The sequence below is a fragment of the Panthera uncia genome, chromosome B1, assembly GCF_023721935.1.
Source record: "Panthera uncia isolate 11264 chromosome B1, Puncia_PCG_1.0, whole genome shotgun sequence".
Taxonomy (NCBI): domain Eukaryota; kingdom Metazoa; phylum Chordata; class Mammalia; order Carnivora; family Felidae; genus Panthera; species Panthera uncia.
In genome coordinates this window covers 182567309-182639397 of record NC_064811.1, presented here as the reverse complement: position 1 = coordinate 182639397, position 72089 = coordinate 182567309, and the positions used below count along the sequence as shown (strand labels likewise).

General features: G+C 36.4%; 2 pseudogenes; one reads left to right on the top strand and one right to left on the bottom strand.

Moving 5' to 3' along the window:
- Positions 1-49175: 49175 nt before the first annotated feature.
- On the bottom strand, positions 49176-50395 carry LOC125922510 (olfactory receptor 4F15-like; annotated as a pseudogene).
- A 9505-nt stretch (positions 50396-59900) lies between these two features.
- Positions 59901-59992, top strand: LOC125924202 (uncharacterized; annotated as a pseudogene).
- The last annotated feature ends 12097 nt before the right edge of the window (positions 59993-72089 follow it).

Genomic DNA, 72089 nt, shown 5'->3' with positions numbered 1-72089 from the left:
GGTATTTGGATTCATGGCTCATATCCTTTGTGTGTGTGTGTGTGTGTGTGTGTGTGTGCACGCACATGTGTATGTGGCCAAACATTAATAGTCAGAAGGTAACACCAGAGAAATGGCTTTCCACAAAAAATCAAAATCCTAAGGCACTTTTCTTGGTATCTCTAACACATAGGTCATAGTTGGCACTTAATAAATTATGGAATGAGTAAATGTGTAAAAATACAGCTTGATATGCTTTTTTAAAAAGTTATTATACAGTTCTCAAAATCATACATAATTCAAAAACAGGTAATCACTTGTCTTTACATAAAAACTCCTGGTTACTATGAAATAAAGGTGAACAACTTCACTAGATTAGTATTTCTCATTGAAAGAAACATAGTATTTATTAGCCATGCATATATCAACTCTTACTCCCAAAAGGTAATCACCACTGTTAAAAAAGAGTTTTAAAAATGGCTATATTTTATCATTTTTAGTAATAGTGGTAATTATCTTAAATCTCATCTTATTTTCCTGTCTTTGTCTAAAAGACAGGAGACTGAGGGTCTGTTCATCTCCTAACATCTTAGATAATGAAGCACTAACCTACATTGAGAATTCTATCTACCAATACTATGATTAATTAAAAATGTGTTAAGACACTTACATTCCTATTTTAAATTAGTTTCTTTTATTCCTGGTAGGTACACAGATCTCTCAAACAGTCATATTTGATTTATTTCATCATGGCTACAGCATATATTGGACACAGAATTTCTATTCTATCTAAAAAAGAATTTTATACAAAAGCAGATTTGTCAGATTCCTTTCTGTGGAATATGCATGTGCAGAAATCCACGTGTGCTTATGTTTTAATTACCTAATGCACTAGCTATGAATAAATTGCATGATTACATCCTACACTGGACACAGAACAGTGCAAGATATATTAAAAAGCCATTATATTTGCAACTCTGAGCAAGAGACTATAATTAAAAGGCAATTGGATGAAATTAGCTTAGAGAGTACAAGAGTTTAAGTAGGATTTGGTAAATGAACATTAATGGTTAACATGTGGTTTTTATTGTCTTTCGCTTCTTCTCTCTGTGACCCCAGGGTTGAATTTCTTAGATGTCAGTGGACCAAACATCTGAAAACACCTGTACAAAGCTATGCTTTACCATGTGGCTAAAGTTATATCCATAAAAGAAGCCAACATAACTTTTGTGACTTTAGTAAATCAAAGGTATTAGGTAAGCTAGAATGATACCCTGGGTATTAATAAACTATTTTTAATGCTCCTAAGATCTCGGGTATGTGTCATAAAAGCATAGTTCACACTTCCTGCAACTCAAAATGTGGTCATAAAATACACATGTACAAATCAAAGAAGGAATAAAACTTTAAAGAATTTTGATTATCGCGACATTAAATATAAAAAAGTTGTTAAAAGTTATACACAGTATGTGTAATGCCACTTCACCTTTATCTGAGACAACCAATACATCTGCAAACTACGGAAGACTCAGAATGGCACTGATATTTTCATGAGTGGGAGAAGAGGTGGAAATCTTTGTGTTTACTTTTCTCTTCCTCCCATGGAAAGTTGGGGAGTCTATTTCCCTTCCCTTTGTGTTTCTGCTGGTCAGTGAATGCACAGTAAGGTGTAAATGATGCCGTAACAGCTATGCCAGTTCCAGGCCTAGCTTTTAAAAGGCCTGGTAGCTATGGCCCTGCTCTCTTATAAACTAACAGCCATTTAAGAGGTATAGCTACCCTAAGACCACCATCCTGGGCAAAATCCAAGCCACATGCACAGGCCTATAGGATAAAAAATGGAGAAAAAAAGGCCAAGGAGGAGTGAGATGCCAGACATAGGGAAGAAGCCATCTTGCAGGGTCAGCCAGCCTGTCCCCCCAAATGATGCCAAATGAACTGCAGGCACACTGTGTGGGTGGTCCCTTCCCAACTTCCTGACCTACAAAATGATGAACTAAATAAGATGGTTACTTACATGGTGACTATAGCTGATGACACTACTATATAATTGAAATTTGCTAAGAGAGTAGAACTTAAGAGTTATCACTATATATATATATATATATATATATATGATAAGAACATTATATGTGAAGTGATGGCTATATTAACTAATGATGGCAGGATTCCTTTAACAACCTATATGTATATAAAATCACAATATACACTTTATCTTAAGTTTTATTTGTCAATTATATGTCAATTAAGCTGGAAAAATGATTGTTTTAAGCCACTTGAATTTTGTTTTTGTTCATTATGGTGCAACATATCTAAACACCTCTGATTTGTTATTTGAATTTTATAGCCTCCACTTTCCATCTGTGCAGGAGTGTTGTGTGTGTACATGTGTTTATATATACATACACACATATATACATGGATTTTACCATATAATTAGTTTATGCCTAAGTTCAAAAGGAATTATTTAATATACTTTCAAATTTATATACTAGATCTATTTTATATACTAGATCTATTTTATATACTATTTTATATACTAGATCAAATTTTATACTAGATTTATATACTAGAAAAAAGTCATAACAGGGAGGTAGGTAGTGAGTTCCTTGCTCCTATTTGGTAGGAGATCTAAGGAAACCAAAGCTGCCTTTATTAAAACTAAAACTCAGTTTCTCTAAGGGTTGATGGAGGTAGAGTCTCCCCGTGAGAGAACGTTTCTCTTGACCAATGGTTTGTGTCTTTCTGGGCCGGTCACCTCTCTCAGAGGAACCCCATTAATTACTGCAACTACCACCACTGTCCTTAAAGGGCCATGGTCTGCTTTAACAGTGACCCAAGCATGAACACATAGCTCTTTCTTTTATTACTTAGTGGTGAAAATGAAATGAGGCTGGACATTTAAAAATTTCATTAGAGAAAAGAATAGAGGGGCGCCTGGGTGGCTCAGTCGGTTAAGCGTCCGACTTCGGCTCAGGTCATGATCTCGTGGTCCGTGAGTTCGAGCCCTGCGTTGGGCTGTGTGCTGACAGCTCAGAGCCTGGAGCCTGTTTCGGATTCTGTGTCTCCCTCTCTCTCTGACCCTCCCCCATTCATGCTCTGTCTCTCTGTCTCAAAAATAAATAAAACGTTAAAAAAAAAAAAAAAAGAATAGAACACAATACAGCTTGCTTTAACTTTCTCAGGTCACAGGCTTAAGAGAAATCCACCTGTTTGGTTGGGATCCAGACTTAAGAGAAAAGCTCCAGTGATTCTGTTTCTCCTGAAACCTGGTTTCGATTTCTGACTGAGGACCCACTTACTCTCCTTGCTTACTAAACTCAGTGTGTCTAGATGGAGTATTTAAATAGGAGACCCTTAAAGTTATCCTATTTGGGGGTATAGGATGCACACAAGAAAGATAATCTTGTAGAAACTGGTGAAGAACAAATTTTGAATCCTTTATAAAACCATCCTTAAAAGTTAGAATTTTGTCTTATGGTCAATAAAGAAAGCATTGAAGGAAATGAGCAAGTAAGTGACATGATCAAATTTACTTTTTAGAAAAACCATTTGGGATGCAGGGTAAAAGACTGATTGGGGAGTAGGAAAACAGGCAGCTGTTGCAATAATCCATAGGAGATATGACATGTCTTATTGGACTTTATATTTCCAATACAGGCATAGGACACAATAAATGATTAATAGATGTTTGAATAAATGCTTGACTTGACATAACCAAAAGGATTTCCAAGCAGTAGTAAAAATGGAAAAGTGAAAGACGCACTAAGCTTAACATCACTGACACACAACAATCAAGACAAATAATCTAATTAAAAAATGAGCATAGGGCTTGAATAGACATTTCTTCAAAGAAGTTGTATAAATGGCCAATAAGCACACATAAAGATACTTAACCTCAGTCGCTAGGAAAATGCAAATCAAAACCACCATCATACCACTTCACACTCACTAGAATGGCTATAAAGAACAAACAAGTATTGTTTGCGGAGAAATCTAAATCTTCATTCACTGTTGGGTGGAAATGTAAAATGGTGCAGACTCTTTGGAAAACACCTTAGCAATTCCTCAAAATGTCAAGCATGGGGGCATCTGGGTGGTTCTGCGGGTTGAGCATCCCACTGGCTCAGTTCATGATCTCATGGTTCATGAGGCCGAGCCCCATTGTTGGGCTTTCTGCTGACAGCTCAGAGCCTGGAGCCTGCTTCGGATTCTATGTATGTCTCCCTCTCTCTCTGCCCCTCCCTCGCTCACATTCTCTCTCTCTCTCTCTCTCTCTCTCAAAAAATAAGTAAACTTTAAGAAAACAAAAGTCAAGCATGATTATTATATGACCCAACAATTTCACTCCTAGAGAGGTGTAAAAATCTGTTCACACAAAAATTTGTATACCAATGCTCATAACAGCATGATTCACAATAGCCAAAAAAAAAAAAAAAAAAAAAAAAAAAAAAAAAAAATGGAAAAAGCCAAATGCCCTCCAACTGATAAATGGATAAACAAAATTTGGTGTATGTCATCCACAAAAAGGAACAAAGTACTAATATATGTTACAACATGGATGAGCCTTGAAGACATGGTAAGTTAAAGACGCCAGACACAGAAATCCCTATGTTATATGATTCCATTTACTTGAAATGCACAGAACAGACAAACCCATAGAAACTGAAAGTACATTAGCAGTCGCTAGGGGCTAGGACATGGAGAGAACAGGCGATGACTACTAATGGATCCTTTTGGAGGGTGATAAAAAGGTTTTAAAATTGGTACTGATGTTTGCAGAACTCTGTGAATGTACTAAAAAACACTTGACTATATACTTTGAAAGGATGAATTTTATGGCATATGAATTATATCTCAATAAAACTTAGTTTAGTAATCACTTATGCAAACTCATGTTGTCTTATTAGCTATTTTACAGTCATGTGCATTGCAAGTAATAACTAAGCACACCGAACACTCAGGTAGTTAGATAGCCAGGGTTAAGAACACAGACACCAAAAGCAGACAAAGTGAGTGGAAACTCAGTTTCATCACATAGAAACTGTGTGACTTTGGGCAAATCACATAACTTCTCTGAACTTTTAGTCATCTGTAAAATAGGAATACAACCTATCAGAGATATTGTGAAAGTTAAATGAGACAACAGACAAAAATGCCCAGAGCTAAAGTGCCTAAGAAATGAATGCTAGATATTATTCTGTGTATTATTAATATGACCTCTAGTGGGTGTACTGTGCCAAGACCATGGTCCTGCCCCTTAAGGTTCTTAAAATCTTATAGCACATTGTAGGTGGTTGATGTAAATTATCACTTTTATGTTTCCTTAATGAACATTATACATTTTTTTGAAAAGTGTGTTAAAGGTGAAAATATTTATGGTCAGCATCTTGCAGTTTCATTTGTCTACTAAAACTAAACCCCTTGTGACTTATGCATTTGAAGGTTTTCCAAGGGCAGCTTTAAAGTGGGTAGGTCTGGGGATGCCTGGATGACTCAGTTGGTTAAGCAACAGACTCCTGATCTCACCTCAGGTCATGATTTCACAGGTCACGAGCCCCATGGCAGGCACTGTTAGTGTGGAGCCTGCTTGGGATTCTCTCTCCCTCTCTCTGTCCCTCCCCTGCTCACGTGTGTACTCTCTCAAAATAAATAAACTTAAAATAAATAAATAAATAAATAAAGTGGGTAGGTCTGATATTTGCAAAGCCCAGTTCGCCTTCTCTCCCTTATGCCAGCCAGCCTCCACAGACATTTTTCTGTTATTAAATGAACAAGGCAATTCAGAGACCATTGTCCCAGTAACACAGCTTCCCAGTGGCTCCCCAGGCAGAGCCACAAGAGCCTTCTAGAATTTCGTCAGCGAGAAGAATTGATGGCATCCTGCTCGGTCTGGGTTTTCCCAGAAAAAGTTTTCCTTCCAAGTGTTAGCGCTCCTTTGTTGCCAGATATTTCTGGGTAAAGTGAAAATAACATAAAAAGAATATTCATAATTTTATGAATTCTTACCAAGTTCTTAATTTTTAGTTTCTGAGATAACAGGTGTGGGTGGGGCTCAGTGAATGTTCCCCTGTCCTAATCTGCATTAGTGGAGACCTTCAAGATGACCCTTCGGAATTACAGATGTAATTCAGGTCCATCGGTAGGTGCTTTGTGGTGTTAGGAGGACCCCTAGACCAGATATAATACTTGAGGCCACTGGGAGTATCTCTTACAAGCAGGGTCTGAGACCCATGAAATATATACTGAGTACCACAACTAGTGACATGTGAATGACAAGATAGCAAGATGCAAATTCAAAAAGTTCTAAAATATAATTCTAAGACCCTTTTTAGTTCTGAAAGACTGTTCTAATTTAATAATGTTGACATAAATGACTCATTTCAAGATAATATAGTAAAAGGTAAGAAAGATAAATTACTGTTTAATTACTATTATTGCTATTATTACTATCGCTAATGACTTAGGAACACTATTACTAAAGCCATGTGTTGGCTTTTGAGGAAATTTTAGGTGTCTGGTTTAATAAAAAAGATACATTCACATTTGCAAAGTGCTTTGAAAATGAAAAGCGCAGTGTGGGCATAAAATGGCATGTTGTGGGGCGCCTGGGTGGCGCAGTCGGTTAAGCGTCCGACTTCAGCCAGGTCACGATCTCGCGGTCCGTGAGTTCGAGCCCCGCGTCGGGCTCCGGGCTGATGGCTCCGAGCCTGGAGCCTGTTTCCGATTCTGTGTCTCCCTCTCTCTCTGCCCCTCCCCCGTTCATGCTCTGTCTCTCTCTGTCCCAAAAATCAATAAAAAACGTTGAAAAAAAAAATAAAAAAATAAAATGGCATGTTGTATGAGCGTTAAATGGCATGTAAAATGGACCTGAACGTGTCTGCCAAAATCCATAGGTTGAAGCCTGAACCTCTAGCACCTCAGAATAGGAGATAAAGCGTGTACAATATGGTTAAGTTAAAATGAGGTGGTTAGGATGGGCTCTAATTCAATCCGACTAGTGTCTTTATAAGAAGAAATTTGGACACACAAAAGAGACACCAGGGATGTGTTGCCCACCAAGGAGATACAGCAAGAAGACAGCGACCTGCAAGCCAAGAGAGACCTCAGAAAAACACAAACCTGCTGACACCTTGATCTTGCAGGCCTCCAAAAGTGGGAGAAAATAAATGCCTATTGTTTAAGGTACCTAGTCTGTGGCATTTTATTATAGCAGCTCAAAGAGATTACAAAGGGCACTTTGTGGATTTGCAGTCAGAGGAAAGAGTGGGAGGCATGAAGCAGCATGACATAGGCAGAGAATAAACTCTGGGAGCGAACTGCAGAACAGACTGGAGGAGTGCACAGCACCCTTATGCTAGAAGGATCTTTGTGTTTTGCTTGATGATCTCACAGGTCATGAGTTCGAGTTCCACATCAGGTGAGCACAAGCCCTGCTTTGGGTAAGCTCAAGCCCTACTTCAAGGTGAACACGAGCCCTGCTTCTTTCTCTCTCTCTCTCTGCCCCTTGTGATTCTCTCTCTCTCTCTCTCTCTCTCTCTCTCTCTCTTCCCCTCACTTGCCCTCTCTTTGTCTCTCTCAAAAAACAAAAAAAAATTATAAAAAAAAATGGAGTTTACTCAGAACAATACATTCAGATCAGCTGATATCTAACACTGTCGTGTCACCTGTGGATGTGAACATATGTGAAGCAGGGGAGAAGAAAAGACTGGATAAGGCAGGTCTGTTTGGAGGAGATATTGAAAGTCTGGTAAAAGGGAGCTACTTTAGGGATAAAAAGGATGAGTAAGGTAATACATAGGTGAAATTACTAGGCCAAGGTAATGCATGGGAGGAGGAAGAAACTAGAATGGTCTTGAGGTTTCCAGCTTAGAAGAGTGGGTAGGTTGTGATTCCAAGAAGGGAAATAGAAGCTAGAAATGCAGCAGGAGGAGAAAGGACAGAATATGTGATATATGTTCAGTGGAAGATGAGACTCATTGTGTGTGATGGGACAAAAACAAAAATCACTGTGAAAAGTGAACCTGATCAAATTTGACTAGGGAAACTTAATTAAGAGTTTTACGGAGTTTGCATTCTACATATTTATTGATTTCTTAAGATAGTTTAACCCTTTATTGCAAAAGAAGTAAATAAATCAGGGAGGATAAATAGTATTTTAACAGGTTAAATGTCAGATAGTTTCATTACATTCTCAACCCTCCAGATTGACTCATAAGTGTATGACAAAATCAAAATATATAAAATCAAATTCAAAACAGATAAAAGCCATTTTCTAACAGTCAAGTATTTATTTGCACAGAGGATAGATATATATGATCAAGAATGTCCAGCCAAATCTTTAAAATAATCAAGAATTCAAAGACCTGCTATCTAGAAATTTCTCTAGTCAAAGAAATAACCGTAGTTGTAAAATAGCTGACAAGCCATTTATTAAAACAGCAGGCAACTAATGCTTCTCCTTGTTTCAAGGTTACATTATAAATCAACTTAGAGGGGCAAAAACCTTGTAGGAGACCTGTAGGAGGATGAGCAGAACAATTTAAACTATAAAAAAAAAGTCCGAAAGTGCATATCTTACTTACAGAAAGAATGAGGTTTAAAAGGATGATAATTAACAGAAATTGACACAGCTGGCATCCAGCAAGTTTCAATTGCAAAGATCATATAAATTGATTTATAATGTTCCCATGTGACTAATGAAAGTAGATTGGTGACCATATTGTTCTAAATGATTGCATTAGAGAACATTATTGCTTTAGAGAAGCCCACATTAATAATAAAATCATTATCACCAAGGAATAAATAAAATCATACTTTTCAAAATCAACGTGTTAGATTTTAACACTCATATTATATTATTATTAATCGTCTTTCAAAATGATTAAAAAGAAAACTTTTAAAGAAGCATCAGTTCTGCTCATTTTATTTTTCCCATGGAAGAAAGGGGGATTCAAAACCTTCCTGATGTCAGCACTTAGAAAGGTTAATTATTCATACAGAACAATGAGGAGGAAGCACTAGATTTAATTGGACACATGCTTCTCACATTTAAAGAGAGGGGAGTAGATAATGATGTCCCTTTTGTGTCCTTCCAAAGAAATATGGGGAATTGATAATGTCTCACGTAAGTCTTAAAGGAAGAAAAAGCATGCATTTTCATAAATCACTCACTCATTAAGAAAGCTCAGAAAAAATGTATTCTCAATAAAAATGTACACCTTACACAGATCTTACTTAGATAGGGTCAAATTTTATTATCTTACTTTGGAAATAAGTAAATTTGACATCACTAACCTCTAGAGACTAGTAGGCAATTCTTACATGTAAAGTTTTATCTAAATACAGGAACTTCCTGATCAAGGAAACAATAAAAAAGAATGAACGAACAAACAAAAAATTGGACCACAGAGCATTCCACCAATGAATTCTGGTCCAAGTTTATATGGAAATGGTGACAATAATATTCTCTTGCGCAAAGCAAATAAACTACACCGTGAAGTGCATGAAGAGACAGAAACTAAATCTTTTATCTCTGTATTCCCTGTGCCTAGTGTAGTATCTAGCATGTAGGCAGGGACTAACTATATGTTGAAAAAATGAACTTTGGAAAGGTCAGTTCTAGGACATGTACCGACAAGAAGTACCACGTATTCTTAGAGCAAAAACCTTTCATTCATCAAATTATTTTCTTTAATGCAAATCCCTATTTGACGTACTAGATGTAGAAAAATGTATAGATCATGAAGTCACCTGCATTCCACTTACCCCCTCCCAGTATTATCCATCCTCACCCAAAAGGTCACTCTACTGACCTCCAACACCACTGTTACTGGTGACGGCATCTGGTAAGTTTCTGGCTTAAGGCTGTTATAAATAATACTGCTATGAATATTCTTATGTCTTTTGGAAAAATGTTCTCATTTCTTCTGAATATAATTAGAAGTGGAAGTGTTCATTCTGTGGATATATGATGAACTTTAAAAGATATTTGCAGTTCTCAAAACAAGAGAGAAAATTCCTCTAAAGAGTTTTCTTAAGTGATGGGTAGGAGTCCTTTATCAGATGTGTCATGACACACAAGTTACTCCTTCTCAGTCTCCTTTGCTCAGTCCCTTACCCCAGGACCCAGGCCTTCCCATTCTCTTCTTGATCTACTCTCTTTAGGTGATCTCATCTTATCTTAGGCCTTTAAATATCTTCTATAGGTAGTATAAGCCCTCAAATTTATACTGCCTATTCATCACCTCCACTTAAATGTCTTCTGTGAATCTCAAACTCAACATGTCCTTATCTTTCCACCTCAAATTCCCCTCCTTCCACTATCTTCTTATCTTGTGTTTCTCTAGCATGATCAGACTCCTCTTTGTCTGCACCGACCTCCTTATTCCACAATGAATGCATAAGTATGTTTCCACTTCAGGGCCTTTGTACCTGCTGTTGCCTATTCTGCTTGGACGACTCTTTCAGATATCCACCCAACTGGCTACCTCACCCCATTACCTGCGGCAAGTCTTTTCTCCAGTGGAAACTTCTCAGCAAGGTCGTATCTGATTACTTTGTTTTCTGCCATATTTTTAAATCTCCTATTCTTCCTTATTTTTCTCCAAAGCACTCATCACTCATTTTACTTTTTTATCTGTTTATTGTCTATCTCTCTCCTCTGAAATGTAAACTCTATAAGGGCAGGAATGTTTCTTCATTTTTGTATACTCCATGAATTCAGTAACTTTGTTTTGTTTTTGCTGTATTCCAAACACCAATAAGAGACTCTGGTGCACAGCAGGCATACAATAATTATATGCCAAATAAAGAAATGAACTTACTGAAATTGTATTTGGCAATCTGTTAGTTAATTAATGGCCTGAAATTAGATAGAATATTACAAATAAAGTCTTACAAGCAGTTCCTAAAAAGAAACTATAATCTTCTATATTATGTATTATCTTGTACATGTGATACCTTCTCATAGATAACACAGAATAGCTTAGAACAATTGTTTCATTTATACACTTTCATTATCTTTGGGTTTTTATGTGCTACAACCTTTCTCCGTATCTTGCTTGTGCCAAAATAGGCAGTGAAGAACTTTACCTACTATAAAAAGATCAACCTGTAATTCATTCTATATTTTACTCTCCCTCCATATATTAGTCAACTCTAGTACGAGATGTACAATGCATTTTCTATGTCCTAAGAATGTTAAAATTTTAAGGAGAAGAATAAAGGAATATTTCATTCAGTACAAAACAAAACAAAGGTACCAATAAGAGTGGCATATACAGGAGTAAAGGGTTATGTGCATAAGCTTCACTTTAAGTTCTAATTCTTCCATCTTCTAATATTGAATAAAGAAAAACAGCTATCAGTCACAGTACCTCATTCTTAAAATTCTTTCCAGTAAACTTTATATCAATTCATAGGTTATATAAAAGTCCGTAAACAGTTACCTTCTATTTATTACAATTTTTAATATTGGAAGTAATATATGATTATCACACATTGGAAAAAAGGACAGAGAGAAGAGTTAGCCTCAGTACTACCACCCTACTTCTTTCTTCATGTGTCACCACTGATAAGTACGTAGTATGTTCCCTCTCCTTCTATGCGTTTGCATTTGTGTGTATGTGTGTATACCTAAGTTTGTAATCCATATTTACAGCGTGCATGTTATGACCTTATTTTCCTTAAGAAAATCTTGCTATCATGTATCTAGGTATATTTGCATTTAAAAAAATGGGGTGATATACATACTGTATGACCATGTTTTACTAGTAGTGCTATATTCTAGAGAGTTTCTCTGTACATAAACATCTACCCATTATTTTTAATGGCTGCATGGTATTCCTTAATATGAATGCATTGTGTTTTATTTAACCATTTGCTAATGAAGAATATTTAAACTGTTTACAACATCTTGTTATCAGAAATAGTACAGTGAACCCTGGCATATGACTAGTGCATAAGTTGGCACATTTCTCTAGGTCAGTGGTTCTCTCACTGTGGTCTGGAGTCCCCTAATGTGTTATTTGCCTTTGTCCTCATGTCAATATTTACACTTTTGAGGTAAAAGCAATAATGAATAAACCAGTTTGCACTTTAGAACAAGTCTAGGCACTGGCACCAAACTGTACTAGAGTCATTATATTCTTCTCTATCAGGCATCAAAAACACTGGCACTTTTATAATGAAAAAATAATTTATAATAGACCATCTCTTATCCATAATTATACTCAATAGTTCTGAATTCATATACAAATTCTGTTAACTTTCATGCAAATTAAAATTATCTTGACATGTATCTCCTTCACTAATATTCCTAAATTATACTCACAGATAAGTACATTCCAAGTCATCTAAGTGAGTTGATTTGGGCTCTGTGGTAGGCAGCCTCCAATGTGGCTGCCAAAAATTCTTCCCAACCCTTTAAGCACAGGCCACTTTTCAGATCTACAGATTTTATTTCCCTCCATTTGTTTTTGTTTGTTGAGAGACAGAGCGCAAGCAGGGAAGGAGCACAGAGACAGAAAATCCAAAACAGGCTCCAGGCTCTGAACTGTCAGCACAGCCCAACATGGGGCTCAAACTCATGGACCATGAGATCATACCTGAGCCAAAGTCAGACACTTAACCGACTGAGCCACACAGGCACCCCTATTTCCCTACATTTGAATGTGGGCTATATTGCCATTTGTTCTAACAACAGAATACCATGGAAGAGATAGATATTCTAGGACTTGTGAGCCTAGGCTTTGAGAGAACTGGCAGCTTCTGTTGTCCCTTCTTGGAATCAGCTTCTAATTACAAAGCAGCTCACGCTAAACTACTGAATGAAGAGAAGCCCTGAGAAGTTGAGCATCCATCATGAATGTTCCAGTCACAGTTGAGCTTCCTGTTGAAGGCAACAGAATGAATACCTTCAGACTATGCACTGTGGAGCAGAAAAAATGCCCAGCTGAACTCAGTTCACACTAAAGATTATTTTAAAAATCATAAATTGTTGTTTTAGGTCACTGAGTCCATGCTTTTTAATTACTCAGAAACTGAAAACTAACTTTTTCAAAGTGATCAATGAATAATTGACCACTCAACCACTATATTTGGATATCTAACACTAAACCGCATAAAGTTTATTTCAACGTTTGTTTATTTATTTATTTTATTTTTTAAGAGAGAGAGAGAGAGAGATGGAGCACGAGCTGGGAAGAGGCAGAGAGAGAGGGAGACACAGAATTTGAAGCAGGCTCCAGGCTCTGAGCTGTCAGCACACAGCCCCACATGGGGCTCAAACCCATGAACCATGAGATCATGACCTGAGCCGAAGTCAGATGCTTAACCAACTGAGCCACCCAGGTGTCCCTAAAGTTTATTTGAGAAGAAGGCATGTTTTGGTTAATATTTTATTTTGATATAATTATAATCTCAAAGAAAACTTGTAAGAACAGGACAAGGGACTCCCACACACCCTTTACATTTTATCATCTTTGCCTTATCATTCTCTGTCTCTCTTCATCTTTGTGTCTCCTTCTGTCATTCTTCCTTATGTTTAAAAGTAAGTTAGAAATATCATATCCCTTTACCCTTGAATATATCAGTGAGTATTTCTAAGAGCAAGGATATTTATATACAATAAACAGCACAATTACCAAATTTAACCTTATTAAACTATTACCTGATAGGTAATCTCTATTTCAAATTCTGTCAATTTTCCCAGTAATGTCCTTTATGAATACTACCTCCTCTCTCCCCTGGGTTGAAGAGCCAATCCAAGGTCATGTATTTATTACATGACAATTGTCATAACCTTTTCGTTTCCTTTAATATAGAAGAGTTTCTTAGCTTTCTTTGTGTTTCTTGACTTTGACATTTTTGAAGAGTACAAGCCAGTTATTTTGTAGAATGACTCCCAAATTGGTTTTGTCTGTTGTTTCCTTATGATTAGACTCAGGTTATACATTTTAGGCAGAAATATAACCATAGTGATTTGGGGGCCTTCACTGTGCATTATATCAAAAGGCACATGATGTTGGTTTGTTCTAAGGCCAGGTTCACTTTGAACAAAATGAACCAGGTTCACTTTGTCAAGGTGGTGTCTGCTATGTTTCTCTACTATGAAGTTACTGTCTTTCCTTTGTCTTTCATAGGTAATTTGTAGGGAAATACTTGGAGACTCTGCCTATATCCTGTTCTTATCAGTTTTCTGTAAAATGTTTACTTAAAATTCAGTGGAAATGTACTTCACAAAATGAGTTTTAAGGTTCTATTGAATGAAATGTATTTTTAAAAAACATACTGATATATTCAAAAATTAAAAGATCAAAGTTCCTAACCCTACTAAAAAGGGCATTTTATAGCATATTTTCCAATCCAGTTAACAAAAAACAAAAAAGCAAAAGAAATGTTAGTATATATAATACATATAGTTTAATCTGAATCTACAATGAAATTTAAAAGCTGTTATATTGTGATTAAAAGAAAATGCAGATTTTGTATTTAATTAACATTTATTGAAAGTCTATTACCTGCTAAGCATTGTGATGCAAACTCCCATTCACACTTAGCATCTTATTTTATTTTTTTACTTTTTATTTTTTATTTTTTTTAGCATCTTATTTTATTATCACAATTCTATAGGTTAGTTGCATTATGCCTTTTTTTTTTTCACATACGAGAACCTTTAAGAGGTTTTATTTGCTTAGCAAATAATTACTACCCTCTGCCAGGTTCTATATTAAGCACTGAGAATACAATATGGAACAAGGTAGAAACGGCTGTCTTACAATCTAGGCAAAACAGACGAGTAAACAGCCAATTATAACAAGCTGTGCCCAATGTTTAATAAACAGTATGACTGAGGTCTGAGTGGTGTTCTATGAGAGGCACATAAAGCAGACTCAGGTGTTACAATAGCCGGTGGACGGAATTTATGATTAGGCTGAGAAATGAGAGATGAGTGGGAGCTAGGTATGGAGGTGCAGACTGGTAGTGGTGGAGGGATGGCCCAAACATTCCCTAGAATATTTTCAAAGGTCCTGTGGCTAGACAGACATTTTCATTACACCTGGAACTTCGAGAGCCAGGGCAGATGGCAAGCAAAGCTGCTGGCGGAGGTAAACAGTCTAAGTGAAGTAAGGTGCCTTGAAGGCTTCACTCTCTACCCGCCACTTGATTAACATTGCTCAAAGATTGCTCCTACCACTTCGAGAAGGTTTTGACATAGTTTACATTGATTTTAGTTTGTTCATTTCAGGATCAAAGGATGGCAAAGTTTCTGCTGCATCCAGGATGGTATGAATCATTAAAACACTGAAACAAACCACTCATATCAGAACATTCTGGTCCTGGCCAGAAGTCACTAACCTAGCTGAAACATCAAATACCATGGTAATGTGGCTGTTAATACAGGCAGGGATTAGATAATAAGAAAAACTTCTTAGTTCTGCAGCATATTGAACAGTTTATTTGTAAATCAAATGAAGCAAATAAACTGCTTTAAAAGAAGAACTGATCCTGAAATCACTCTTACAGATGTTCATAATACTCCATAAATTATAAATTAAGAGAAACAAGGGCTCTATATTACAAAGTTAAACTATTTTCTAATTTATGACAGAGAACTGAATACTTTACCTTTTTACTTAGAAAAGCCTGGTAATTGTTCTCACATTCTACCATAGGACACACATCATATTGGTCACATTGGTTGAGCACTTACTATGTGTAGTCAATGAATTCTAAATTTAAAAATTTTTCTTAACGTTTATTTATTATTGAAAGACAGAGAGAGACAGAGCATGAGCATGGGAGGGGCAGAGAAAGGGGGGAAGACACAGAATCCAAAGCAGGCTCCAGGCTCTGAGCTGTCAGCACAGAGCCCGATGCGGGGGTCGAACTCACAAACCAGGAGATCACGACCTGACCTGAAGTCAGATGCTTAACCAAATGAGCCACCCAGGCGCCCCATGAATTCTAAATTTTTTTACATCTTTACATATACTAAATCAAATATCAAAATTGCCCCAAATCTCTCTTACAGAATTGGTATATGGTATTTGTGTTGTCTTACATTCTTAAAAACCATTATGTATACTGAACAACAACTAGCCTCAAGGGTTCTGGAAGAGGGATTTTGGACCTATATCATTAATATGCCAATTAATAATTAATTAGTATATTAATAATTGATTTTGTGTATCCATTAAAATATCTGAATATTCCAAACATCAGTATAAAGAAATTGTAGAATATCAAGTAAGATTCAATTATCACATGTTTTAGAAAGAATCATGTTGGGGGCTGCTGGGTGGTTCAGTCAGTTAAGCATTTGATTTTTGATTTTGTCTCAGGTCATGATCTCATGGTTAGTTGGTTCGTGGCATTGAGCCCCACCTCGGGTTCTTTGCTGACAGTGTAAACCTGCCTGGGGTTGTCTGTCTCCCTCTCTCTCTGTCCCTCTGCTGTTTGTGCTCTCTCTCTCTCTCTCTCTCTCTCTCTCTCTCAAAAATAAATGAACTTTAAAAAAATCTTTTTAAAAAAGGTGTGAGTACTATTTTTAAAAAAATAAGAAAGAATTACGCTGTTCCTATCCAACTCTGCCTAATATCCAGGTGGCTGCCCTCTGATGCCAGCAGTATCTATGGATTATGGTTTAGAATTTAGTATACCTAGAATGTCAAACACTGAACAGAACCTGTCACTGTCAAGGACATGACTGGGGATCCAGTTTGTATCTTCTGTCGTCAGTCTAATAAGTTATGTAACAGTGAGCAAATTACCAAGCATCCCAAACCTTAATTTTATATTCTGTAATACTGTGACAATAATTTATGACTAGGGTTATTTTGAGAATTGAATAATTAGATAATGTGCATCTTTACACCTCACCTCTTATTAAGCATGTAGTAGATGGTAGCTATTATTAAGCCAAATAATTATACAGAGGGATAATTATTTTTCTATCAAAGCAGACAATATGGACTAGATAAATGTCTCCATAAAGGCTAAATATGCTGAAATATATAAGACACATACCTAACATTAAAAACTTCTCTTAGTGGGGCACCTGGGAGGCTCAGTCGGTTCAGCACCTGACCCTTGGTTTCGGCTCAGGTCCTGATCTCACAGGTTGTGGCATCAAGCCCTGCGACCAGCACTGTGTTACAGCTTCCCTTCCCCCACTCATGCTTTCTCTCTTTCTCAAAGATAAACATTTTTTTAAGTTTATTTACTTATTTTGAGAGAGACAAAGACAGCATGAGTGGGGAGGGGCAGAGAGCCCCAAGAATTGAGTTTCTTTTTTTTTCTTTCTTTTCTTCTTTTTTTCTAATTGCTCAGTATTATTTGCTGAAAAGATTAGCTTTTCCCTTTACCTTGACACTTCTATCAAAAATCAAGTGAATGTGTGTCTATTTCTGAAGTCTATCCTATTCCATTCATTTCTGTATTATTCTTACACAAGCACACCACTATCTTGATTACTCTAGCTTTATAGTAAAATCTTGACTTCAGGTAATCTAAGACTTAACTTTGTTTTTATTCAAAATTATTTTTGTTATTCTATGTCCTTTGCACTTGCATGAATATTTTAGGACCAGCTTTTCAACTTCTAAAAAAGAACCTATTGGTGTACTGATCCAGATTTCAATGAACCCCATAGATCATTTTGGGGAATATTTACCTCTTAGCAAAGATGTCTTCGATAAGATGCCAAAGTACATTTAAAAAATTGAAAACTGCACTTCACCAAAATTCAAAAGGCATTAAATCTAAAAGAAGCCATAGACTAAGAAAGAATATATGCAAAATATATCTGATAAAGAACTTGTATCCAAAATACATAAAGAAATCTTACAACTCAATAATAAAATAATCGACCTAATTAAAAACTGGCCAAAAGATCTGGATAGAAAATTCATCACAAATATATATGAATGGCAAAAAAATGCATAAAAATATACACAACATTTTTAGTTATTGGGAAAATGTAAAGTAAAATCAGAATGAGATACCGACACAAATCCACTACAAGACAATTTAAAAAGACTCACAGTGGGGCACCTGGGGGGCTCAGTCAGTTAAGTGCCCGACTTGGGCTCAGGTCATGACCTCACGGTTTGTGGGTTCAAGCCCCGCGTCGGGCTCTGTGTGGTCAGCTCAGAGTCTGGATCCTACTTCTGATTCTGTGTCTCCCTCTCTCTCTACCTCTCCCCCACTTACGCTGTCTCTCTGTCTCTCAAAAATAAACATTAAAAAAATAATAATAAAATAATAAAAAGACTGATAGTATCAAGCATTATAAAGAGTGTGAAGCAACTGGAACTCTCAAAAATTGTTAATGGGAATGCAAAATGATGCAACCACTGTGGAAACTAGGCAGTTTCTTTAAAAGTTTACCACCTACTCCGGGCACCTGGGTGGCTCAGTCGGTTAAGCACCTGACTTCAGCTCAGGTCATGATCTCACAGTTCATGGGTTTGAGCCCCAAGTCAGGCTCTGTGCTGACATCCCAGGGCCTGGAACTTGCTTCAGATTCTGTGTCTCCCTCTCTCTCTGCCCCTTCCCTGCTCACACTCTGTCTCTCAACAATAAATAAATGTTAAAAAAATTAAAAAATTAAAAAAGTTTACCACCTATTCATATAAGACTCACTCCTAGGTACTTAACCAAATGAAATGAAAAATATGTCCACCTAAAGACTTGCACTGGAATCTTCACAGGAGCTTTATTCAAAATCAACACAAACTGGAAACAACCCAAATGTCCATCAACTGGTGAATGGATAAACAAAGCGTGGTATCTTTATACAATGAAATATTTCTGTGGAATCAAAAGAAATGAGTGACTTATGTACTTAACAACATAAACAAAACTCAAAAGCATTTGCTAAGTGAAAGAAGCCATATGCAAAAGGGCACATACTATATATAATTTTATATTCCATAAAAATAAAACAGATTGCAGAAAAGGCAAATCTATAGTGAAAAAAATCAGATCAGCAGTTGCCAGACAACTGCCAGCAGACAGTGGGGATTGTGATAGGAGGACTAACTGAAAGGGATATGAGGAAGGTTTGGGGGTTGATGGAACTATTCTCTTTTGTGATTCTTATTATTCCATGACCGTTTGCATTTGTCAAAACTCACCAAATCACAATAATCAAGCAAACTTTGATGGAAGCTGGACCAATCTGGTAACAGAGGAAGTTGGTAGTCAGAAGTGGTCAGATTATTTACTTTGGAAGTAGAGTCACAGGATTTCCTAACAGCTTGGATATGAAATACGAGAAAAAGAAAGAATGGGAGAAGTGAACTTCCAGTAACAGAAGATATTCTTTCTCAAGTCTTACACTACACTCACCCTGAGAAAACCCAGTTGGCAGCGGTACAATGAAGAAGTAAAGAGGCTAGACTTGGAGTCAGATATCGCTCTGGCCTGTAGGGGGCCCTATAAATTACTTAACCTTTCTCAGCTTCTTTTTCTCATTTGTAAAATGGGGTTAATTCAATGTGGGACACCTGGGTGTCTCGGTTGGTTAAGCATCTGACTCTTGATCTCAGATCAGGTCTTGATCTCATGAGTTTAATCATCATGTTGGACTCCACACTGGGCATGAAGCCTACTTTAAAGAAAAAGCAATAATAAAATAAATTATGAAATGAGTTAACACATATGACATGTTTAGAAAAGGGCTGATACACAATAAGCCCTCAATCAGCATCTACTCATCCTTCTCAAAATCAGATTCAAGAAACACTGACTTAAAGGAGCGCCCAATTTTTTTGCCCCTAAAAGGGATATTTAGTCAGTTTAAAACTCTGTCTTGGGGAAACAGCTCTCTATGCTTGAGCAGCTACTGTATCATCTCACCTTGAACATTAGTCTGCAAGCTCCTGATCCAGATCTAGCCTACCTTCAACAGCCATGGCACAGACTGGCGCCAGGTAAATACTGTCTTTCTCTCTCATTGTTATAACAGTCTCCAATTACCATAAGCAAGCCAGAGGACTTTTTTTTACAACAGTTTTAGATTTAGAGAAAAGTGGAGAAATAGTAGAAATACCCATATACTCTAGATGGTTACCCTTATTAATTTTTTAAAGTTTATTTATTTGGGGGGGGGGGTGGAAAGGGGGAGGGACGGGGGGAGGGGGAGACAGAAAATCCAAAGCAGCCCTGCATTGACAGCAGAAAGCCCAATGCAGGGCTCGAACTCCTGAACCCTGAGATCATGACTTGAGTTAAAGTCAGATGCCCAACCGAGTCACCCAGGTTCCCCCAGTTACCCCTTATTATTAACATCTTACATCAGTAGGGTATATTTATAACAATTTTTGAACTAACATTGATACATAATTTACTCAGATTTTCTTAATTTTTACTAATATCCTTTCTCTATTCTAGGAACACACCCAACAAACCACATTACATTTAGTCCTTAGTTCCCCTTTGGTGTCTCCCTAGGCTTCCTTAACTGTGACAAATTTCTCACAGTTCCCTTGCTTTTGAGGACTTTTGACTACGATAATTCTTAAGGATCCTGATTTTGTATTCTGTAGGATACTCCTCTGTTGGAATTCTTCTGTTTTTCATGGTTAGGTTGGGGAAATATGTTTTGGAAAGGAAGACCACAGAAGTAAAGTACTGTTGTCATTACTTCATTATGTACTATTACAGTTGAGGTTGGCCTTCATTGCTTAGCTGAGGTGGTGTTTTCAGGTTTCTTCACTGTAAAGTTACCTTTTTCCATGTTGCAATTTTTGGAGGGAAGCCAGCATATGTGGCCCATATTTAAGAAATGGAGAGTTGTGCTCCCTCTCCATCCACAGCATTTTTAAAACTGAAAATTTTAGGCATTTGAAAACAACTAACCATTCTGCTGTTTTACCTACTTTCATTTCATTGGTTCCTCCTGAAGTTAGATGAGGTTATAAATTCACGGCCCCAGCCCAGAAATTCAGATTCAATACACTGAGGGTGGAGCCCAGGATCTAACAAATGCCCCGAGGTGATTCACATGCATATACTCCAGCCATCCACTTTGAAAAGCTCTACTCTAATCACCTGCTAATCATAATTATTCTGAACTAAAGACCTCTTTACCTACTTGAGAGCTATTTTTCCCTTGGTTAAAGGTTTTTGTCATTAGTTTCCTGTCAGAGTTGGAAGAGAATCTCTCTGCCCTTGTCTGCCTGCTTAACATTCAAACTAGTTGAACTAATTTGGCAACCACATAATTATTATTCATTGCCCATGAGGAAGTTCAAATGCAGCATTCAGCTCTGTGTCTCTTATTCCTCCCTACCTATCATACAAATCAGCGTGTAAACTATTAAGAAAGCACTTCAAATAAGTCCTACAACTCCTCTAAAAATAGCGAGGTGAAGGCTATTGTCAAAAATTCTTCTAGGGGTGCCTGGGTGGCTCAGTGGGTTAAGTGTCCGACTTCAGCTCAGGTCATAATCTCACGGTTCCTGAGTTCGACCCCGACATTGGGCTGTGTGCTGAACTCTTGCTCAGAGCCTGGAGGCTGCTTCAGATTCTGTGTCCCCTCTCTCTGCTCCTCCCCCACTTTGTGCTCTGTCTCACTCTGTCTCTCAAAAGTAAATAAATGTAAAAAAAATTTTTTTAATAAAAAAAAGAATTATTCTAAAGATGTGAAAGAAGAGAGAGAGAGAAAGGAAGAAAAAGGAAGGAAGAAAATAATGAAAGATATATTCAATGAGGACAGTAGTTTCTTCAGAGAAGAATATTGTAGAATCTGATATTGAGAATTCAAAGAACTTACTTCCTGACTGGCCTTTCTCTCTAACTAGCTGTGTGACCTTGGGTAATACAGTTAGTTTTTTTACTTCTATTTCTCATCTGTAAAGTATAAACAGTAATACCTGTCTTACTGTATTGAGTCTGAGTTTAAGATAAAATGGAATAGTGTATGAGGACCTGAGAATTAAAGATCTTGCTACAAAGTTATGAAGTTTCTTTGTAAAACAGAATTTATTTACAAACATACTTATGGGATCAAAGAATTCAACTTTTAATGTTTACTATCATAATTATTGCATGCCCACATCTAGATTAAGGAAACAAGGTTCAAGAAATAAGTGCCTCTGATCTCCCAGTACATAAAGGAACAGGTCAAGATATACAATACACAAAACTATACACACTTAAAACCTAAAATAATTTCCACAGACTCTGGAATGTGCACATTAAATTATACTTTAGTTGCTTAAAATAATTATTTTTGCATTTAAAAAAATCTATAAATATGGCATTTCTGAAAATTTAACTTTGGCCTTTTTGAAATGGAGGCCCAACAGCCATTTCATTAGAGAAGCTGTAAAATTATAAAGGCTTTAGTCTCTGAAAATGGTTGTAGATCCTCGCTCTGCCACTTACTGGCTGGGTTATCTTGGGCAAGTTTCTCAACTCTTCAGTTTTCTTATCAGTAAAATAAGGATAATAACAGTACCTACATGGCAGGTTATTTGTAAGTGATCAGAGTCAACATGTGTAAAATTCTTTAAAATATTGGTACATGTGATATTATTATTTATTACCATCAGTTTTAGAGGATTAAGATTTATGGAAACCAATGATATTAATTTTAAATTAAAAATAAAAGGAGGGGCACCTAGGTGGCTCAGTCTGTTAAGCATCTGACTTCAGCTCAGGTCATGATCTCATGGCTTGTGAGTTCAAGCCCCATGTCAGGCTCTGTGCTGACAGCTGAGAGCCTGGAGCCTGCTTCAGATTCTGGGTCTCCCTCTCTCTCTGCCCCTCCCAGCTCACACTCTGTCTCTGTCCCTCTCTCTCTATCTCTCTCTCTCTCAAAAATAAATAAACATTAAAAAAATACTTTAAAAACACCAGAAATATTGGCCAATAGTTTGCTTCTACTTTATGTAACAACTAAAAATTATTTGGATTTAATCAAAATGGTAAATTTAAAGCAAAACACCAATATCTACTTCCTCAAGCCTCGCACCAGACAGAAAATGGATAGAAAGAGAATTGACTGGATTACCAAAGGATAGTAGCTGGCCCCAATTACTTGTTTATTAATTAATAAAAATTTGAACAATGAAATTTAAGATGTTCCTATCATTAAAAAATTTAGTTAGAATCTAGCTATACAATTCTACATTTTCGTTTTTTATTTTATTTCAATCTAAGTTAATATATGGCATAATAATGATTTAAAGAATAGAATTTACTGATTCATCGCTTACATATAACACCCAGTACTCATCCCAACAAGTGTCCTCCTTAATGCCCATCACCCATTTAGCCCATCCCCCCACCCAACACCCTGACAGCAATCTCTGTATATAAGAGTCTCTTATGGTTTGTTTCCCTCTCTGTTTTTATCTTATTTTTGCTTCCCTTCCCCTATATTCATCTTTTGTGTTTCTTAAATTCTACATACGAATTAAATCATATGACATTTGTCTTTCGCTGACTTATTTCGCTTAGCATAATACACTCTAGTTCCATCCACATTGTTGCAAATGGCAAGATTTCATTCTTTTTGATCGCCGAGGAATATTCCATCGTATGTATATACCACATCTTCTTTATCCATTCACAAGTCAATGGACATTCAGGCTCTTTCCATACTTTGGCTACTGTTGATAGTGCTGCTATAAACACTGGGGTGCACGTGTCCCTTCAAATCAGCATTTTTGCATTCTTTGGATAAATACCTAGTGGTGCAATTGCTGGTTCGTAGAGCACTTCTATTTTTTAATTTTCTGAGGAACCTACATACTGTTTTCCAGAGTGGCCACACCAGTTTGCACTCCTACCAACAGTGCAAAAGGGTTCCTCTTTCTCAGCATCCTCTCCAATATCTGTTGTTTCCTGAGTTGTTAATTTTAGCCATTCTGACAGGTGTGAGGTGATATCTCATTGTGGTTGTGATTTGTATCTCCCTAATGATAGTGATGTTGAACATCTTTTCATGTTGAACATCTTTTAGCCATCTGGATGTCTTCTTTGGAAAAGTGTTCATGTCTTTGCCCATTTCTTCACTGGATTATGTGTTTTCTGGGTGTTGAGTTTGGTAAATTCTTTACAGATTTTGGATACTAACCCTTTATCTGATACATCATTTGCAAATATATTGTCTCATTCCATCAGTTACCTTTAAGTTTTGTTGATTATTTCCTTCGCTGTGCAGACGCTTTTTATCTTGATGAGGTCCCAATATTCATTTCTGCTTTTGTTTCCCTTGCTTCAGGAGTCATATCTAGTAAGAAGTTGCTGTGGCTGAGGTCAAAGAGGCTGCTGCCTGTTTCCTCCTCTAGGATTTTGATGGTTTCCTGTCTCACATTTAGGTCTTTCATCCATGTTGAGTTTATTTTTGTGTATCAGGAAAGCAAGTGGTCTGGGTTCATTTTACTGCATGTTGCCGTCCAGTTTTCTCAGCACCATTTGCTGAAGAGACTGCCTTTTTTCCATTGGATATTCTTTCCTTCTTTGTCAAAGATTAGTTGGCCATATATTTGGGGGTCCATTTCTGGGTTGTCTATTCTGTTCCATTGATCCATGTGTCTGTTTTTGTGCCAGTACCATACTGTCTTGAGGATTACAGCTTTGTAATATACCTTTAAGTACAGAATTGTGATACCTCCAGCTTTTGTTTTCTTCTTCAAGATTGCTTTGGCTATTTGGGGTCTTTTCTGGTTCCATACAAATTTTGGGATTGTTTGTTCTAGCTCTGTGAAAAAAGCTGGTGGTTCTTGACAGGGATTGCACTGAATATGTAGACTGCTTTGGGTAATATCAACATTCTAACAATATTTGTTCTTCCAATCCATGAGCATGGGATGTTTTCCCATTTCTTTGTGTCTTCTTCAATTTTTTTCATAATGTTTCTATAGTTTTCAGCGTATAGATCTTTTACCTCTTTGGTTAAGTCTATTCCTAAGTATTTTATGGTTTTCAGTGCAGTCTACATTTTCATTTCAACTGACACAGGAGGCCTTCTTCTCAATCATGATATATTATCTTATTGACTAGTATTTAAAATTGTAAATCAGTTATCAAAATCCATATTTTGAAGATTAATTTCAGCTTCAGACCCCTTCACAATGATTTCTGGAATATCCTGTGGAGAAATGAGTTCTTCCTTTCTATCTTCCGATGTATATGGGGTATCTGTAATTTCAGTGATAGTGAGCTTTATTAACATCATTAGCATAGTTTTATATGGCACCTACAACAAATATTATTATGTCACCTATAACAAATATATATGTCACAACTGTTCTGAAATTCCAAGTTTTGAAAATCCAACAAGAAACAAATTAGTTGAATAATAAGGAAAAAAAGACACTTTTTCATTTGATCAGATTTTTTTATACATGACTACACAGTCATAATACAAATGAGATAATCATACCCTCCATTTTCAAAAATGAAATGTTACATTTCACAATATAAGTAAGTCCTAACCTAGGATTCATTAACAATGGAAGTATTTGGTTCTTCTATGGGTAATATATCACCTTTTTATGTGTATACAGTTTTGCTATTAAATATATGTAGGCAAATATACAATTATGGCAAGGTTACAGGATACATGGTTAATATTCTTTCCTCTATAGCAGCAATGAACACGTGGTATATGAAATTAAAAACACAATATCATTTGTACCAGCACCTAAAAGAATGAAATACTTAGGTATAAATCTATATACCTAATCTATATATAATCTATATTGTATACAATATAATCTATATTGTATTATACATTTATATTGTATACAATATAATCTATAAACACATATACAAAATATGTATAAGATCTATATGAGGAAAAATATAAAATTGTGATGAATAAAAACAGAAAAGAACTAAATAAATGGAGAGATATACCATGTGCATGAATAGGAAGATTCATCACCAAGATATCAGTTCTTCCCCATTTGATCTACAGATTCAGTGCAATCCCGATCAAAATCCCAGCAAGCTATTTCATAGGTATTGACAAACCAATTCTAAAGATTATATGGAAAGGCAAAAGACCCAAATAGCCAACACGATACTGAATGAGAACAAAGTTGGAAGACTGATACTACCCAACTATAATACTTATTATAAAGCTAGAATAATCCAGACAGAATGGTATTTGTGAAAGAATAGACAAATAAGTCAATGGAATAGAATAAAGAGCCCAGAAATACAGTCTCATAAATACAGTCAACTGGTCTTTGAGAAAGGAGCCAAGGAAATACAATAGAACAAAGACAGTCTTTTTAACAAATGGTGTTGGAACAATTGGACATCCACACATAAAGAAAGTGAATTCAGACACAGACCCCACATGCTTCACAAAAAGAAATTCAAAATAGGTTACAGACCTAAATGTAAAAGGCAAAACTATAAAACTCCTAGAAGGCAACACAGAAAATTGAAATGACCTTGGATATGGCAATGACTTTTTATATCCAATATCAAAGGAATAATCCATGAAAGAAATAATTGATAAACTAAATTTCATTAAAATTAAAAACTTCTGCTCTGAAAAAGACAATGACAAGAGAATGGGAAGACAAACTCGGAGGAAATATTTGCAAAGGTATATCTGATAATGGACTGTTACATAAAATATAAAAGAACTCTTAAAACTCAACAATAAGAAAATAGTCCAATTAAAAAATAGGACAAAGACCTTAAGAGACACTTCACCAAAGAAGATGCACAGATGGCAAATAAGCATATATAAAATTTTTCACATCATAGGTCATCAGGGAAATGAAAATTAAAATAATATACCACTATACACACAATTATAATAGCCAAAATCTACAACACCAAATGTTGACAAAGATGTGAGGCAACAAGAACTATCATTTATTGTTGTTTCAATGCAAAATAGTACAATCACTTTAGAAGACAGTTTGATAGTTTCTTACATACTCTAAACATGCTCTTACTGATTGACCCAGCAATTATGCTCTTCAGTATTTACTGAAAGGAGTTTGGCACAGTTGGTTAAGTGTCTGACTCTTGATTTCTTCTCGAGTCATGATCTCACCATTCATGAAATCTAGCCTCCTTGGGCTCTGCACTGACAGCAAGTCCTCCTTCTCCTCCTTTCTCTCTGTCCCTCCCTGCTCATGCGCTCGCTCTCTCTCTCTCTCTCTCTCAAAATAAATAAATACATAAACATTAAAAAAGAAAAAAGAAATGAGCTATCAAGCCATGAAAAGACATGGAGAAACTTTTAGGTAACTTTTGCTAACTGAAAGAAGCCAATCTGGCTATATACTATATGATTCCAACCAAATGACATTTTGGAGGAGACAACTATGGAGAAGAGTAAAAAGATCAGTGGTTGCTAGGTGTCGGGGTGGGAGGGATGAATAAATAGGTAGAGCACAGAAGATCTTAGGGAAGTGAACACACTCTGCATGATACCATAGTGATGGGCATATGTCACTATACATTTATCCAAACCCATAAAATACTTGACACCAAGAGTGAAGCATAATGTAAACTATGGACTTTGGGTGATTATGATGTGTCAACATGGATTCACCAGTTGTAATAAATGTACCACTCTCGTGGGAGACATTGATAATAGGGGAGGCTATGCATAAATTGGGTAGGAGGTATGTGGGAAATCTCTTACTTTCCCCTCAATTTTGCTGGGAACCTAAAACTGTTGTAAAAAACAAAATATTAATTTTTTAAAAAGCTAAAGAATAAAAAATTTAACCCTTATTTATATATATATCATATATATCAAAATTATTATATATATCATATATATAGCTGAGAAGAATATATTTTTGAATGCAAGGATTCTGTTGAGTTCCTGATTTTGAGATTCATTCAGGGTAAGTTGATTTCTGGGTCTTAAAGATATTCTTTCCTTTATCTTTCAAATCTCATTTATGCACTGAATTACTTGTCCTCTAAAGTTCATGTCTAGATAATAACAGATGCTTCCTGTTAACTCCCACAGTTGTCTTTATTTCACTTAAATATGTAGGTTAGGTTTATTTTTGGTATATTCACTTTAAAATATTTATTATTCCAGTGCTTTATTTTAATTTTAAATGCACTATGATATAAAGAAAATCTTTGGTAATTTTTTTTGTTAAATAATGCCATTGAAAAGTAAAATAATCCTTTTTAATATAAATTATCTTTTCCAAATAGTCTTTTTTTTTTCTTATTGTCCATTTGTTTTGTTTTCATTTATTGAACTTTTAAGAATTAAAGGAAGTGATGGAACTGAGATTTTCATATCATGCATTTATATTTTCAAGTAACATATGTACCTTAGGTCAAGCTCATTTGTATATGCTAGTACTAAATGAAGAAAAGATTTGCTTTGTCATAGAAATAAACAAAATGTCATACACATTGATTTGATTTGTTTACTGTGCTAGTTTCAGTACTGTTTCACTACAAGTATGCATATTACCTACACTTGTCTGACAACGCTTTGCTCCATGATAAAGCCAACAGCAAAGCCAAGTACCTGTTTTATGAGGTAAAGAAAGACAGGTACAAGTTTGTACCATGGGAGTGTTTACTGATCAGAAGAAAGGAAGTTTTAAGAAAAATATTCAATGTGTTGAAAAAACGAAATAGTCCACTACTACTTTTCATCTCTTAACTAGTTTAGAAATTACAGATAGGTCGCCATATACTTATGAAATGTGATCTTCTGTTCACTTTAAAACTTACATATGCAGAAAAATGCACCATCATTTGCTAAACATTGATATAAGTATAATATCATTACTTTTGATGATAAAAAAGAGCAAATGATGCAAACATATGCTCTTCCCTTAGGCTTGTACTTCTTGCAATTAATAAAACCTTACTGATGTTTCAAAATGAGTTTTTAGTATTTTCTTTTCCATTACCAATAAGCCCCAAAATGAATTTCAGGTATTTTAAGCCTATTTAAATGAACATTTTTGTTATGGACTGAATCTTTGTATCCTCCCCATCACCTAGAAATTCACATGTTGAAGCCCTAACCTCCAGTGTGGCAATTTAGAGACGGGGGGGGGGGGGGGGCTTCTAAGGAAGTAATTAAGGGTAAATGAAGTCATAAGGGTTGGAGCCTTAACCTGATGGGATTAGTATCTTCACAGAAGAGACAATAGAGAGCTCTCTCTTTCACACATCATCAAATAAAGGCCATGAGAGGACATACCAAGAAAACAACTGCCTGCAAGACAGATAGCTCTCACCAGAAATCAAATTTGCCAGCACTTTGATTCTTGGATTTCCAGTCTCCAAACTGTGAGAAATAAATTTCTGTTGTGTCAGCCATCCTGTATATGGTATTTTGTTATGGCAACCCACGTAGACTAATATAATTTGAAATCTCTATTTGTTTATTCTCTGTAAATTCATACATAGTTCTTACAGGAAACATAAAGTATACACAAATGTACAAAATTATCTGAGTAATATTTTATTCCTAAAGGATTTGAAAATTTCTATTAGTATAAGATAGTTTGGGGTGGGTAAAATACTTGCAACTTCCCGACGGAAGAGTTCACCCAAGGATAAAAAGGGACCATATATTATTTTTTACCTTCTATTCTATGTAAGTGAATCTTATAAAAGAATAGTGGTCTCTTATGAAAAAACATTCAAAATTGAGGAAAACTGAAGGATAAGTATTCAAAGAGACTGAGGAGGAACAAAACTAGTAAGTCATGAACCTTTAGATTATTCACTGGACATATGGATTAGGGAAGGACAAAAATGAAAAATTCATTAGAGTGAACATTTGTAAAAAAGAGATAGCAGTGTGCCATTTCAGTTTTTCTCTTTGCTTAATGAGACGATGCTACCTTAGGTTAGCATTCTTTTCATTTTCTTTTGTTGTTATTTATTAGATTTTCAATAGCCCTATTGTCAAAAGATCAATAAATCTATTGTTTTTAAAGTTAAAAACACAGTTCTCATAAAAATATAAATTAGACATGTTTCAAATATCTAACTAAATCATGAGGGAATCAGTAAGATCACTAAGCTAGTTTCAAATGCATTTGGAAAACTTGGTATTTCAGGCATTTAGAAAAAAAATATGTATTAGAATAATATTGGTAGTTTAGTGTGGGTTTTTTTTGGATCTGTTTAATGTCTTACAGAACAATAAACCATAATCTTTGGGTTATTTTTTCTTTTTTTCTTTAATTTCTTTTAATGTTTATTTATTTTTGAGAGACAGAGCACAAGTGGGGGATAGGCAGAGAAAGAGAGACACACAGAATCAGGAGCAGGTTCCAGGCTGTGAGCTGTCAGCACAGAGCCCGATGTAGGGCTTGAACTCAGGGACCTTGAGATCATGACCTGAGCCAAAGCTGGACTGATCCACCCAGGCACCCCGGGTTATTTTTCTTACTAGACAGAAATTATTTGCATCTTTATCAGAAACCAAACTATGAATTAACATTAAACTTTGAACCCTTAATAACAAGTAGCAAAGGTAAAAAATGGTATATCCTGCTGGAAAATTAGCATCATGGCATGATACTAATTTTATGGATGCACATATTGGCCAACTGAACTTCAGAAAGGCTGTGTCAATTTATACTTCTGCCAGGAATGAGGGAGATGTTCTCTTAAAAACATTTTTTAATATTATACATTTTTTTTTCTTTGAAAGCTTTATTTTATCAACCAAGGAAGAGAAAATTCAAAGTTATGAAGCATTCCAAAGCCATATTTCAAAGCCAAGATTATAATTCATTTACTGGTGTTCTATTCCATGACCGGGATGCTAAACAGATTGCTAGCCTTAGGATTCCTTCATTCATGAGTATTCTTCCTACTCCTGCCCTTCCCAAAGCCCAAGAATAATTTGGCTGCTAATTACCCATCTCCACACCTTTCCAAGGTTGGTCCTCTCCTGGTAATATTTTGCTCTTTAATTAAATTTTAACGTAGCTCATAACCCATTAAACTTCAACTCATACTATAGATATTTTTTAGCTCCTACCTGGTTTAATACATTTGAAGCTTTTAAGTCTATAATCTTAAAGAAAGGGGGAAAGAAAATATCAAAATATGTAGGAGATTTTAGAGAGGTAGGAGTGGGTTGGGAGGAGTGTAGGATTGAGGATCAAAAAGCATTCCCCAAATCCTTTAAATCACATCGTATAAACCAAAATATTATCCTTCTCACCACATTTGTGTGTACAAGCTGAAACTCTTACTTCCTACTCAAGAAATTCAGGACAATAAGGTACTACAAATATAACTACTCTAATTTATGAAAAATATAACTTACAATTTTCGTATTTTATTGTTAGCAGCAAAGTTACTTTCTCACAGCTGTGGATCAAGGCAAATCCTTGTGCTGCTACACTAAATTTGAGATCTGTTGATAAAATTATCAGCTCTTAAACTGGCTTTGCTACTTGTTCCTACACTATCTTTAGAATTTTCACTAATCACCATGTCCCAACTCCATTCCTTAGGTGTATTTTAGGAAAGCATCATTTCAACATCTGTAATACTCCATGTGTGGTGAAAAATACACAGCCGCACTGACCCTAGAGCCTAGCAGCCTACATGTAAAATGAGGGTCATTAGCATTTATAGCCATTTTATCAGCTCATCCTACTCAGCCTGCTTAACCTACTTGCCAGGACCTAAATCTGTGCAGATTCTTCCCCAAGTGTTTTTTGAAAGTTCCCAATCAAGGAACAAGATGGTTTAAAAAAAAAATCTGACACAACTGAATACTGAAACTTTTAAAGAGATGATATGACATATTATTTATTGATAACACTCTGTGTTCCACTGTACAATAGTTTGAACACTGTATATGATGTTCCATCATAACATAATGAAGAGTACTTAAAATAGAGAAAAAGTGTATATGCCTAATTTTTTATAACTGAACAGAAAATCCTAATGGAGTATCTCCTTTGTATTCAAGGAATACAAAGAACAACTCACAAATCTATGGTCTCTGGGGACTCTCAGTCTACTTCCCTGCCTCTTGTGGGCATCCAGCATTGCCCCTGTTGTTGCTTCTTTCCTACCCAGGCTGGAGCCCCCTATAACTTTAAAACTGTAAAACCCTTGTGATACCAAAATGGTCTTAGCTCCCTTACATCTTCCACGTTGGAACCACACGGGTTTGTTTTTTGGTTTTGTTTTGTTTTTAAAGAAATGGGAAGATATATCCCTTCTCCAGGGGTCTTTGATCTATTCCATTTTTTACCTCTCCAAACCTCAAAACATCTACCTGCATCTTAAGAGGAAGGAGGAAAACACTCAGGCAAACACTGTGGGTGAGGGGTAGCACCAACTCATTCATGTCATAAGATACACACAAACAAGTTTGAAACCCTTTAACTCCTTACTAGGACTCTCTACCTCCATGGCTTTTAATAAATTTGAATCCTAACTCCACTATTCAGTATCTGCAAGTCTTTAACAGAGTTATTTAACTACCCTATGCCCCAGTTTCATGATCTGAAAAATGAGGATGATAATAGTATTTACCTTACAAGGTTTTTAGAATGAGTAAATGAATCAATATTCGTAAAACACTTAGCACGGTACCCAGCGCCCAGTAGGGACTCTGTAAGAGTTTGGTAAGTACTCTGTAAAAAATTCATTCCATTGGAAAGTTTTAAATCTTGCTTTTGAGGGAAAAGCTATGGAAAAATAAAATCATATTTTAATCTTCTAGTGAGACCACCCCAATTACCATCATCTTTTTAAAAAATTTTTTAACATTTATTCATTTTTGAGAGACAGATCACGAGTGGGAGAGGGGCAGAGAGAGAGGGAGACACAGAATCTAAAGCAGGCTCCAGGCTCTGAGTGGTCAGCACAGAGCCTGATGTGGGGCTCGAACCCATGATCCATGAGATCATGACCTGAGCTGAAGTCGGACACTCAACCAACTGAGCCACCCAGGCGCCCCTCTTTTTTTAAAGTAAAATTAAAAATGAAAATATTTTATAAATCTTATACATATATACATTAGATTTTAAACAGAAAAAAACAATATTTTTGTGTTACTCCAAAGGTAAAATTGGTAGTAAATTAGAAATAAATGCAAAAATTAATAAAGCATATTGCCAGCTGTGGTTTAGGGAAATGGGAGGCTTATGATAAAAAGCTTGGAAATACATGCTGAAATTTAAAGTGCATGTAGGCTTTGCTCCATAAGCCTCTGAGGTACTTTTCTCTAAACAGTGGTTTCTCAAATGTACTCTTCTGTCCAATACAACCTGAAAACTCTTGGGTGGTAATAAAAAATGTAGACTACTAGGTTTTATCTAGGATTTATTAAATTAAAATATCTAGAGTCATCTGCAACTTATGATAATCTGCAATTTCAATAAATTCCCCACTTGAAAACTTAGTGCACCTTCAGGTTTAGAACTGCTATCCCAAAGACATGATCACACAAGTGTGAAAAGTTGGTCACTGGAGCATGCATTGTCTGTAACAGTGGAAAACTGGTACCTGGCCAACAAAACTACACTGATCTTGACACCACCTAGAAAATAATCTCAAGAAATTGTTTATTGTGAATCTAACCCTCAAGAAACAATTAGAAAATGCAGATTTGGGAATATCCTACAAAGCAGTGAACTGAGAAACTTAGCAGAAGACCATGGGGAGGGGAAGGAAAAAAAAAAAAGTTTAGAGAGGGAGGGAGCCAAAACATAAGAGACTCTTAAAAACAGAACTGAGGGTTGATGGCAGGTGGCAGGGGGGGAGGATGGGTGATGGGTATTGAGGAGGGCACTTGTTGGGATGAGTACTGGGTGTTGTATGGAAACCAATTTGACAATAAATTTCATAATAAATAAATAAATAAATAAATAAATAAAACTGGCAATGTCATAAAAAAAAGAATGATAGCAATGTAAATTAATCTTGTCCATAAAAATACAAACTGTGTCTGGTAGAATGCAAATGATTACTACTATATAGATATGATCAATTATTTTTGAGGGGGAGGGGCAAAGGAGGAGAGAGAGAATCCCAAGCAGGCTCCACACTCAGCCCAGAGCACTAGGCAGGACTCCATCCCACAACCCTGGGATCATGACCTGAGCTGAAATGAAGGGTCAGAGGCCCATCCCTCTGAACCACCCAGGTGCCCCAACACTGACCAATCCTAATAGATTTTGCATTTATTTGTAAATCCATTACAACATTCCCTAATTGACATATATATGTAGTTTTTTGAATTCTTTTTAAACTGGTTATATCTTGATTCCTTCATAAACTAAGAGATTTAAAAAAAATCTTCACTCACGTTTTTATATTTGTATGAGAGCCACAATTATATCCTCTTAAATTTTATGTTTGAGGGAACCTGGGTGGCTCAGTCAGTTAAGCATCTGACTCTGGCTTTCAGCTAAGGTCATGATCTCATGGTTTGTGAGACTGAGTCCTTCATTAGGCTCCACACTAACAGTGAAGAGCCTGCTTGGGATTCTCCCCCACTCCCTCTGCCCCTCCCCTGCTCGTGCGCTCTTCCTCTCTCTCTTTCTCTCAAATTAAATAAACTTTTAAAATTAATTAATTAATTTTATCTTTGACCCTTAAATGTCTTATTATGAGCATGACAGGTTTTGGTTTTTTTTTTTTTTAATTTATATCCAAGTTAGCATATAGCACAACGTTTTCAGGAGTAGATTCCTTAATGCCCCTTATCCATTTAGCGCATCCCCCCTCCCACAACTCCTCCAGTAACCCTCTGTTTGTTCCCTACATTTAAGAGTCTCTTGTGTTTTGTCCCCCTCCCTGTTTTTGTATTATTTTTGCTTACCTTCCCTAATGTTCATCTGTTTTGCATCTTAAAGTCTTCACGAGTGAAGTCATACGATGTTTGTCTTTCTCTAATTTCACTTAGCACAATACCCTTCAATTCCACCCCCGTAGCTGCAGATGACAAGATTTCATTTTTTGATTGCCGAGTAATACTCCACTGTATATATATATACTGCATCTTCTTTATCCATTCATCTGTCAATGGACTTTTGGGATTTTTCCATACTGTGGCAATTGTTGATAGTGCTGCTATAAACATTGGGGTGCATGTGCCCCTTCAAAACAGCATACCTGTATTCCTTGGATAAATACCTAGTAGTGCAATTGCTGGGTCGTAGGGTAGTTCTATTTTTAATTTTTTGAGGAACCTCCACAGTGTTTTCCAGAGTGGCTGCACCAGTTTGTTTCCCACCAGCAATGCAAAAGAGATCTTCTTTCTCTGCATCCTTGCCAACATCTGTTGTTGCCTGAGTTGCTAATGTTAGCCATTCTGACAGGTGTGAGGTGGTATCTCATTATGGTTTTGATTTGTATTTCCCTGATGATGAGTGATGTGGAGCATTTTTTCATGTGTCAGTTGGCTGTCTATTCATGTCTCTTGGAGAAGTGTCTATTCATGTCTCTTGCTGATTTCTTCACTGGATTATTTGTTTATTACGTGTTGAGTTTGAGAAGTTCTTTATAGATTTTGGATACTAACCCTTTATCTTACATGTCGTTTGCAAATATCTTCTCCCATTCTGTCAGTTGCCTTTTAGTTTTGCTGACTGTTCCCTTTGCTGTGCAGAAGCTTTTTATTTTGATGAGGTGTCAATAGTTCATTTTTGCTTTTGTTTCCCTTGCCTCCAGAGACGTGTTGAATAAGAAGTTGCTGTGGCCAAGGGAGCATGACAGTTTTATAAAAATATTAACAGTATTTTAAAAAAGAGAGTATTGTATAAAATTTAAAATATTCAAAATATGCTTATTATTGTTTCTTTCTCTAAAAGTTTGGTCTGGGGCACTTGGGTGGCTCAGCTGGTTGAGCATCCAACTTCAACTCAGGTCATGATCTCCCGGTTTGTGGGTTTGAACCCTGCATTGGGCTCTGTACTGACAGCTCAGAGCCTAGAGACTGCTTCAGATTCTGTGTCTCCCCTTCTTTCTGCCCTCCCCCACTTGCACTCTCTCTGTGTCTGTCTCTCTCAAAAATAAACATTAAAAATTTTTTTCCATAAAAAAATAAGCTTGCTTTGTAAAATATGTACATAGTTACACACACACACATATACTAAGATATAAAATAAGGTCATAAAATAACCTTATATATGGGATATAAAAGATAGAAGTATAAAATAAAATCATACAACCAGGAGCTCTAAATTACCTACCTGGGGCTACTATAACAAAGCCCACAGCCAGAGGCCCTCAAGCAGAAACAAATATTGATGAGCAGATTAAAGAAAAGACCAGACACCACTGAAGGCAAAATCTGCCTTAATAATTGTATAGTCCTTACTGTCTAACACAGTGACAGCCTGTTTCAAGGAGTTTGTTATTTATTTAGTCATTGCTGCGTAATACATTGCACCCAAATAATCATTCATTATCTCATAGTTTCTATGGGACAGGAGTTTAGTCACAACACAGTGGTGGGGGCTTGTCCTAGCTACACAACATCTGGGTCATCAGCTGGAAGACTCAAGGCTAGAAAGCTAAAATCTCCTGAATGCCTCACTGAGGCTAGAGGCTGTGCTTCTGAGTTGGCTTGTCCCACAAAGCTAGCAGTTTGGTTCCTTGCCACATGGAGACCTCCTACAGGGCTGACTGACTGTCCTCATAACAAGGTGGCTGGCTTCTCCCAGACTAACACAAGAGGAAAAAGCCAAGTAGAAGCTCTCCTACACTTGGAAGTCACACAGCATCAATTCCACTATTCTTTGAAACCAGCTGCAAGTTCTTTTAGTAGTTCAAATAGGAGATTTTTAGGTAAAAATCAATGACTTAGTGATTAATTAAAAAATTGAAAAAATTTTTAATTCTCAGTTTTGCTGCTAAAGACTGGGCTGGTAGTATAATCATCATTCTTAAGGTCTGCCAAAGAAAAAATTTTAAACTAGTTAAAATTAAACTAGTTTAAAATTTTCAATACAAATCAATCAGCTTAACTAAGCCAGGTGTAGACTGGTGAGGAAAAACTTGACTTCTTTTGTTTACTGTGGCTAGAAATAAGCAATTATTTTTATTTAGACAATTAGAAAAAAAAGAACATTTTAGTACTTAAAAACAAAGCCCAAGTAACAATATTTGAAAAATATCAAATGAGTAATCATCTGGGCAATCAAATTCCAAGGTAAAAACAAAAGAAATTACAAAGTCTTCCTGGCAAAAGCCACAGAAAACGTTAAAACAGTCTCAAAAAATGTGCTGTCACAACCCTGCTATTTCTTTGCATGGATTGGGTGCATGGAAATGGATAGGATATATTTGTAAAGATAAAAAAATGACTCTTTTCTCAAGTGTCTTTGATTTGGAATAGTCATGGCTAATAATCTGAGAAGCCAGAAGGATAATCCAAATGAAAGAACAAATCTACCTAGAAAGATGAGACAAAACAACAGATGATTGTATACATTCAAGCCTCCTGCTTACTCTCCTTAAGAAGGACAGGAGAATTGCTTTGACTTGAAAAATATGCTAAGAGGTGAGCCATTGTGTCATAAGCCTGAAACTTGCTCCCTTTCAAGCCCTGCTGGGTAATAAGCAAATATATGGATGGTAAAAACAGAAACAGTGAGGAGGTTAATAAAGTGCTGGAAATTCATCTGTGATAAAAGATAATGAAAAAACCTATGAGCGGGTAGGTGTGACATTGCTAAAGTAGTAAAAGTGAGTGCTGTAAAAAATAGGCAGTTTTTGAAGTATTCTTTTAAAAAAGGATTCCTAGGATACTATGAAGTTAGGTCTCTTCATGCCTCCCCCATGTTTCATTCCTGTAAAGGATCAACAATATTCATTTCTTACTTAAAAGATTATCTGTTGATAAAATAAAGTGAAATAAGTAACTGTTTCTGAAATGAGTCCTAGTTTTTAATGCTTCTTCTTATAGATAGGTTTTAGCACAATTTCTTATTTTTGTTTATAAAACTATACAATAATTTATTCATGCAGTGAGAAAAGGAAATTATCTTTCCCATTATTTTTATGCAAATGCAGCACATTATATATTCTCTACTCTACTACACCTTGCTTTTTGTGGACATATCATAATTTCGTAACAGAACCCTACCCAAATGGGCATTTGGGTTTTAGACATTATTTCTTCTAATAACCACAAAATATCTACTTGTGACTTCTTACATTATTTTATTCAGAGATCACAAGGAAAAGAGACTCAAGCACTCAAAATTATTTATTTAAAATACACACTTTTGTTAAGTAAAGCTATCTTTTCAACTTAAAACTTTATCATCCATTCAAAATAAACTTATCACTTAAATCCAGTGAAGTACAATTAACTTTTTCATACTAAGTTCAAGAAAGAATCAAATAAAAATACCTTTCTATATACAGAAATTTAAAAGGGTTTTCAAAATTACTGTTGAAAGTCTATTAGTTAGACTCTAATTGAAATTATGTGTTTTAACTGAATTTTTTTTTCTTTTCCTTCTTCTTAAATCCTTATTTTTTATGTGGCTACTCACTGTAGCAAAAACAGGTCAAACATTTATCAGTTACATTTGATTATATACTAAGAATAATTTCTCTAGGTTTCACAAAATTAGTAAGTTTTTACTCAAAAAAACCTTGTCTTTCTTCAGAATTTCAAATGAGATCTAGTAAAACAAAAATTATGTGTTACTCAATTCCTAAGCTCAGCTACATGGTTGAAAGATTGACAGTTTGTTATATTCAAAGAAGGTCAAGTTAATACTTGACCAAAATATTTCCACAAAGAAAAATATTTTATTTTTTTAAGTTTATTTATTTTGAGAGAGAAAGAAACAGTGTGAGTCGGGGAGGGGCAGAGAGAGAGAGGGAGAGAGAGAATCCCAAGCAGGCTCAGTGCTGCCAGCACGGAGACCGATGCAGGGCTCGAACTCACAAACCGTGAGATCGTGACCTGAGACAAAACCAAGAGTCAGACACTTAACCAACTGAGTCATCCAGGTGCCCTCCACACACACAAAAAAAGTTTTTAATTGCTATATATTAAAATATATTGGCAGCAGGTGTGAAAATGGATGTATAAATATATAACAACATAAATGTGCAACTTATAGACTTTAAATATTAACCTTTGATTTCTCTATATGAGTGTACTTAAAATGTTAAATATATACTTATAAAAATAATTTTAGTTCTCTGTACATTAAAGATTTCAGTGATTTTTTTCCGTAGAAATGTGATTAACGTAAAACACTGATATTAAAAAAGAATATTCCCCCTCACTCCCCACTAGCTTAAATAAAATATAAACTTTATTTCTCTTTCCTATTACCTCAGTGTGAGCCCAGATGACTGCAGCAGACTGAGCCCAATGTGACTGCTCTTCCATTCTTTAACGCTGCTATGCCCTCCGTTACCATCTACCTGACTAAGGGTGGGTTGCCACAATGCTTCTGTTGTAGCCAGTGAACAGGAAAAAATGAACTTAAAAATTCAGTCCCACAAGTGGCATGAATTAGTCTGCACTCATTCCACTGATAAGCACTTAGTTACAAGGCCATAACAGCAAGATATTGCCCTATCAATGGAAAAAAAAGAAAAAAAGAAAGTGGATTTCAACTAGCAATCTCCACAGTCCCTCTCATGTTTTCATGTTTTTATATTTTATTTTATTATATATAAATATATCTGTATGCATAGATGATACGTGGAAAAATAGAGAATCAGTGCAGGCCACCTGTTTCCTTCCACATGAAACTCTAGAGATGTCAAAGAAATAAGGACAGAGGACCTTTTTGTTCCTGACTTTAATCTTGCATTTCAGTAAAACATTTGCTCTAGATCATGCTTTTGTTTTTTCCTTTCTTTTTTCTTTCTTTCTTTCCATTCTGTTTTGCTGTGCTGAAATTAAAACATACAGAAAAACAGAACAGTCTCCCTGTACCTATTATCTAGTTTCATTAATGATCAACATTCGGTTCTTATACTTCATTTATTACGCCAAAAACCTTTTTTTGAGTATTTTAAAACAATGGCAGACATGCCATATCATCTGTAAATATTTTAATATGCATCTCTAAAAGATAAGGGAAATTTTAAAAAAACAATCATGATACCATCATCACATCCAACAAAATAACACTGATTCGTTCCAAATGCTCTTTCCTATAATTTTATTTACCAGTAAAGTTTTTTTTCTTTGTAGTGTTCTCATATATTCTTTTTATTAGAGACAAATTAGTAATTTTGCTGGAAATATAAACCTTTGAAGTAGGCAAGTGGGGAGAAGGAGCTATGAACACTTCACCAGGAAGCACTCTTTTCTGCTCTAGCCCACAGTGTTTTGAACTATTAGTGTTCCTGGTTTCTGCAATACAATTTAGCTCTTAATTGTCAATTGTCTTTTAATATTTCACGTGTGTAGATTTGTTCTCCAACTATGCAGTGAACTCACTAAAGATAAATTCTTATACTGCCTTATTTTACACAATGCTAGACTCAAGATCTCAACCAATGTTACTCTCTTTCCAAAAATTCTTTGAAATCTCTCACCTTCTTTATTCATAATTATGTTTTCAGTAGCATTTCAGCATTTCATAAAATTAAACAATGAAACCAAGTCTCCATTTATAATGGCAAGATTTCTGTTAAGTTTAATGGTTTTCAGTCGGAGTCAAAATTCACGTAACAGCAACATCAAATCCCTACATCAAAATGTCAACTACTGACTGCAGGATACTGGAGTAGAGAATTACTGATTCTTAAATTTGTTTTATTATTAATTTTTTTAATTTTAAGTAGGCTCCACACCCAACTTGGGGCTTAAACTCACGATCCTGAGATCCAGTCACATCTTTTGTCAACTGAGCCAGCCAGGTACCTTTTATTGATAGATGTTGGTTACATTTCTCACACTCTTGTTCAAGTAAAAAGCAAGGGCAATAAGAAAATGTGGAAAGATCTTGTCCCTTAAAAAAAAAAAACAAAAAAAACCTCTCGGGGCACCTGGGTGGCTCAGTCGGCTGAGCATCCGACTTCGGCTCAGGTCATGATCTCACAGTTCACGAGTTCGAGCCCCGCATCAGGCTCTGTGCTGACAGCTTGGAGCTTGGAGCCTGGAGCCTGGAGCCTGTTTTGGATTCTGTGTCTCCCTCTCTCTCTGCCCCTCCCCCGCTCATGCTCTCTCTGTCAAAAATAAATAAAAATTAAAAAAAAAAAAAACCTCTCAAATAAATATGGTAGAGGTCTCTTGTAAGCATCTTCTATTCAGAAACCACTGTTCATGTATGTATCTAATTAGCATAATTAGTAGAATGCATGCTTTGCATTTTTAAATACAAAGTCCAAGGATAATTCTGCATAACTGACCAAAATAAAGCCACATCATTAAGGATGATTGTGGCAAGACTGAAGTGAAGAGAAGCAGTTTATAAATAGTATTAATAATTGCAGATAGTAAAGAATTATTTTAGTTACAGCTAATAAATAAAAACACAATTCCAGGTATGCCAGTGCATCAACCAAACTGGGATATGGTGAACACATGTTCTTATACCAGCCTTTTAAGGATTATTAGAATGAACTTTTCTTACTGCCACTACCTCTAGAATGGGCTCTTGATACTCTCAGCTCAGCTTCATGCCCCTTTCCCTGATTTCCACATTTGACATCCCCATCCAGTGGTGCTGTTAAGTGGGAGGCAAAGATAGTATTAACTTGAATCAGGAAATATCTCAAAAATGATAGAGTCTATGCTGAATTTTAGATGGGGATATGTCATTGGAAATGAATACCTACATTTAGAATGTATTAGTTAGAGAACATTAGTCATGGAATAAGGAATATAGGCTTATTTTATGAGATATTAGATAGGCATCTTCTTTCTCCCTTGCTTAATTCCCGTTCCTCTCTCGTAGGAATTTCTCCTACGACTTCATTTGTATTGAATTGTTTGCTCCCTGCCTACCCCTTCCCTACTCCAGTATTTTCATGCCATGGTTTATACTGGAAATATCCGTGAATGACCTGTGCATTTCCTTTGCAAGAAAATCTGGGAAGAAACAAGAGTTTTAGTTCTCTTCAGTAAATGTTTAATGGGTGACCATAAACAACTCACCTAATTTCTATGACCCTTAGATTTTTCATCTGTGAAATAAAGGGATTTGACTAAATTGATCCCTAAGATCTATTTCCAGTCTAAAACCCTATAAGACCTTAGAAGCTCTTAGTTCTTTTGGGGTCACATTTCTACAAGATTCTTTTAATTTGCTCATGGCCCAATAATCATGAGAGAATAGAGTCTTCCTTCTCACAATCATCGTAAGAACTTGATAAACTATGGAGATACAGCACCATGTAGCTAGCAACTGCTCAATAACAGAACTGAAGCTTTATACGTTAGATTTTCTGCAGGGTTTTAAAAACTTTTGTATAAAGATCACATGAACAGTAATTTGGAAAATCTTCTAATTCATAACTTGCCTTATTAACTTAAAAGCTAATGAAAGTTGCAAAACCCTGTGATTATAAAATACAGGAAGCCTGGATATACATTAATTAATCTTCTGTTCAAAGACCACCATCATTAGGGTGATATTTTTGGATAGGTTCTGCCTCGCAAATATAAAACTACATTATAAAAGTTTACTTAATTGCTAAAGGACCATGCTAACACCATCAAATTGACTATTCTGCTAATATTTAATTCTCATGGTAGAAAGTTCCCAAACTTTGGAACTTTTTATTTTTTGTTTTTTTAAACCCTGGCTATATTATTTAGCATGAGTCAAATTTTGAGGTAGTGTCAATTTTGAAATTCTGCCAGGCATGAAAAGGATTTCAACTCACTGGCTTAATTTACATGGCCACGAACTTTATAGCTTATCAGGCTCAATCTTGTCATTTTTGGCTGAGAGAGGCAGATTTTCACCTACATACGAGGTTTTAGCTATAATATTTGTTATTTTCAAACAGAGCCAACTGTTAATTAACTTTTTAAAAGTAGGTAATACATGTGTGCACACGATACAAAATATGAAATACAAAAATGATTTACCAGGGAAAGTCTCCCTCTCATACCAATTTCCCAGCTACCCAGTCTCCTACCAGCTCACATAGTTTTGGCAGATTGAGAGGAGCTTACAATTCTTTATTATTTTGTCATCTTGTGGAAAAGTCATTATAAACGGAAAATGAGGCAGCATTTTCATCTACAATCGGTTCTCCTTGTTTCCATGACTCTTATGAATTTAAGATAAGTTTATGTATCACTGTATAAGTAAAGCTCTAGGTGCTATACATTCTTTCAATAATCACTTTCTTTCATGTCTTCAGAAAATAAACTGTTTCAGAACTGCAACGTAGATATATTCTTTTTTTGTTAGCTGAGATAGTTTAAACTTCAGTAAACTTTTGTTTTATAATAGTTGTGGATTTACAAAAAAATTTGGAGAGATGGTACAGAGAGGTCTCACATACCCTGCCCTCAATTTCTATTGCTAACATCTTACACTATATGATACATTTCTCATAACGAAACACCAACATCCACACTATTAACTGTATATAGTTCATTCTATTTCATTAGTGCTATGAACTGAATTTTGTATCCTCTGTCCCCCACCCAAATTCATATGTGAAAACACAAATCTTTACTTTGATGATATTTGGAGGTAGGGGACTCTGGGAGCTGATCAGGTCGTGAGGGTAGAGCCCTCATAAATGGCACTGGTGCCCTTATAAGAAGAGACACAAGAGAGATGATCTCTCTCTCCATCATGTGAAAACACAGCAAGAAGCTGGCTGTGGGTAAACCCGACAGAGGACTTTCACCAAGAACCAAACCATACTGGCACTCCGATCTCAGATTCCCATCCTCCAGAACGGTGAGAAATAAATGTTGTTTAAGCCACCCAGTCTACGGTGAGTTGTTAAAGTCCGAAATGACTAAGAAAATAGTTTTTCCCTAACGTCCTTTTTCTATTCAGAATCCTATCAGGATCCCACATTACATTTAGTTGTCAAGTCTCCTCAGCCTCCTCTGGTCTGGGACAATTTCCCAGACTTCCCCTGTTTCTGATGACTTTGATGGTTTTGAGGAGTACAGGCCTGGCATTTTACAGACAGTCTCTCAATCCTGGTTTGGTCTTTTTTTCATGATTAGACTGGAGTTATGGGTTTTGAGGAGGAAGATCAAGATGAAGTGCCATTCTGATCATATCAGAGTACATGCTATCAACATGACATTACTGACAATGTCCACCATAAGCTGGCTGAGAAATGTTTGCCAGGTTCCTTCCCTACAAAATGACTCCTTATTTTATTTTTTCCCATACTCTAGTATTTGAAAAACAAGTCACCAAGCATGGGCCTACTCAAAGGAGAGAGGAGTTAAACCTTGCTCATTGAGGGGGGGAGGTATTTATGTAAATTATATGTAATTCCTCTCTATAGGCTATTTGTCTCTTTTCCACTATTAACAGACTTTACTTTATGTGTATTATAGGGTTCTTTGTATTAATGTATGAGAGAATACCAGCTACAACTAACTAAACATTGTTGCCTGAGATATTTCTGTTACACCTTTAAGTGAAGAAAATAAATGCTAACAGTTCAGTTATTCAACCAACATATATTGAACATCTTTAAACAAGCTTCTCTGTCAGGCACCTGATAAATACAACATGGCACAATGAATTCTTGCAATGGAACTTATGGTCTAATAGAAAATTACAATATGGTGTCATTAGTTACTGCTGAATATATGTACATGCAGAAGCCACTAAGGACTTCTATTCAGAAGGAACTCAGGATCATCAAACATCTTAGATGGAAGGGGATTCCAGGTAATTTAAATTATACCTGTGTAGATCTTTACACATTGCAAAATTATCAACTGCTTGTGTGTGTGTGTTTTAAAAATAGTGGTGGATGGATAGAAAATAGGTACCTCCAACTACTATAGCTCTGTGGCTTGGTGGCATGATGTTTAAAAAAAAGAAAAAGAACATGGGCTTTGGAGACCAACATACATTTTTTTGACACCAATGTCACCCCCAGGTATTGCTGTCTAATTTTAGATTAATAACTTTAATTCCCTGAGCTTTCTTATTTTCTCAAGGTTGTAGTATTCAAGCTAAGTCAGCAAAATGGCTACATATTTTCCCCATTCTTCATGCATACCTCTTTGCCAATGAGATTTTGCATCTTCTGTTATCAAAAGGTAAAGACCATTTTTCTACCCTTGAATCTGGGCTTGGCTTCTTATAACTTGTCTTTTGCTAATGGGAAATTAGCAAACATAATGCACACCTTTAAAAGAGCTTGTGGGAGTAGGGGTTCACTTCCTTACTGTTGCTGGAGTCCTGCTGGTATGAATTCAGGTATTCCTGCTAAAGGATGAGACCAGTGCAGGAGACCTGAGGTACCCTTACCTATAGACAGCCACTCCCAGAAAAGTGAGTGAGGCCACCTGGGTAAACCAGCCCCAAGCTAGTCCACTGACTGACCACAGAATGAGCAACTGACCACAAATGCATGAGTGAGCCCTTCCAAGAGCAAGAGAAAACTTGTCCTTATCAGCAGAGCCCAAAGTGATGATCCAAATTGTTTCCAAAGGGTTTATTACACAGCAAGAGATAACTGATAAGAGTCACATATACCACCCGGAATGGTGACAGAAATCTAGTTAAGTATTCCAAGTTTCAGAGATAATGCTATATTTTTGTTTTTCTTTATTAGTGAGGTTAGACTACAGTTTAAAATGAGAACAGTATTCCCAAGCAGTCCCTAACCTGTTCCCAAAAGCCTCCACCCTAGCCATCTAGCTTCCTACAAAATTCTGATGGTGATTTTCTGTCCAGTAATTATCCCATGCTATCTATTTTCCTATTATTGAACAATTGTGCATGTGCATGATCTGGGTAAAGAGTGCCTTCATACTACAAACCCCTTTTCAGGAGAAAAACTGATCTGGTTGTTCTTCCCCAGAGATGAGATATGTTTTTGCTGATCCCAATCTAGAAAACAAGTGATTCTGACTTTGAAAGTGTCATATGTGATCACTGTAATTAGAACAAGAGAATGCTGTGTTTTTTCTCTAAACAGTCAAGTTAACTTGTCCTGCAAAGCACAGATCTTTCCAATGAAAGGAAGGAGTGTAAGTTGGTGATTCCTAGCCCTAAGAATAACATGGATCCAGAAGGTAAATATGAGTCAGCATCACTGGGCCCCCACTGGGGATACAGCAATAACAACTACAAGCGGCCCAACACCAACTCCTCTGGAGTTAAATTGAGGGTACAGGGTACCAGTCCCATTGAAAATGGTAGTTGCGGCATGGCATGGCATGATAGTAAATCTATGAACAGAATGGATGGGAAACAATACATCAAATGAGAGTTCAAAGGCTCCACAATAAGTGTCTCATGCTTATTCCAGTATGACTGCCATTGCTTAAAACGTTGAGCTCTTCATGGGGAATATTATGAGGAAGCTGTCTTATCATGATACAGGCAGGCATCATACTGGGAAGTACACTCAAGATGCAATGAGATGGGGTGCCTGTGGCTCAGTCAGTTAAGCGACCAGCTTCAGCTCAGGTCATGATCTCAAATTTCCCGAGTTTGAGCCCCAGGTCGGACTCTGTGCTGAAATTCAGAGCCTGGAGCCTGCTTCAGATTCTGTCTCCCTCTCTTTCTCTCCCTCTCTCTCTCTCTCTCTCTCTCTGCCCCTCCCCCACTCATGCTGTCTCTGTCTCTCAAAAATAAATAAACATTAAAATTTTTTTTAAAAAATGAAAGATTCAATGAGAAAGTCATTCTTGTAAAGATCAGTGGCAGAGAAAAGAGGTGAATTTTTTCACTCTCCCCCACCTCCAGGGGGAAAAAAAAGGAAGGAAATAATGATTATCCCATTAATAACTACCATAGATTACAGTCCTCCTGTCGACTACACTATTCATCATTACAGTTATTCAAAGTATGTTCCATATAATGGCAATAGATGCTACTTGAACAAACCCAATTTGTTTGCTTTGAGAGGTTCAACCTCTCGGAATAATTGCTTATGCACCTTCTCCCCCAGCTCTTTTCTGCTACAAATACAAAATCACCCAACAACTAATCACAAATAAACATTACTGAGTTATTAGTTCATCAGTAAGACCAAATGGATCAATAGGGTGATAGGATTTAAAACTCCACTTTGATTCAGAAATCCAGTTATTCAATTATTACCATCCTATTGTGTGTCTACCCTTTGGGTGAGTTGTTTAGCTAAAACAGAATTTACTTCAACTAAAAGGAAGAGAGGGTTTTTCCTGCCACATCATTTAAAATTGGTTAGAATTCATTATGTATCTCTAGAGATTAGGAAAAGCAATAAATTGGATATATGATCAGCTCTGGAAGCTAATGAGCTAGAGAGTGGGTGGGAATCCAATAGGTATAGATTAAGAATAGTTATGAATGTCAACCCTGTCCTGGGTGGTGACTATATCAATAGATTATATGCTAAAGACTGGTTGTTCTTTTTTCTAAACTTGCCTGACTCTATTTTCGTTAAAATATACAACAAAAACACTTGTTAGAAAGGTATGGTTTTCAAGATGAGCCTAAATTTGAGGAAGAACCCTCAAAAATAATGTTTGAAATATTAGATGTAGAATTTTATACTCACTACACAGGAAAAAAAAACATTAATTTTTCAAGCACACATGAAATATTAAAATTTGTGCGTGTAGTCAAGGACACAAGAAAGCCTCAATACATTCTGAAGATCAACGTCATATACACTGCATCTGCTGATAAAGCAATCAATTCAAAATCACGAACAGGCAGGTAACTGACTTAACATATTACCTAGAAAATTAATAACATGCTATTAGAAAGCTCCGGAGGGGTTCCAGTTCAAGATGGCGACACAAGAGGCCACTGAGCCCACATCTTCCCACCAACACACCTTATCCGTTCTCAGAAAAAAAACCCTAGAACTGGTGGACCGACTCCTAAGCCAACAAGAGATACAACAACAACAAGAGAAGGTCCACATCTGAGCAGGTAGGAGAGGCTGGGGCACAATCAAGTCATAAACCCCCCTATCCCCGCCGCGACGACTGGGAGGGAACGTAAACCCTGAGCTTCTCTCTGAGGAGCGAAGGCTTCAAAGACCACGACCATCACCCCAACTTTTAAGACCTGCACCTGCACGCCCACCCCCCAAAACATCTAGCTTTGAAAAGCAAGCAGACTTTGTCCACGAGAGGAGAGCCAGGAGGCTGTAATCTGAGCAAACAGCCCTTAAACAGCTCGCGCGCTTGGACTCACGGGCCTCAGTGCCCAGCGCAGAAGCGGCTCATTGAGGAGCGAGGGGCGTGCAGGCTCCGTGTGGGAGACGCTCATTTGCTTTTTCCTTGTCTCGGAGCTTCGGCCTGAGCGACAGCCATATGATTTCGCACACATTTGGAAGTCGCTGGGGCTGTCCCCAGGGAGGGAGGTCCTGGCGGGTCGCCGTCTTCGGCCTCCCGTCCTGGGCTCTGGAGCCAGTATCTCCCGCCGAAGCTCCCTCAAGCGTGTGGTGCGCAGGGCATTGCGGCTGCGCACAGAGCGTGCCCCTTAAGGGCCTGGCTCTGATGGCTGCCGGGTGGGAGCTTACGGTCCTGGGTCCCCGGGGGCTGTAACCATCAGAGAAATCATTCTGGGCAGGCTACCACCCCACTTCCCACCCCACATTGCACAGACTGACATACCCCAGTCTTTCCGTAAAAAAAGTCCTATTTGTTTGTCCAGGAGCTTCTGCCTGAGAGGCGGACTTCAGGTTTGACTCACTGGTAAACACCTGCAAATCTTTGTGCTCTCGTGCTCTCAGGAAACGCTAGGCTGGTGCCCCCCGTCTTTGTCTCTCCTGCCGCCTTGCTACAGCTTACCAGTATGTCCCAGACAGGAGCTTATACACTCATCCGGAGCCCCGAGGTCTGTGACTGCTGCCCAGGGGACAACTCTATTGCCCGGCACTGGTGGTTCGCAGGGTTCCAGTCCCACTGGACTGTCTATATCGGCCTACTGTAAAAGGTGCTGCCTGAGGATCTGGCTCCCAGTCAGCCTGACTCTAGGTGCTGAGATCCTCCCCATTGGCACACTGACAGGCTTTGGTACATTCTCAACTCCTGGAAGCTATTAAAAATAAAATGGGCTGCTCCAACAATCACAGGGGTTTGAGAGACAACCGAGAGCTAGGGCAAGGTTGAACAGTAATGTTCATCTCTTACATGAGGCCACCACTTCCACACGGGAAGACGTGGACATTTTATCTAATGCCTAGACCCAAGGCATTAGAAGACCCAAGCTATATAGTCCCCAAAGGAGATGACTTTCCATTTCTTAAACACAGTCAAGCCAAATGAAGAGAGAGAAAAATATGTTCCAACAGAAAGAATAAAGTAAGATCTTAGAAAGATCTCTTCTTCATGAGGATAGGCTACTAGGGACAGAAAAATGTATCAATAGTCACCTGGAAATTTCAATCAAGCCATTTAGTGATTTTTATTTTTCTAACACCCGTAGGCTGACTGAATCCTCTCCTCATTGATGCCATCTCCATCTCTCTATTCCTGAATGTGTAGATGTATAGATGACTGGGTTTAGAAAAGCAGTCAAAGCTGCATCAAATATGGCTAGAAATTCATCTAGATGTGTTGAAGGAGAGGGCCACACATAGAAAAAAATCAGTAGGCAAAAAATAAAATCAGGACAGTACAATGAGCTCATGATAGAGTAAAAGGAGCCTTGGCTGAACCTCCAGAGGTGGCCAAGATGAAGATGTAAAAGGATGAGCAAGAAGAAAGCAACCAAGGAAACAAACCTACGATGAGCAGGGCCTGTGAACTTCAGTTATAAGTGTCTGTGAAGGCAAGTTTGATGAGCCAACGTATGTCACAGTAAAAGCTGGTCTAATACATTAAGGACTACAGACAGGCAAGTTTACCACAGAAGCCAATTGGCCCAATGAGTGAATGAGACCAATGGTCTAGGCAACCACTAAAATCAAAATGCACATTCACGGGTAGAGAGGCTTACATATGGCCCTATAGCTGTCAAAGGCCATGGCTATGAGCAGCACATCTTGTTGCCTTCAAAACGGCATGGCTAAAGAAGACCCAAGCTATATAGTCCCCAAAGGAGACGACTTTCCATTTCTTAAAAAGATCACAAATCATCCTGGGCACTGCAATGGAGCAAGATATCAGATCAGTGATGGAGAAATTGGCTAAGAGAAAACACATGGGAAAACGTAAGTAAGGGTCAGAGGTCACAGTAACCATTATAAGGACATTTCCCATTAGATACAAAAGAGAAGGAAAAAAAAAAAAAGAAAAAAGAAGCTGGATCTCCTTGGAATTGGAGAGTTTCAGGAACACAAGCTCCGACACCACAGAGTGGTTGGCTCCATCCACTGGCTCATATGGTAGGTTCATTCTAAACCTTCGTTACCTTAAGAAAGAAAATGACACAATTTTGGAAGGAAGAAAATGAAATAATTCATATTAATACTATTACGTTTTATATAATACCCTCTATGGAAAAGTATATATGTTTTATAAGTCAAATATTACTGAGCATTTCACAAAAATCAAATAATCCTTTTGGATTATGTAGTTACATATGACAGTAACTGAGTTGCCAAATTGCCTTGCTAACACAGGGAATGGTGCCTAGGAAAATTTATTTAAATGACAAGTCTTTCATACCCTATATAAATTACTTTTTCTGATCACTTTTTGGGGGCAGCAGCTAACTCAAATGTAGGCGTTTAAGCAACTAGGAGTTTTGACAGTATAAAATGCCAAATAAATTTGGAACATCTGGTGCTATCCAAGTATAATGAGCCTAAATGAGATACATCGGAAGGAAGAAATGGACAAGGAAACTGGAGAAATAGGGAGTCTGGAAATGAGTCCAATAATCTAAAAAAGGAAAAGAAGCAAAGCAAAGAGCTGCATACCAGAAGAAAGTAACATGTATATGGTTTGTGTCTTCAAAGTTTCAAAGACAAGATTTGATCCTGGTTGAATACACAAAACCAGAGGAAGATATCCAATTGCCCCTGAAAGAATAATACTTGGTCATTTTTTGTTCTGAGCAAAGTAAGAATAATTTCAAACAATTGAGAATTAAACAACAAAAACATCCCATGTTAATATTTGTGGAACACAGAGCAGTATCTAGGGGGAAATAACTTTAAATATATTAATTAATATATAAGAAAGATTCACAACAAATAAATTAAGAATTAATTTTTTAGTTATCCTGTGCTGATAGAGTAATTCCTGAAGTACAATTCCTACAAAAAAAAAAAAAAAAGGATAAATGCTTCATTATTTTTCTTTATTTACTAGACAATAGAATAAATATTGATTAAATAATACTTCTCATCTCAGGATGGTAGGATTATGAATGAATTTTTGTTTCATGTATACCTTTATTTATGAGATATTTTTAAATGAAAAATGTCTAACCTTAAAATCATGTAAAAAAAAAGCATTCCTTTTGAAAAAGCAATCAGGCAATAAAGATATCTTTGCAACTCAGTAAAATTCCTCTCCTCTTCTGAAGTATTAAAACTTCTGTATATACATTTAAAAAAATTTAAGACTTCTCATGAAATCTGAAACTGAGGTCGTTCCTGGAGGTTTTTTATGAAAGAATCTCCTACTAAAGTTAAGACCTCTGTTTTATGTCATTTTCAAAAAGATAGCCCCTCTTGTGTGGGGGCATTGGGTCAATATTCACTCAGAGGAATGAACAGCACTTCCTGAATCACCATTGCCTTTTTCTACAGAACCTGGATTTTCCCCTAGAGATTTCCTATCCACACATACGCAACACTGACAATACTCAGAGGTTATAAAACCTGACAAATCACAGCTTGAGGTGAAAAAGCTTTAGGACTGAAAAATATCAAGAGGAATTAGAAATGAAAGATGAATGCAATTATATTCATTTATTTTATAGCTAAATTATGATTGGAAAAAAACAAATAGTAATATGTTTTAAAATCTGAAGACTGATTATAACTATTAGCAGTATCATAATGTTGACCTGTGTTACATTAAGAATATCCTTTTTCAATGAGATGTTAAATTTAATAAGCTAATGAAGGAATGACTTTTCAGAAAAGGTAATAGGGGAGTTTTTCATTTTCAATTTCAAACCTGTGCTTCACTTTCTAGAATGCTTTTATTTAGAGGACAGAGGTGTTAGGAAAATTATTGGTATGAGTTATTTTCCTTTCCCAGACAGGACTGACAAAACTTAACTAACATAGTCCAGCTTCTGGAAGAACAACAAAGTTCATTCTATATAGCATCTTATAAAGTTTGTATAAGTAATTTAGCTAATAGTACATATGAAAATGTTTCTCATTGTCAAAATAATTTGATTTTAGAGAAGTATATGGGAACCAGCTAGGTCTTCATTTTTCCCCCAACTTTTTATTTTGAAAATGTTCAAATCTACAGGAAAGTAACCAGAACAATCCAGTGAATACCATCTCTATGGGCTGAATTGCATCCCTCCAAAATTTATGTATTGGAGACTTAACCCCTAGTACATCAGAATGTGGTTGTTTTTGAAGATAGAGTTTTAATTAGTGGGAGGGTGGAAAAAATAAGATAAAAACAGAGACAGAGCAAACCATAAAAGACTCTTAAATACAGAGAACAAACTGAGGGTTGATGGTGGGGGGGGATAGGTGATGGGCATTAAGGAGGGCACTTGTTGGGATGAGCACTGGGTGTTATATGTAAGTGATGAATCACTGGGTTATACTCCTGAAGGCAAGACTAGGAAATACTGTATTTTAGCTAACTTGAGAATAAATAAATTAATTAATTAATTAATGAGCAAGTTAAGAGAAGGCCATTGGGATGGGCCCTAATCCAATCTGACTGGTATCTTTATAAGAGGCAATTTGGACCCACAAAGACACCAAAGGTGTAAATGCACAGAAGGACAACCATGGGAAGAGGCAGAAAGGAGGCAGCCATCTACAAGCCAAAAAGAGAGGCCTCAGATGAAACTCACCCTGCTGACACCTTGATCTTGCACTTCAGCCTCCAGAACTGTGAGAAAATAGATCCTTGTTGTTTAAGCCATCCACTCTGTGGTTTTTTATTATGACAGCTCTAGTGAACTCCTTATTTACTTTTCATAGAGAGCTAATCGTTAATATCTTGCTACATTTGCATACTGTCTGTCTGTCTCTCTCTCTACACACACACACACACACACACACACACACATACACACACACACACACACACACACACACACACACACATATATATATAACCACATGTTTGGCAGAGCCAGAGGAAAGGGGAAGGGATGAACCATTTGAGTATTAATCACAGGCATCATGATACTTTTCTCTAAATACATCAGCGGGCACTTCCCAAGGATTATTATATTTTCTCATATAACCACATCACAGATTTCACATTCCGGAAATATAGATGTGGGGCACCTGGGTAGCTCAGTCAGTTAAGCGTCCAGCTCTTGAATTCGGCTCAGGTCATGATCTCACGGTTTGTGAGTTCAAGCCCCACATCAGGCTCTACGGTAACGGGTGCTGAGGCTGCTTAGGATTCTCTCTCTTCCTCTCTCTGCCCCTTCCCTGCTTGAGTACATGTGCATGCGTGCGCGCTCTCTCTCTCAAAAATAAACTTGAAAAATATTTTAAAAAGGAAATATAAATGTAACATAACATATTTATTAAATATACTGTTATATTTAAATATTCCCATTTGCCCTAACATAGCTAGGTTTTTTTGTTGTTGTTTTCTCTAACCCAAAATTTAATCAAAGCACACACATTACATGTAGTTGCCCCATCTCTTTAATCTAGGATTGTTAGTTTGTTTTTTGGGGGGAGATGGTTTTTTGTTTTTTAGGTCTTTTATGACCTCAGTCTTTTAAAAGAGCAGTTGTTTTGGAAAATACCTCTCAGTTTGAATTTGTCTGATGGTTTCTTCATAATTAGATTCAGGATAAACATTTCAGGCAGGAATACCACTCATGTGATATGTCCTTCTCAATTTGTCACATGAGGGAAGCTTATATCAGTTTGTCCTATTATTGAGGATGTTAAATTTGACTATTTGGTTAAAATTATGTCTTCCAAATTTCATCATTGAGAAATATTCTTTTATCTTTGTAAATGATAAGCTCTCTTTTGTCTGATAATTTGACACTAGGTGACTATCATGTTCCCCAGTAATCTTTCACTCGTAGGTTTTAGCTATTGATGGTTGTTGTCAGAATAAATTATTATGATGGTGGTTATAATATGTGCTTAAACACTCTGGTTTCTCTTCAAATTGTATGATTATTGAAATATATATCATTAGCTGGAATTTTTCTTCAAAAAAGGACTCTTTTTCCCTCTTTCCCTTTAATTTTTTTTTTTTCCTGCCAGAGGGGAGTCATGAATTTTTTACTTTATTTTATTTATTTTTTAAATTGAAGTATAATTAACATACAAGTTATATTAGTTTCAGGTGTACAACATATTGATTCAACAATTCTATCCATGACTCAGTGCTCACCATGACAAATGTAGCCACCATCTGTCACATAACAACATTATCACAATATTACTGACTACACTCCCTATGCTGTATTTTCAACTCCGTGACTTACTTATTTTGTAACTAGAAGTTTGTATATCTTAATTCCCTTGACTTGAATTTATTTTATGCACTTTTTCTGATATATTTCTGTCATTATTCATTTGGATGTTCAAATCGTCCCAAATTTCACAAGCAAGGGTGTTTTCAAGTTGACCCCTCCTAGCTCCTTGGTTTTTTGTTTTTGTTTTTTTTTTTAATTTTTTTAACATTCATTTTTGAGAGTGTGAGAGAGAGAGACAGAGCATGAGCGGAGGAGGGGCAGAGAGAGAGGGAGACACAGAATCCGAAACAGGCTCCAGGCTCTGAGCTGTCAGCATAGGGCCCGACGCGGGGTTTGAACTCACGGACTGCGAGATCATGACCTGAGCTGAAGTCGGACGCTTAACCGACTGAGCCACCCAGGCGCCCCCTGCTCCTTGGTTTTTGAGCATGACTTTGTTTTCTGGCATAAGAAGATATTTGTTTAAACCAAAACACAATAAAAGACAAGCTTTCCCATTTTGTTGTTAAGTCGCTGAGGGTATATTTTAATCTAGAAGAGTTCCCTTCTCTTTATTCTAAAATCATATTGACATATTGAAGAATCTGATCTAGTTGCTATAGTTTTCCACCTTCTAGACTTTGTCTAATTGTTTCCTCGTGATATCATTCAACTTTCTTTATCACGTGTATTTCTATAATGTGAGCAAGAGATGGAAAGATTTCATTAGCTACAGGGTAAATATTTTTGGCAAGTGCATTTTATAAGTCTTACGATACTTTATATTATATCACATTAGGAGCCATATAATATTTAGTTGCCCTACTATTAAATTTAATAGACACCCTATTATTAAATTGAGATGTAATTTCATCATCTGTGTGTATAATAAAATGTTTTTACCACATTCACAAAACTCATGTTTTATTTTTTATTCAAATAAGAGATTATTACCTAATGATTGTAAATGAGCTTTTATTGATTCCAATAAATGTAGTTAATAGCTTCTTGAGGCTATATCTTTAAATATCAGAAAATTGCAAGTAGAGTAAAATATCAACACATTTCAAAACTTAGATTCTAAAATTGGCATTTTCCTTTGTGGCCTCACCAATTCTACAACTAGAGATATTCTACAGTCACTTGTCAAGTTCATAAATATGATATAGAAGGATATTCAAAACAGGAATATTTATAGTCACAAAAATGTAAAAACAACCAAGGATTCATTCTCAGGCACCTGGGTGACTCATTCGGCTGAGTGGCCGATTCTTGATTTCAGCTCAGGTTGTGACTCTGTGTCAGTCTCTGTGCTGAATGTGGAGCCAGTTTGGGATTCTCTCAATCTCTTTGTCTCTCTGTCTCTCTCTCTCTCCCTCTCCCTCCCCCTCTGCCTCTCTCTCCTGCCCATGTTCTCTCTCTAAAATAAAATAAAATTAAAATTAAATAAATAAAACAATAAAATAAAATATATATATATATATATATATATATATACCTTTTTTTAAAAAAGGAGGATTTGCTCAATTTACTGTGGAACATTTAAAATATAAATACTATGCAGGCATTAAAGTCCATTAAGTAGATCTCTTCGTATGCATACAGAATCCTGGGCAAGATTTATTTAGAAAAGAAAGTAAGTTTCAGAACCCTTTATATAGTGTAATTCCATTTATGTTAAAAAAGTTTTTAAATAACTCATTAAATAATTAGAGAATATTTGAAAACATACACAATGAACTTTTACCTAACAAGAAAATGTTAGGTAATAACTTTGATAAGGTTAAACGAGGATTTCTTTTTTAAAAATATCTGTTTTAGGGTGCCTGGGTGACTCAGTGGGTTAAGTGTCCAAATTCGGCTCAGGTCATGATCTCACAGTTCATGGGTTGGAACCCTGTGTCGGGCTCTGCACTGACAGCTCAGAGCCTAGAGCCTGCTTTGGATTCTGTGTCTCCCTCTCTCTCTGCCCCTCTGCCTCTCGCGATCTGTATCTCTCTCTCTCAAAAATAAATCAACATTACAATGAATAAATAAAAATATCCATTTTAGGGGCATCTGGGTGGTTCAGTTAAACATTGGACTTCGGCTCAAGTCATGATCTTATGGTTCATGATTTCAAGCCCCCATATAGAGCTCCACATTAGCAATGTGGAGCCTGCTGGGGATTCTCGCTCTCTCCTCGCTCTCTGCCCCTCCCCCTCTTGTGCTTTCTCTCTCTCAAAATTCATTTAAAAACTTTAAAAATAAATAAAACTAAAACTATCCATTTTGAATAAAGATTTATTCAGGTTGACTTACTTCTGACTCTTTAAATTTTTCTGGCTTACTTTTCAAGTATTTATTGCATCAAGTCTCTATATCTAACACTCCTCAAATTTGTAAGAATAAAAGACTGTCTTTTGTAGAAGTCAATACTATTTATTCAGTATAAGAAGAGCAAACAAGTTGTGTTGAGTTTCTATGTGAGCAGGCCAACCTTAGGGCACTCTCTGGCTAGTCTATCTAACCACAAATATGACTTCAAAGCTGAAGATTGACCAAAGCTCCCTGATCTTGTTACAGAAAAACTGAAGCCAGAAGAAATCAGAATTTATAGATGTGAAAACCCGGATTTCACAAAAATAAAAATCACAATAATAACAACCAGAGCAAATACTGGGAAACAATTCTCTTGATAAATAGGAGAGTAAATAAGCAGACCACCATAACCAAATGATTGTACTTCCTTAGATTTGAATTGAATGACCACCGCCAGCAACAACAACAAAATTAGTTAAATTAGTAGCATACCTCTAGCTAAAGGAAGGTTCTGATTTCAAACAAACAAACAAACAAACAGAACCATTATCTACAGAAAGGATATATATACCCAGAAAGAGAGAGACTGACAATTCTGATTTCAGAGAATACGCTTTCCAGTTTGTACATTCTTGTAAATGACATGTTCTGCTAGCCTGCAGGAACTACTAGCTCTTTATATTTCCCAGCAATGGTCTGTCCCTTTCTCTTTGGGAAGCACTTAATGAGCCATGTACTCCTGGAAGTGAAAAGAGAGCACACAAGGGCTCTGGTTCTGCTGACAGAGTCATTTCCACTGCTCCTGATGGTTTTTGGGTTTCACAATGTATTCACTTCACCTTTAATTACAGAAAGTGAGACTAGTTTCTTTGTTTCCCTTTCATTTTGGTCATCTTCTCCAAATTAACTTGAGGCTCTGTCTCTCAAATAGGAAGTTTACATTCATTCAAGTCAAGAACGTGGGAGTAAGCTTTTTTTTTCTCTCCTTACAGATATTCTTGAGCTATTCAGCAAAACCTGTACCCACATTCAAAACCTGTAGATTTAATTATATGGTTAAAAAAAAATTAACAGCTAAGTAATCACTGGTCACCTTCAGATATGGCTAACAAAGCCATCTTTCTTGCTCATAGATGTGATCCTTCAAACTAGCAATGGACAAAACTGAACCCTCCTTTTATATCAGATCAATTGCACAGACACCCAATGCCCCCAAGCTTTCCAAGAACTGTAATGTTCAAGGACACTGTAATGACTCAGGCCACCTCCTGGCACTTCCCCAAAGAAATTTTGCTAAGCATCTCTCCTCTCAGATTTCAGGACACAACTGGAAAGTCACCTAACAAACATTCCCTCCATCCATATTCATGTAAGTTCTCTGTGGTCTAATTTAATAGAATTCATCTCCCTATTCAATCTAATTTTAACACAAAAACAAATACATTTCTACTTCAAGTAAAGGAAGGATAATATGCCTATGCTTTGCTTATCTCCGTGGGCTATTGCATTGTATTCTATCATAAGGAAACTAGTCTTTTGGGGAATACATAGAAATTATAATGGAGCAATTAGACAGCTCAATAAAATAGAAAGGAATTTAATTCAATCAACAGAACAAGGAGAATAATCACATTAAATACAGTACTAGTGTATAGTGTGTGGAATATTATCCCAGTAATTACAAGCCTCTTGATACACCACAAAGCACATTCAAGTTAAGATACTTTAGCTCAGCTAACTGATCTGCAAGAAATGTATGAAACAAACATTCCTTAGGTCATTTCTATTTTAACCTCATAAAAATCTATATTTCTACTTTACTTTCTTTCTGTCTTCCCCGGTAGCTCACTGTGTAACTTCTAATAAAATGCCTCCTATTCTCAGAACCCTTCCAAAATGTGCCTTTCTAAAGCAAATATCTCAGATGGCACAACTAGTGACTGATTTTCCTTTTATCTATCCCCTCTTCACCCTGCACAATGACCCCATTAACTGTATTTATCCTTACAAAACTCACCTCCCTTGTTGCTTTGTCTCTCAAGTCCTTGTTTTCTCCCTAATCCATTTGTTGCTGTTCTATCTTCATTGGCTTCTCTTGTAAGTTTTATCCCAAAAGGAGCATCTTCTTCCTGTGGGCCTGACCTTGGTCATCACATAGTCACCTTGTGGGTGAGTGAAACACCAACCAAATTTCAAACTCCAACCATCTGCTTTCCCCCATCCTTGATTCTCATTCTCAGCTATTTCTAATTATAAATCTTAAAATCATCTGGAACTGAACATATCCCAAATGGAGCTCCACATTTGATTCTCCCTCCCATTCTAGCACATTCTACCACAGAGTCAAGAAGACCCAAATCTTTATGATCATGATTGAGATCTCGCTCTTGAAACCTCTACACCCAAAGGTTGGATGACTCTATTCGGGTTATCTCTCTTTGCTCCTGCTTCATCTACACTATCTCCTTTGTTCGCCTGGGTTCATAAAACCTGTTGAAAACTCTACTATGATAATTTGTAAATTAATCCATCAAATTTAAGATTTTTATTCTTAAATTGCTAAATCTACTATCCATACTCTAGCATTTTTATTTGAGCCCTAACTTCTTGACTTAACTCTAAGGTTTGGCTCTCTAATTATTTTTTAATTTACAATAAAAATAATTTCAAATATGCAGTCTTATTTGCATTTAAAATTGATGTGAGGGGCACCTGGGTAGCTTAGTTGGTTAAGAGTCTGACTTCGGCTCAGGTCATGATCTCACGGTTCAAGGGTTTGAGCCCTGCATTGGGCTCTGTGCTGACAGCTTGGAGCCTGGAGCCTGCTTCAGATTGGATTCTGTGTCTCCCTCTCTCTCTGCCCCTCCCCCGCTCACGCTCTGTCTCTCTGTGTCTCTCAAAAATAAGTAAACATTTTAAAAATTTTAATTAAAATTAATGTGAAAAAAACAATTTTTTAATGCTTGTATTTTATTATAAAAACAAAAACAGTTTTAGATTTGAAAAAGAAAGAGTATACTTTTGGGAATCATTTCTATAGTTTGTTACTAGATTTGAAAAAGAGCAAGGGCTGAAACAACTATTTTATTTATGTACATAGATGAAATAAAAAATAAGTGCTATTTATTTTAGCCAATTGATCATATTTGTCCTATGAGCTTTGAAGGTTTTTATAATATCTTTATGTACAATGTAAACTCCACAAAAGTAAGTGCTTTATCTCCAGCAACTACCTACGTGCCGGGCATTTAGTAGACACTCAATAAATATTTGCTTCCTCAATAATTATAAATTTGAACAGCTATGAGTGGAATTAAAGTGTACAGTAATTTTCCCTTCTATTTCTCCATGTACTTAGTTTCTATTACCACTTTGGCAATTTCTTTTGTATTTGATTGGAAGTATTATAAGCCCAACTAAGTATGTGTCCATTTACGTAGATAGGCAGATATATGCGTGTTTGTGTTTGTGTGTGTGTGTGTGTGTGTGTACACACTATAACCATCCTTTTTCTTGTCTCAAATGGGAACGATCTATACACATTTCCCTTATCTCACCTTTTGTATTTAAATATTTTGGTGGTCATTCATATTAATTTTTGGAAAACTCTCTTCTTTATAAAGATGACATAGTATTCCTAGAATTAACACATACTCAATTTATTCGGCCAGCCTGTTATTGGGGGCATTTAGACTACCAGGGTTTTGCGATTTTTAAACAATGTTGCAATAAATATTCTTGCATGGATATCATTACTCATATGTGTGAGTATCTGGAGGATAAAGTCTTAGAATTGGAATTTCTGGATCAGAGTAAATGCATTTAAAATGCTAATCATCTGTGTACCTGGGTGGCTCTGTCAGTTAAGTGTCCAACTCTTGATTTTGGCTCAGGGCTTGTTCCCATGCTTTCGCGGATTCAAGCTCTGCATCAGGCTCTGTGCTGACAGTGCAGAGCTTGCTTGGGAGTCTCTCTCTCCCTCTCTCTTCCCCTCCCCTGCTTGCTCTCTCTCTCAATCTCTCTCTCTCTCTCTCTCAAAATAAATAAACATTTTTAAAAAATAAAAAGGGGCGGCTGGGTGGCTCAGTTAGTTACGTGTCCTACTTCAGCTCAGATCATAATCTCATGGTTCATGGGTTCAGGCCCTGCATGGGGCTCTTTGCTGTCAGCACAGAGCCTGCTTCAGATCCTCTATCCCTACCTCTCTCTACCCCTCCCCAATTCATGTTCTGTCTCTGTCTCTCAAAAATAAATAAATGTTTTAAAAAATTATTTAAAAATAAAAATAAATAAATAATATCCTAATTTTTATTGGCAAATTTCCTTCTGTAGACATACCAATTTATACTTCCAACAAAGTATAAGAGCACCGTTTTCCTTCATAGTGGCCAAAACAAGACCATGATTTTTTTTTTTTGTTTCTTTTCTTCTTTTCATGTTTTCATCATTTGAGTATTTCTTTTTTTTTTTTAAGATTTTTTAAATGTTTTTTATTTATTTTGAGAGAGACAGAGAGAGGGATTGAGAGAGCGTGAGTGGGGGAGGGGCAGAGAGAGGGAGAGAGAATCCCAAGTAGGCTCTGCACCATCAGCTCAGAACCCAATGAGGGGTTCAATCTCATGAGCCCATGAGACCATGACCTGAGCTGAAATCAAGAGTTGGATGCTTAACAGACTGAGCCACCCTGAGTATTTCTTTTTTTATTTTAATTCCAGTGTAGTTACCATACAGTGTTATATTTATTTCAGATGTACAATATAGTGATTCAACAATTCTATGCGTGACTCACTGCTTGTCATGATAAGTGTGTTCTTAATGTTCGTCACCTATTTCACTCATCCCCTACCCACCTTCCCTCCAGTAACTACCAGTTTGTTCTCTATAGTTAAGAGTCTGATTTTTGGTTTCTTTCTTCTTTTATCCCTTTCTTTGTTTTGTTTATTAAATTTCACATATGAGTGAAATCATATGGTATTTGTCTTTCTCTTACTGACTTATTTCACTTAGCAATATACTCTAGATCCATCCGTGTTGTTGCAAATACCAAGATTTTGTTTCTTTTTTATGGCTGAATGATATAAATTTGCTAAGATAATTTTCTTCTTTTTCCTGATACCAGAATAAAATTATATTATGCCCAAGCTCAAAAAAGAAAAAGAAAAAAGAAATGTAAATGAAATAAATGTCTTATTAATTATCCTCATATTTTAAAAACATTTGTATTGCCATTTCTATGAATTTCCAGGAACAGTATACACCATCAACTTATTTTCACTATTTTCTATTCTATTATAATTTTAGTCATTACCTTTTTCTCACTTTCCCACCTTCTTGGCTTTGCATTTACAATCCTCTCTTCCTGAAATGCCTTTTACCAGCATTTCCTTATACCTTAAATCAGAATCTTAATTCTGTATGCATAGAATATCTCCAGGTGGTGGTGCCCTGGAGAAACTGGTACCATATTATTTCTGGGTAGACAAACTGAGAGAACAGAAACAGAGATTAGATTTACTTGTCATTGCAACCATGTCGGTACTTTTGAGTTTTATACAAAGCATATACATAACCTATATGCCAGAAAATACAAGCATTAACACACACCTGTTAATAATTCACACCTTGTTTTTTAAGGTATAGCTTGAGTGTAATTTTGAACTGAATGTTATTTATCTTTACTACTATTAACACTCATGAAAATTAACTATATACTCATAATATATTCTTTGAATTCTGCCAACACTCTAGCACTCCTTAAGCATTCCTTAATCAATGTAGGTACTCAAAAGCTGTTTAATTCATTTAGCAAACCTTTACTGAGCTGCTGTTCTGGGAAAGTATCTTGGTAATCACTGGCAACAGGATTTACAGTCACAATTCCTGCCCTTAGAGATCCCAGTTAATGATGAAGATAAACACAGAGATAAATAACTTTCATAGGTGCAATTGAGACATGCATAGAAAGAAAATAATAAACATGAAGCGATTATCTATCTCAGCAATTTCCAAAGACTGAGTCAAGTAGCCCCTTCTCATGACGATTTTAGTTGGTCACCAAAAACATTTTTTTATTAGATAATGATTCATTGCAAAAAATATATTACAAAAACTAATAATTTGTGGAGATTAATTTGGTATGAGGTTAAAACAGACAGTTAATTTTAAGAAGTCAGTCACAGTAAAGAAAAATTAAGTAAATAAGAGTTTCGAGAGAGCAAAGCTCTTGGAACACTAGTGAGGCAGAGATAAGGATAACTGATGTTTGGCAACTATTGACCAATCAGATGTCAACCAGAAACATGCTGCACTGGTAAGGATATCATAATTAAATTTGGAATATCTTCCCGTTTTTGAGGGTTTACTCTGGATCCAGGTTTATGTGCTTTAGAGTATCAATAGTCACAATATCCCAAAGACATGTATTTTCTTGAGGAAACAGAGACTAAGAGAAGTGAATTAAATGGTGCACACAAGTAAAAGTGTATTCTTTAATTTCAGTACAATTGTACCAAGTAGGTGGCTAGTATTGGAGGAGATGATAGCTAATTTTACTCATCTCATAAATCTTGGATTTGAATGGGGAAAAAAATCCTAGGTTAATAAATACCATTTATGAGAGATGCTATGAAAGGGGATTATGAGCACTTATGGCAGAACAATTAGGGGTGGGAGGTAAGGGTAGAGAAGACTTCCTTCTGAAGGTGATGTTAAATTTGGCTCTCACGAATAAAATAGGAGTTCCTGGGCATGGCACAAAGAAAACTTCAGGGGAAGTTCCTAAGGAAGGACATGAAAGAAGTCTAGTGTGGCTGGGTATAAAGAATTCCCCACAAACAGTGATGGAAGAATGTCTGTTTCCACGGTCCTGCCAAGAGTAGTTGTCAAAGTTTTGGATTTTTGCCAATCTCATGGGTCAGAAATGGTATCTTAAGATAGATTTAGTTTCCACTTCCCTTATTATGAACCTCTTTGCTTTCTTTCTTTTTTTTTTAGAATTTTCTTTATTTGTTCTTATTTTGTATTTGAGAGAGGGTGCTTGAGTGGGAGAGAGGGGCAGAGGGGAGAGAGAGAGAGAGACAGAGAGAGAGAGAGAGAGAGAGAGAGAGAGAGAGAATCTTAAGCAGGCTCCGTGATCAGCACAGAGCCCAATATGGGGTTCAATCCCAAGACCCTGGAATCATGATCTAAGCCAAAACCAAGAGTCCAATGCTCAACCTACTGAGCCACCCAGGCGTCCCTATGAACCTCTTATTTTAAGCTTAAGAACAGTTTACATTTCTTTTCCTATAAACTATTATATTATTGACATATTTTATTTTTCTATATATTTTTCTATTTTCATCTTTTGTCTATGATGTGAGGTATTTATTTGTTTTCTAATTTGACACATACCTTTCAGTTTTATTATTTTAATTTGTGATGAGGAAAGTTTCAATTACATTTTAAGCCAAATAAATCTGTATTTTATGTGGTTTTGAGTTTAGTGTCATATTGAGGAGTATTATGTAATCCCAGATTATAAATGTATTTTTCTGTGTCTTCTTTTGTATTTTTCTGATATCAAGTGCTTTGCTTGTTTTCAGATATTTGCTAAATGTTTGCTAAATACATGATCATTGGGATTTATTTTGGCACAAAGTGTGAGGTATGGATACAATTAGATTTTTCTTGAATTATTTCCATTGTTGCCTAATCTATCTTTTCCCAATTGATTTGAACACTGCCTTTATCTAATACTTGATTCTTATAGCATTTGAGTACTTTATTGGACTTTTTTTTTTTGGATGTTTATTTATTTATTTTGAGAGGGAAAGAGAGAGAGCAAGCAGGGGAGGGGGAGAGAGAGAGAGAGAGAGAGAGAGAGAGAGAGAATCCCAAGCAGGCTCTACATTATCAGCACAAAGCCCAACACTGGGCTCAATCCTAAGAACCATGAGATCATGACTTGAGCTGAAATCAAGAATGGGACACCCAGCTCACTGAGCCACCCAGTCACCCCTACTGGACTCTATTCTATTGTATTGATGAGACTATATATTCATCCAGTAGTGATGTCATGATTTAATTACTATTGTTTAATTGTTTTATTATCTTTTTTTTTTTTTTGAGAGAGAGAGAGAGTGCAAACATGAGAGACGGGGGACAGAGAAAATGTTAAGCAAGCTCTATGCCTTGCACAGAGCCCAATGCGGGACTTGATCCCACAACACTGGGATCATGACCTACGGCAAAATTAAGAGTCCTAAGCTTAATTGAGCCACCCAGGCACCCCAGGAAGATATATTTGGGTTTTTTTTAATTATTTATTTTGAGAGAGAGAGAACACACATGTGCCAGTGCATGTGCAGGGGAGGGGCAGAGAACGAGAGGATTCCAAGCAGGCTCTGTCAGTGCAGTGCTCAATCCCATGAACTGTGAGATCATGACCTGATCCGAAATGAAGAGTTGGATGCTTAACTGACTGAGCCATTGAGTCACCCTGAAGGAAAATATCTTTGTAATAAATGTTTTGATATACTAAATGATCAGTGTTCTGAAGATTAAATGAGATGATCCATGTAAATTGTTTAGCCCAGAATTCACAATACATATAAACCTAGAAGTTTTTCTGGAAGTTGCTTTTATCTTTTCCATCTATCTATCCAGCTCCTGTCTAACAGTCACATAATGTTTATTTATTTAGCTATTTCCCCTTATTAACATTTCCCCCTCTTATAACTATGTTATAACATTTGTTAGAATGTTACATGGGGTAAGTCCCAGAAGTGGATTTTCTCTATCTGAACCAATGCATTTAAATAGATTTTTTCAGGTTACCCTACAAAGAGATTGTACTCAAATACATTATCTCCAAGTAATTATCGGTCTCTGTTTCCTATAACCTTGGCAAGAAAGTGTTATAAATATTTGTACATGTAAAAAAAAAATCATTGTCTTCTTAATGCCTGAATTTGTATTCCATGCATTATTAGTGAGGGTAAATGTATATCTATTGTCTACTTTAACTCTGCCATTGTAAAATACATTTTCATGCTTGTTTGTTTTTTTAACTTATTTTTCTTTTGGATTCTTTGTCTTTTCTTTATTGATTTGTTGGAGCTCTTTATATTAAGACTATTAATACTTTGTCATATGTGTTGCAGAACATTTTCCCTAGTTTGCCATTTGTCTTTATGTAGTTTTAAATATCTTTATGTAGTTTTAAATATTTTAACCTTTGTTTTATGGTATTCAGGATTTATGGCATGCTTGGAAAAGCCTTTCCTATTCCAAAATTATAAAGCTACATTTTTCTGTAGTCTTTCACACTCTTGGATTACTATGTTTGCATTTGTGTCTTTAATCCATCTGGAATTTATTGTTGAGTTTGAGGTAAGGCTATCACATTTTATTCCTAACTGCAGAGCCAAATGTTTCAAACTATTTACTGGATAATTTATTGTTTATATCCAGCTGGGAGTTCCCATCTCATTATTATTATTTTTTGGATACTATTTATTGGCTCTTTTCACACATTTGTTATTCCACATACACTTTAGAACCATTTGCTGTGTTTCAAGAACATTCTGAAGGGACTATATTTGAAATCATTTTAGAAATTAGGTGATAATTGCCATTCGTATGACATGAAGTGTTCCAGTTAAAAGCACAGTGTGTCTTCCCACTTTTAAGGTCTTTACATAAACTTTATCATGAACTTCTCCATAAATCTTTCATTTCTTATTAGTTCCTATATATTGAATCATTTTGAGGGTTTTATTTTCTTTCAATGAGATTATTCTTGCTTTCCCTTATTTTAGTTATTGATAAAGTTATCTCTGCAAAATACTATGAATGTGTGCGCGCACACACACACACACACACGTGTCATGAGATTAATAATAAAGCACCAAGATGAGAGATGTATATGAACCTTTGGGTGCATCATTCTAATTGTATGAGTCTATGGGTCAAGAATTACACTATCAGATATATACCTAAGTGAAATCAATTCATGTGTCCACCAAAAAATGTGTATACGAACATTTATAGCAGTTTTGTTCACAATAGGTAAAAAGTGGAAACAATCCAAATGTCTGCCAATAGGAGAGTAGATAAGTTGTGATTTGTTTATACTATGGGGTACTACACAGCAATACCAACAATAATAAAATAACTGCTGATACAAGAAACAGCATGGAAAATCTCATGACCACCAATACTATGTCATTCTATTTATGTGAAGTTCAGTTACTGGTAAAACTAATCCTGTAGTAGAAGTCAGGATACTGGTTGGGGTGTCTCGGTGGCTCAGTCAGTTAAGCCTCCGACTTCAGCTCAGATTATGATCTCAGCTCTGTGAGTTCGAGCCCCGTGAGGCTCTGTGCTGACAGCTCAGAGCCTGGAGCTTTCTTCAGATTCTCTGTCTCCTTCTCTTTGCCCCTCCCCAGCTCACACTCTGTCTTTCTCTCTCTCTCAAAAATAAATAAACATTAAAAAAAAAAAAAAAAAGAAGTCAGGATAGTGGTTACTTTGGGGAAGGTTAGGTATTGTCTGGGAAGGTATACTGGATGATACTGAGGTATGATGGAAATCTTTTGAATCTAAACTTAAGTGGTAGCATCAGTAGTCCACAAATGTGTACAAGATAAATTGATTTATACACTTAAGATTTGTTCAGTTTACTCAACTAAAGTTTATCCACTTTTTTAAAAGTAAGCTTCCTAATAGGCTTGTGCATATCTAGTCAGTGAAATAAAAATGATATTGAAAAACAAACAGGGGCATCTGGGTGGCTCAGTAGGTTAAGCGTCCAACTTCAGCTCAGGTCATGATCTCTGGTTGGTGAGTTCGAGCCCCACAATGGGCTCTCAGCTGACAGCTCAGTGCCTGGAGCCTGCTTCCAATACTGTGTCTCCCTCTCTCTCTGCCCCTCCTCTCCTTGCACTCTCTCTCTCTCTCTCTCTCTCTCTCTCTCTCTCTCTCTCAAAAATAAATAATAAACATTAAAAAATTAGAAAAAAAAAAGAAAAACAAATAAAATAAGAGAATCGTTGTCTCAAAAATCCACTTGTGACCATAAGACTCATTCTAAGCACCAACACTTTGTTCTGCTTTATCCGGAGAGCCCCCAATATTCAATGCAGCATGCCCCTGGAGGATCTTTCCTCCTACACCTGCTGCTCCTTATGTGTCCTATATTTCTCTTCATGACATTTCTATCTCCCAGTCTCCCAAGTTAAAAGTTATGGCATCATGTTTTACACCCTATAATAACTGAACATCATCTCATATAAATCTCTTTTCCCCTTTTTACTAACACTATCTTCAAATGGAGTACAAAAATGCCTTTGGATGGGATCTTGCCCACACAATCCCTGATTCCAGTGTATTTTGCAAAATGCTCTCAGCTTAATTTTCTAGAACAGTACTTTCTGCTATGATGGATATAGTCTATAGCTGCACTGTCTTAATGGGTTAGCCACCAACCACAAGTACTGGACACTTGAAATGTGGCCAGTTTGGCTGAAAAACTACATTTTAAATTTCATTTTAAGTAATTTAAATTTAAATAGCCACATGTGGCTAGTGTATCGTGTGTTGAATAGCACAGCTGTAGAGATACAGCCCCACAAATGGGATTCAATTGTACATATTCACTGATTGTAGTTCCTGCACCAATGTCAGTTCAGTTCTTGTTCTTCATAACAAACAAGTTGGGATGCCCGGGTGGCTCAGTTGCATGAACGTCTGACTCTTGATTTCTGCTCATCTCAAGATCTTGCAGTTAGTGAGATTGAGCCCCACATCTGGCTCTGTGCTGATAGCACAGAGCCTGCTTGGGATTCTTTCTCTCTCTCTCTGCCCCTGCCCTGCTCTCTCTCTCTCTCAAAATAAATAAATAAACTTCAAACACACAAACAAACAAACAAGTAATTTAGCATAATGTACTTCTCCAGGCTGGATTTTATCTATTAACATGGCTCAAGTAATCGAAGAGGAACACTTTTTAATGCTAAAGCTTTTCTTACCATTGTCCATAAATACTAGATTATTTTTAAGTGGTTTGACTCTGTTCTGCAGGTATGCCAAAAGGTTTCCATTCTCTACTTATCAACCTCATTTGAAAAGCATCTTATTGGAGTCTCCATCCCAAATAATAAAACTATGTGTGGCTGAAGCCAGGCGGTATTGTCTATTATATGTACAGATAACCAAAAATTATAAACAACTTAATTGGATCCAGTCAAAACTTGGGTAATTCATTTACAGTAAACCAATAGGATATAACCATATAGCTATTAAAATGATTTAGATTTGTACTGACACAGAATGATATTTATATCAAACTATAATATAAAATCAGCAGGATATAAAATACTAAACATCCCAATCCTAATTTATTTTTAATATAAAAATATGTATACATTCACAGAGGAATAAATTGAAAGGAAATACATTAAAATGTTAACAGCAGTGGTTTATCTCCAGGTGGTAGAATTTTTTGTAGTCAATCAAAATTTTCTATGTTAATTGGTATTAATGCTCTTTAAAAATGAAAACAGCATATTCAAGTCCAGCAGTGTATTTCCACACGAGATTTAATTTCTGAGTTTTCTTCATAATCCACGCATAGCTACAATAGTAGGCAAAATGGAAATCCCAAGGTTAGCTTTGTTAATTCTTCAACAATGGGCATCTACTGATGGAGATTCTGAAAAGGGAAAATTTAAGACTCCATATATGGCCCCAGACAACGTCAAGTATAGTTCTATAATGGGAGCAGTATTGTAAGAAATACTTACCAATTCCAAAATTTGGAAATCTATTCAAAGATTCTAAATGAAAAGAGGAAAAGAAAACTAATCCTTAAAAAGGGGACTTGGGGTGCCTGGTGGCTTGGTTGGTTAAGCATCTGACTCTTGATTTCAGCTCAGGTCAATGATTTCATGAACTGTGAGATAGAGCCCTGTGTCAGGCTCTGCACTGACAGCCACAGCCTACTTGGGATTCTCTCTCTCTCTCTCTCTCTCTCTCTCTCTCTCTACCTCTCCCTCTCTCTCTCAAGAAAATAAACACTAAAAAATTGGATTGAAAAATATTATCTAGTGGAGAGGATTTTTCTAAACATAGCACATAACCCAGATACTATAGAAGATTCACCTGCATGGTAAAAACTACAAAAAGCAACATCAAAACAAACAACTATTGGGAAAAGTCTGCACCTAATATCACACAGGGGAAACTTTCTTAATACATAGATGCTTTGTATAAATCCAGAAATCAGAAACCAAAAATACATATGAGATATAAATGCAAAATCCAAAATAGTCATTGGGGCCCCTGGGTGGCTCAGGCAGTTAAGTGTCTGACTTCAGCTCAGGTAATGATCTCATGGTTTGTGAGTTCGAGCCCCATGTCAGGCTCTGTGCTGACAGCTCAGAAGCTGGAGCCTGCTCCTGATTCTGTCTCTCTCTCTCTCTCTCTCTCTCTGCCCTCCCCTGCTCACTCACTCTTTCTCTCTCTCTCTCTCTCAAAACTAAATAAACATAAAAAAATTTTTTTCAAAAAAAATAGTCATTATTTTTGGGAGGGAGGAAAAGAGAAACAATCAGGGAGGAGGCCATAGAAAGCTTCTAAGATACTAGTAATCTGATTTTTTCTTTCAACTAGGTGATGGGTTCACAGTGCTTTTGTTACTCTTTAGTAACTCTGTGTGTGTGTGTGTGTATAGTCTACTTATCTACACACATATATATTCTGTATGTATATTTCCAAAAAAATGCATTAAACAAGGTTTGATTACACTACAGGTCAGAATAAAGGGAGAGACACAATTGTGAGTGAAGAGTGGCATCTCTGTGAAGAACTAGGACATACATAAAAATGATAAGGCACATACTTTTTGACCCAATATTTCTACTCTCAGGAAATTCACTCCAAATATATATACTTGAACATGTATTATGCGAAACTATATTATATGAGTCTGTTTATTGTAACATCATGAGTTGCGGTAAAAATGTGAAAACATTTTGGGACAGGGAGCCTAGTATATAAAACACAGTAGTGTGTTTTAGTACATATGCAGCTGTAACAAAGAATAAAGAAAAAATAGATAGATAGATAGATAGATAAATAGATAGATAGATAAAAGGAATTCCATGACATTATTTTGTGAAAAGCTATGTGGACAAGTATGCTATATTTAGTTTATTAAAAAGAAATACATACATACTTGTATCTTTACAGACTCTCTGGAAAGAGATACTTGGTTGGATAGAAGGGCAAATGTAGGGAAGTGTGAGTATTATCTATATAAAGACTACATTGAAAATTTTTTCACATGGCTTTGTAATTAGTCATCAAAGCAAATTAAGTGCATTTGTAATTATATATCCTATGATTCCAGTTACACAAACTAAAACCTTAACAGAGGAAGGGGAATTGCAAGAAACATTCCATATCACATTAATTACAATTGTATTTGTGTGACAGAGCTCAGGGGCTAGTTCACATTTCTCCATTTTCTTTAAATTTTTTTTTTAATGTTTACTTATTTTTGAGAAACTGAGAGAGACAGAGCATGAGCAGGGGAGGGGCAGAGAGAGAGGGAGACACAGAACCCAAAACAGGCTCCAGGCTCTGAGCTGTCAACACAGAGCCCGACGCCGGGCTCGAACCCATGAACCCTGAGATCATGACCTGACCAAAGTTGGATGTCCAACCGACTGAGCCACCCAGGCACTCCTTCTCCATTTTCATATTGACAGCTCACAGACTTAGCAACACAACCTTCCAGTGTTTCTCATAAGCTATCATAAGGAGTTGGTCCTGACGAAATGTGAAAAAAGATAACATATTAGTTCCTTCCTCTTGTGTAAGGAAAATGTTCAGTTACTCTCTCACACCATTCAATAAGGGCTGGAGTAACAGCGAATTATCAAAAAGATACCTGCTCAGCTTCACTGGAACAATTCTGTCCCGACCCTTCTCTGGGAGAGCAGAACAGATGCAAACTTCTCCGGTGAATTGCTTCCTTCTTTGCAGAGAGGGAAGAGGTGAGAAGGAGGAAGTGTTAGAACTATTCTTTCAGTCAACACCTGGAACTAGGCCAGTATCTGACACTGCCCTGCGAGAATACCATGAATGCAGCCCTCCAAGGACTACAGAAAGTTATTTGATTTTACTGAATCAAAACTAGAGTCTGAATGTGTA